The 72,089-nt window shown below is 40.9% G+C and overlaps 1 pseudogene across 1 annotated transcript; it reads right to left on the bottom strand.

Annotated features, from left to right (window-relative positions):
- Positions 1 to 24,381: 24,381 nt before the first annotated feature.
- On the bottom strand, positions 24,382 to 26,390 carry LOC147428886 (protein ELC pseudogene; annotated as a pseudogene). The gene is made up of 2 exons (XR_015185849.1): positions 24,996 to 26,390; positions 24,382 to 24,885 (listed from the first exon to the last, which is right to left on the bottom strand). The product of XR_015185849.1 is annotated as a protein ELC pseudogene (transcript).
- Between the last annotated feature and the right edge of the window lie 45,699 nt (positions 26,391 to 72,089).

Below are 72,089 nucleotides of genomic sequence, written 5' to 3'. Positions count from 1 at the left end.
ATATGTGTGAGTTGATTTAATTAAATAAGTATATGTGAAGTAATATCAATACTAATTTTTTGACTTGTTCTATGTTCAGGTTGTGACGCGTAGTCGTCAGTGGATTTCTATATATGTTTTGTGAGACACAAACATGCTTCGGTGTCTCTTTTTTGTATAGACATGGTTATGGTTATTGTTCAGACATGGTTATGGTTATTTTTTAGACATGGTTATGGTTATTGTTTTCTTTATGGTTATGGTTATGGTTATTGTTATTGTTATTGTTATTGTTATTGTTATTGTTATTGTTATTGTTATTGTTATTGTTATTGTTATTGTTATTGTATAGACATAGTTAAGGTTATTGTTTTGTTTATGGTTATGTTTACCTTTATGGTTATGGTTATGGTTATGGTTATGGTTATGGTTATGGTTATGGTTATGGTTATGGTTATGGTTATTGTTTGTTTATAGTTATGGTTATCATTATGGTTTTGATCAATATGGTTATGGTTAAGGTTTTAATTTGGTTATGGTTTTGCACAAAGTTCGTTTCATTTCTTTCATTTGCCTTGAATTTCATGTGAGATCGTACATGGATATCATGTAGGAGGCGTATACATATGGTTTTTTTTTTTTGAAAAGTTTATGTTAAAACGAAGGAAACTCTGCCAAAATTTTTGCGGGAGCACGGTTGATTTTGGTGCTGCTCGCTTTCTTGGGCAGAGGACAGGCAGTCTGGCTATGGCTGTGCCTATCCTCTGCCCAAGAAAAAAATTTTCTGATATGGTCAATACGTGTCGATAGGGACGTCAAAATACACGTTGAAAACAATACCTTTCGACACGTGTATCGACGCGTATTTCGACGTTTTTACAGGGTCGAGTATTTCGACGCATTTTTCGACGGATGGCGTCAAAATCTGTGTCAAAAGAACCTTTTTTTGTTGTAGCTGGAAAGTAGTACATCACATTCTCTAGGAACATTGGGCTGGACTATATTGCATGTACAAATACATCAATATATTTACCCCCACAAGTTTTACGTGGTTGAAGATGCGAGCACACTACACCCCATGTTGTTGGGACAACCTTGGCAGAAAGAGTATAATGTGCAGATAGATTGGAATTTGGATACAGTCAAAATTCAGCATGCACAAGAACAACAGGTGGTAGCCTTTGCTCAGCAAACCCAGAAGAACCAGATGACAGCACCACAATCACTGGATAAAGAACCAAAAGGATGGGTGCCACTAAAGAACGACACGATACCCATGGAGAACAACCAGGAAACTACCAACCATGTTCACTACAAAAAAAAGACAACAATGAATAGAACAAGGTTAGCAATACGCGAAAAACAAGTATGGGTGCGGAAGGATAGAGATGACATGGCATGCAAACCACAATACAACAGCAGAAGTCAACAGAATAACACAGTTCAACCAACAACCACGGGAATAAAAAAGATATGGATCCCAAAGAGAATGTTAGTAACAACTTAGCATTTGGATCCCGAAACCAAAGCAATAAGAACTCCCTTCAGTACAAGCAACACCAGCATGCAGACACACACTACGTATGAAACCGGCAAACCGATCTATGTGGGTGTCGATCAGCAAAACAACAATGACGACCACAGACGTGGCAATAAACCTAAAAAAATCTCCAAAACAAAGCTACAAATGGCAAGAAAAAGAGAAAAAGACTACGGCCAATTCAGCCACGATAATTCTCTCCACGGAGACAACCACGGCCATATCAACAGTAGCGGTAAACCAAGCGACTTTTGTAAGAAAGACGATCAAACAGAGAGCTGTAGAGTTACAACTTTTACTTGCAAAGAAAATCCATCAAACAAATCAACAACAAACAGGAAACCTCGATGTCGAATGCCAATAATCATCTTGCTTATTCCCTCCTCTCGCACAGCATTGATTTTTCCATGCATTACAACGCCGCGCATTAGCACAATTTTTAACCCATACACTGTACATACCTCGAGGCGATACCTTGTCGTCCGGGAGGACTCCGACTAGGAGGGGGGAGGCACTCCCAATGCAGACCCAATGAAGGTAAAAAGAGCAAAAAAAAGGGCATGTTTTTTTAATATTTTGAAGGATTTTCGTTTGATTGCAAAAAAAATTGGACTAACCTAAGTACATATGCCCTTATACAACATGAATCTACAAGTATATGGGGCCAAACGCCAAATCAAGCCCCTAGGTGTGTGTGTATATATGTAAAAATAGCCATTTTTCGGGTAAAATATTGATAAAACGGAGAAATCCGGCCATAAAATTGCATGTGAGTGTATATAGTGTTTTGCGGTGATGTTTTTGAGTTATTATGATTTTTGGGGATTTTATGGGTTTAATTTCCTATTTTCTTTTTAATTTTACTAATTATCGACAGAAAAACTTCAAAAATACAAAAAGCAGGTAAAATACGATCGTAATGAAAAACAAAAAATATGGGGATAATCAGTGACTATAGGAAAACCTATGGTACAATGGGGGTGCAATTATGTGAATGAAGCGGAAGGCGTGTTTTGGCCAGATTTTGATCGAAACGTCAAATTTCTCGGAAACTGAGCAAATGGAGTCCAAATCAAGAATTTTTCGAGCCTAAACCACATCTCACAAGAAGTTGGGAGCACATGTCAAATTTCATAGGAAGTGGTTCGGGGACCCCCATTATAAGATTTTTTCACTTCACTTAGAGCTCATTTCTACTATTTCCTTCTTGAGAGAGAGCTCTTGCCACCTAGAGCGAACCGGACTTCCAGCTGCTTCTACGACACGCACGACCACCCGACAGGCTCCAGATATGAGAGGTAGGCTCACTACCTTGAGCTTTTCGCGTATGTTTGATGTTTTGTCGCGAAAACTAGTGTAGGGTTCACACCGGAAACGGGCAGTAGAGACCTACAGGTAGAGGTGGCCACCTAACGGCGGCTAACCCAAAAGCAATAAGGCTTCATCGGCCATTGACCCTAGCATAGGAGACCACTCTTGAATGCACAAAGGCGGAAAAAAACCATTGGGAAAAACCCTAACTTCTAGAGCCCCGCAAGAGGCCACCAAGTGGTAAATCGGTGGAAAGCCGCCCAAATGCTACCAAAACTCATGGGTAGGAGCATCTCAACATGCTCTACAACGCTATATAGCCCACATGGCCATAAGACGACCCGAAGCGGGACTAAGCTTCAGAAACGGCATCAAACACACAAAGCGTCAACTAGCTCTCACTGCCAAACCTGATGTCCGTTTTCCACCAAACTTCACGAGCAGCTTTCCTAGACCATCAACAACCAAGTCCTATGGTGGTAGACCACCACAAGTCAGCGACGGCATACAAACGCAACCACGGGTGCTTCCAGAGCGACAAATTGCCAAACGGAGCTCCGCTGAAGCCAAAGCCAACAAAAAACCATATAGCAAGGATCCCCAAGGAACCATGAAGCTATGGAGACTAACATCAAGAAATTTCATCGCCGAAAAGCACTCCAAGAGTCAAAAAACAGCTCAGAGGCTCTAAAAGCCAAAGAGGGAGTTTCTATCTATCTTTTTGACTTTTTTATTGAAATAGGACCTAAAGGGGACTCAGGGGGGCTCAGGGCATGTACCAGTAGCATTTCTCATAAAAACTTCATCAGGAGACATCCTAGGCGTAGGATGTCTCAAGGCCATGTTTGGGCACCAAACTCAACATCTCACCTCATACACAGCTTCTACATAGCTTATACATGCTAGCCAACAAGTTTCATAACATTTGGAGCAAAGTTGACCTCATATGCATAAAAGAACGGAAAGTCAGAGCATAGAGGCAATAATGGGTCATGGACCTACCAAAACTAGTCCAAATCACATGAAACTTGCACAATATACTCATTAGCAGATTGCCAAGCTAACTGTGGGGTCAGATATGAAAATTAATGAAAAAGACATCCTACACGTAGGATATCTAAATGACCTATTTGACCTCTAGCAAGTGTTTTTGAGTTCGAGATATCTTTATAACACCTTCACAAGCTCATGTGTCAAATTTCAAGCCATACCCATCACATTTGGCCCTCAACACTGTTGGAATTAGGGTTGCAGAGAAACACACACAGCTTGGAGAAGACGAAGGAAGCTCAAGGCACACAATAGAGAGTGTGTTACTTAGTGTGCAATGGAAAGATGGATAGCCCTAGAGTGATGGGCGTATATAATATGCACGGGGAAAAAAACCTCCTAAAGAGGGAAAAAATGCCCCGGCGGTCCTAGTGTGTTCACACACATCACTACCACATGTATATGGTAACAAATCCCCCCTGGAGTGATGCGGTGAACGAGAGCTGGCACATGAGTAAAGGGAAGTTCCATGCCCTGAGGACACGATCAGTCCACAAAGGGGAGTAAGCCCAAAGCCTTGCGGAAAGCTTCAAGCTTCTCACGAGACAATGCCTTTGTGAAAAGATCTGCAAGGTTGTCCTATGTTGGCACATAAGCCAAGCTGATCTCTCCTGCTGAGAGCCTCTCCCTGACATAGTGGTAATGCACCTCAATGTGCTTTGTGCGAGCATGAAAAATTGGGTTCCTCACAACTGCCAATGCGCTCTGACTCTCAGTGTAGATAGTGTTGGCAGTGTCCTGTCCAACACCCAAATCAGCCATAAGGCGTCTGAGCCATACACACACAACCGTAGCTGTGAAGACTGCCCTGTACTCATCCTCACAACTCGAAGTGGTCACTGTAGGTTGCTTCTTTCCCAACCATGATATACATGAACTGCCAAGCATGAAACAAAAACCACTTGTGGACACTCGCGTGTCAAAACAACCAGCCCAATCTGAGTCCGAAAAAGCATGTAAGTCTGGCGGCAATGATCCCCCCTTGGGATAAAACAAGCCAAGATGTAAAGTGCCACTAAGGTAGCGGAAAATCCTCTTGACAGCCTGCCAATGCTTAGAATCTACTGACCTGTGAGACTGCAAACTGAATATCCGGCCTCGTGTTGCATACATAAATGAGGCAGCCAACAGCAATTTGATAAAGAGTGACATCAGCAGGATCACCAGCATCATGTAGACTCAACTTCAAACCTGTTTCCATGGGAGTGGCAATAGGTTTGCAATCCTCAAGTCCAAACTTACATAGCAATGTCTCCATGTAACTTTTCTGACACAAGGCAATACCACCATCACACAGCTTAAACTGTATACCCAAATAATGATGCAACAGCCCCAAATCTTTCATCTTGAAAGTAGCATTCAAATCAGCCTTAAATTCAGAAATATGTCTCTCATTTGGTCCAGTGATCAACAAATCATCAACATAAAGAACCACAATGACAAGTACATCACCCTCATGCTTTACATACAATGTGCTTTCTGTTGGACCGTTATGAAAGCCTTGTTTGATCAAATGAGTGTTAGCTTTCTCATACCAAGAACGAGGAGATTGCTTCAACCCATACAAATCCTTGTTACATTTGCACACTTTGTCCTCTTGTCCTTTTATGACAAAACCGCGAGGCTGCGTTACATAAACTTCCTCAAATATGTCACCATTCAAGAAAGCAGTAACAATGTCTGATTGATGTACATCCCAACCAAAATGAGCTTCCAATGCACATAGAAAACGCACAGTAGTCATACAACAAGTGGGAGCAAAAGTCTCTTCATAATCTATGCCTTTTTGCTGTGCATAACCCTTTGCAACAAGTCGAGCCTTATGGCGATCGATCTCACCATCCGACTTGCGTTTCAACTTGTAAACCCACTTCGTACCAATGGCCTTTTTGCCAGGAGGCAAATCACATAAAGTCCATGTGTCATTTTCTATAAGTGCATCATATTCTGATTTCATGGCAGCCATCCAATTTTCTGAATTTTGTGCTTCATCAAAAGTCAGAGGCTCCTCGACATCATGTAAGCTAGACACAGCCAAAGCATAGCAATCTAATGCATAACATGCATGGCGAGAGCCTGAACGAGTATGACTAGACAAAGGTACATCCAATTTACTGTCACACAAAGTGTGCACCAGCCATTTTGGCATACCTCTAGCCTGCTCATTTTCAGCCCTTTCATCATCAAGTACATCATGTACATCTGCATCAGTAATAGGCTGATCTAGAACATTTTCAGAAACCCCAATAGGTTGTACATTTGCCTCATTGGAACTTACATTCGTATTTCCACCACTGAAAAGAGGCAACAAAGTGTCATAAATGTCCTGTGAGCTTACATTACTGTCTCTAGTACATGACAACAAGGGCTGAGCAGAATCTTCCACAAACACTACATCCCGTGAAACCAGAATACATTTTGTTTGCGGATGATACAACCTGTAACCTTTGCTTTCAGCACTATAACCAACAAAAATACATTTGACAACCTTATCATCCAATTTTCTGCGTTTCATTTGTGGCACCAAAGCATATGCCAAACAGCCAAAAACACGCATGTGCTCAATAGAAGGCTTTTTATCATGCCATGCTTCATATGGAGTAATAGACTGCAAAGCTTTCGTAGGACACCTGTTAAGTACATAAGTGGCACACATAATGGCCTCAAGCCAAAAAGAATGCGGCAAAGCTTGACTTTTGACCATACATCGTGCCATTTCCGTCAGTGACCTGTTTTCCCTCTCAACAACACCATTTTGTTGAGGTGTATAAGGCACTGTACATTGGTGTTTTATCCCACGACTAGCCAGAAATGCAGTAAATTCATGAGACATATACTCCCCCCCTCAATCAGAACGGAGGGTGTCCATAGTACATTTCAAGACATTTTCAGCCATAGACAGAAATTGTTTGAAGCACATAAAAACTTCGGACTTCGCTTTAAGCGGAAATACCCATGCATGCCTGGAGTAATCATCAATGAAAGTCATGAAGTACAGGTAATTGCCCAAGGACGGAGTTTGCATGGGCCCACAAACATCACTGTGCACAAGCTGCAACCTGCATGTGGCCCGAACTAAACCATCCTTTGGAAACTTAAAACGCTGCATCTTACCCAAAATACAGCCTTCACAAACATGTTTGACAGGTGCTTCAAGAGGTCGCAAAGAAGCAACCATATCAGATTTTTGCAAACGCAGCAAACTGGCAAAATTCAGATGACCAAAACGTGCATGCCAAAGTTTTGCATCTGAAATAGCCCTTGAATCTGCAACAGCATTTGCAAAATTTTGTCCACACTTGTCATACAAAGTGAGCTTATACAACCCGTGGCACAAAAGCCCAGATGCAACAATTTCATCACCAAAACTGAGATCATGAACTGTACATCTGTCATCCACAAATTTGACTACAAGTCCAAGCCTAGCAAGTGCGGATACAGACAAGAGATTCTTCTTGATCCCAGGTACATAAAGTGCATCAACAAGTGTGAAGGAATTGCCATTAGCAGCAGTGAGCACAATCTTTCCAACTCCCTGAACTAGATAAGAGGCGTTGTTGGCACAAGTGACTGAATTCCCATGAGGGACAGACTCAAGAGAGGTAAACAATGCACGACGTGCGGTAATGTGCTTTGTAGCACCACTGTCGAAATACCACACATGTGAATCTGTAGCAACTGACAAGCATGCATCATGGACAACAAGATTGTAAGTGCACTCTGCGCTAAAAGCCCCTTCTGCATCAACATCAGCGACACGGTCTCCTTTCACAGAAGACTCAACAATGGCTGCATTTGTAGTGGAACCAGCATTTGCAGTGGAACCACCCTCTTTCTTCTTAGCCTCTTTGGCCTTCAACTTAGGACACGTCTTGATCAAGTGATCATTGGCTTTACAATAATGGCAACACATCTTCTTTTTGCCCTTATCACCAGAATTTCCAGACGAAGTATTGCCAGCAGAAGCATTAGGAACATAATTTTTGCCACTCACAGCAGAACCATAAGAAGTGGTTGCATTACTGTTACCACCCTTTCTTTGAGAAGCAATAAAATCCTGTTCAACTACACGCTGCCTAGTCCTATTTTTTCTAGAAAGTGACTCTTGCAACAGCAAATGTGCATAATGCATCAAACTTGACAACTTCAGGATTTCCTTGGGTCATCAGTCTCCAAGTACTAGCAAAAGTCTAGTAGGAATCTGGTAAGGCATCAAGAACAGCCTGCACAAGGGAACTGTCTGAAATGACTTCACTTGCAAAAATAAGCTGCTCATTGATATCCTTGACACTAGCAAGGAAAGTGTCCATATCATCTTCCTCATGCATAATCTTCGACTCTAGCTCTTTACGTAGCAAAGCAATTTTAGCCTCATTGCGGCTTGCATAAAGACCTGCTAAAATATCCCAAGCCTGTTTTGCAGATTTTGCTGAACGGATGTGAGTAACAATGGTGCGCTTCACAGACAACGCTATCAATGCATGAGCTTGCGCATCCTTAACATCCCAACGAGCTTGTTCTGTCGTAGGCAAAACAACTCTAATAGCTGCAATCCTTGCAGCAAGACCTGCAACATCCTCAACATCGCCTACATCATCAGAACCAGGACGTACATCAATGCCCTGCACAATGTTCCAGACACCCTTTGACACAAGAGCATGTTGCATCATATAAGCCCACATAGGGTAGTTGTCCCATCCAACCTGTCCTCAACAGCAAACATCTTGAACACATCTGTGTTGTTGTTGTCAGCCATGGTAAATGCTGCACCTGATGTGAAAACTGCCCGAAAATAGGAGAAACGGAGCGGGAGCAACCTGTGCTATGTAGCACAAACCATAGAAGACTATAAGGCACCTATAATGCAGAAAACGACACTGACATAAATTCTACACAAAATGATGAAGTGGAAATGGAGGCCGAAATGATCCCAAATCAAAAATTTTGTCAACCTGCGAACGCTCGCCAAAGCTCACTGAAATCGAAGAAAGTGAGCAGTCGTGTGCTGGAGCAGCTGGCGACTAAGCCCGGGAGGACGTGACCTGCTCTGATACCAATTGTTGGAATTAGGGTTGCAGAGAAACACACACAGCTTGGAGAAGACGAAGGAAGCTCAAGGCACACAATAGAGAGTGTGTTACTTAGTGTGCAATGGAAAGATGGATAGCCCTAGAGTGATGGGCGTATATAATATGCACGGGGGAAAAAACCTCCTAAAGAGGGAAAAAATTCCCCGGCGGTCCTAGTGTGTTCACACACATCACTACCACATGTATATGGTAACAAAAACCTCCAAGATGCACTTTTTGAGCCTAAAAACACTACACATGCTCTTAACAACACCAATGCTTATCCAAATCAAAATCTAAGAGCAGGGCCATGTTCTACATGCTAAGGGCTACCCACATAACCAAATTCAAGTCATTCTGAGAAAATAGACATCCTACGCATAGCATGTCTCCAGTGTCATATTGACCTTCTGTGCAGGAATTGACTTCTTGGGAGCCTTTTACATGGTATAAGAAGCCCATATATCAAATTTCAACCCAATTGAATATCATTTGCCACCTGTTTAGGACATCCTACCCAATTTGTGAGCCAAAAGCCTAAATCTACTCAAAATTGCACTTTTTGATGTCCAAACCAAATTCCAAGTACATAGCCATGTTGCACAGGTCAAGGGCCACAAGCCTGTCAAGTTTCACCAAAAACAGAGAAGGTAGACATCCTACGCATAGGATGTCTACACGATTATTTTTCAGCCAAAAATCTATTGTGGGCACATGCAGGGTTTTCCTAGTTCCTTTTGAGTTCTTATTTCAATTTTCAAGTCATTTGGGTAGTCAGAACTCAGTTTATCAGCTAATATGTAAAAAACGCGAACTTTGGACTACTAAGTGCAACAGGATCCATGGCAGCCACAAAATCACTTGCAAAGAAGAAGACGATGACTATCAAAGACTACTTAGAAGAAGTGGAGCCTTTTGTTATCCCAGAGGGAACCCTGAAGACCACAAGCACTTGGATTCAAGATGACCTGCTAGAAACCAATGATCTGAGAATCTACCAAGGAGTATTTAAAGATCCGGCGGGAAATGCAGTGGAGCTACCCATGATACCTCAAGAGCTCAATGAGTTTGTCAGGAGCAAGATGGGGGACTACTTGGAGAAACTGGATCTCCACAATTACTTTGAAGCCTTACCAGCAGGCATTGATGTTAAAAGAGTGTGGGAATTTGTCACCACAATCAAAGAAGACGGCATAGCTAGAGTTACAGATCTGCAAGGCAAGCCTAATACAATTGTCATCACAGAGAAGGTGGTGGCAGCAGCACTTGACATATCTAACAAAGGAGACAGTCTGACAAAGAGGCGAGATGACATTAAGGTCTACTCGGAAAAGAAGAATAACTATACATTTGAAGATATTGCAAACCTAAAGGTGGCTATCATGAGCCAACTATACAATCAGTACTTCCACATGTGTACTAAGCGGCCACAGAAATACAGGATGCCACCTGGAGCTATTGCCACCACTTTTACATGGGCAATGTAGAAGAGCAAACCAAAGGAGATAAACTATGCCGCTTACATCCACGACAATCTTGTGAAGATGGGGACCAAAAATCCCACCTATATTGTGCCTAGTGAGTTGATAACCAAAGCCGTCTATGGAGCATTGCATGCCAAGGGAAACTGGCCTCTACCTCCCTCACAAAATGATTGGCTCAAGCTGAAGGAAGACAAAGAAGAAGAACCTCCTAAGGCGCCCACGGTAGCCACAAGGTTGAAGCGCCGTTTAGAGACAGTGCTAGAAGAGCCGCCAAAGCCAAAGAAGGGAAAGAAAGAAACTCTACAGGTGCCAGTCAAGGAAACCAAGTCACAGAAGGCGGCAAGGCTAGAAAGACTAATGGAAAGTTTCAGAGCTGAGAGAGCGCTAAAAGGGGATTTGAGCGAGTTATGGAATCCATCCCTTAAGGCTATGTCTGGATCATCTCGAAGGATTTAAAGGGATCGGTTAGAATATTATATCAAGAATTTCGAGATCTTAGATGCTACAATGGAGAATATCCCAAATATACCTTTTACAGAAGAAGAGGTTGACGAAGTGAGACGGAAGCTGCTAGAAGAGCAGGAAGGCCAAGAAAGAGAGAGGAAAATAAAGGCGGATCGGGATTTCAAGAAGAAGCAACCAACTCCACCATCAAGCCGAGAATCCAGCCCACCACCATCACCACCTCCTCTTAGTCCTCCCCAAACCCAACAAAAAGAGGAGTTGAACAAACCTGATGGGCAAAAAGATTCCAAGGAAGAGAAGAACAAAGAGGAAGAGCAGAAGGTAGAAGTTGAGCCAAAAGATGAGAAGACGAATCCAGAAGAAAGAAACTATAGAATATTTCTTGATTTCCTAGCTGCTGGGTACTCTCGAGAAGAGGCAGCTAATGCAGCTTTTGAGTTTTCGAGCACTAGACCCAAGGAATACATGTTGAGCCCTCGGTTAGTGGAATTGAAGGAAATGGCCACGGATACAGTGGATTTACAGCCACAAACCAATGATTGGGATGAGGTGATGCAAAAACTCACCGGGCTCAGAGCAAGGTCAATGGCCACTGAGATTGAAATTGATAATCTCAAAACAATTGAAGTTCATATCAAAGCCGAAGTGGACTCACTGCAAAAGCAGGACCAAGAGAACACAGAGAAACAAACCAAGCTGCAAGCCGATCTGGACACTATACTACAAAGATGCCAAGAGATGGAAAGACAGAGTCAGGTAGTAGAACAAAAGCTTCAAAGAGCAGAGGAGGAGTACAAGAAAATCAGCAAATCACTGATAGATGTGGAGAAAGAGAGGGACAATTTGACACTACAACTTGATGAGTCCAAAGAGGTTGAAACTTTGAGGAATGCTAAGGAAAAGGCTAAGCTAGAACAGGAGGCAAGCCAGGATGAAGTGATAGAGCTAAAAGATCAAATGAAAGTGAAAGATCATACCATCCAGAGGCTAAGGGCATCTCCGGCCAAAGTCAGAGCTGCTACCTTGACTAGCACTACTTCAGAGAATGATCTATATGAAGAACAGATGAAGGAACTCCAAAAGGATTTGACACTAGAGAAGAGACAAAGACTGATGCTGGCCGAGGGCTCCCTAGTAATGCAAAACCGTCTGGAAGATGAGAACAAGGCCATGAAAGATGAGCTTGAAACCTTGAAAAAGAAGATGGACGAGGACCTAAAGAGATTGCAAACAGAAAATGAAGACACCAAGAGGAAGCTAGAAGAGGCTGAAAAAGCCAATGCATAAATGAACGACCTCTTAGTGAACATGGGAGATAAAGCTGAACAGAAAAAGAAAGCATATCAGAAGCAGATAGATGAGCTGAAAGGCCAATATCAGACTGAAGAGCAACACTTGAGCACAGGGCCAGCAGCAATGGAAGTCATTGACATAGACAATGTGTCAGATCCAATGGACACAACTATGCAAGAGGACATCCTTGTGGGACCATCCCAAGAGCCCTAGGATCTGACACAAGAAGAAGAAGAAAATCTACAAAAAGTCAACAGAAGAGGCAATAAAAGACTAGTCCAAAGAAGCAATGGAGTGGGAGCAAAGAGTATTTAAGTCTATGACCATCCAGAAGTTAGATGCCAATGTCATTCGGCATGAATGGCTACAACCTTCTCTCCCATATCCTCTTCTCAAGTATGAAGCTGCTACAATAAACAAGCGGATTAAAGAGGAGCCAATAGTGCCACAATACAAAGAAGATATCTCCAAACCAGAAGGAGTTAAACTGATTGTGGACTCTCAGCCAAAATGGAGAAAGGCATGGCTAACCAAATACCCGCAGTATTTAGTTCATCTGGTAGAGGCGCCTAAAAGAATCAGAGACAACCTTAGCTTTTGCCCTCTACCAAGGATGCGGACCTGGAAAGCACAAGAGCTGCTACAGAAAAGCCAACCCACATGGCTCAACTACCCAAAGCTGCCAGGCTTGAAGGCAGGTGAGAGAATGAGTGAGCACTACATGGTGAAAACCCTAACGGGCGCAATTAAATTGTTCACTGGCTTGCGTGACCTCTCTTGCATCATGCTCAGAAAAATCTGTAAAACCCTACTGGCGGTTTTTGAAATCTTTAAACCTGGACAGGCAACAGACAGCATCTTCTTCTTCCAAGACACATATAGATGTGCATATGATCTGTCTACTCAGCCTTCTCATGAGGTGATACATGCCCTTTATGAGCGAATCATGTTTCTGCCCTCGTATCATCTCCAGGCCTTTGAAGAATCCTTCTACACCAGTTTCTTCACCATCAACACAGAAATATTCGGCCCTACATTACTGGCCTAGCATGCACGGTATGAGTCTCTTCTGAAGATGCACGAAAGCCTCCACTGAAGAAGCAGCTCTACTGCCATGTCGGGGACGACATGAACTAGGAGGGGGGGAGTGTTAGCGTCTAGACACACCCAACGGAGGATGATTGCCCGGCAGGATATTATTTTTTGTAATTATTCCTTAATTGAGAAAAACCTTAATTTTACCTTTGTAAATAGTGGGGCTTGCAGAAGCTTCCAGGTTGTATCCCATTTTTGACATTTAGACTGAGTGAATGGTTAAATTGGAACATTAGGGTTTGAGATTGTAAGGTATTTATACCACTTTTGACCCTAATGCGAAAAGACCCTTTTGTCATTTTATAAGTTTTGTCTGTGTGAGTGAGCGTACTCTGTGTACGAGAGAGAGTGAAAGTTTTATCTTGACGCTACGCGCGCACCGGTGGTTGGAATCGAGTGCGGAGAAGTGCAGCATGTTGCCCCCGAAGAGAGCTACGTGCCAACACCTACATTGTGGGTGTACGGTCCGCCGGCTTCGCGAGATCTACCCACGAGCTATATCTGGTGATTCAGTGAGCATACGTTGTCTGTTTTTGCATTCGAGCATATCCAGGCATTTGCATTGAGTAGAGCTACACATTAGGCACTTTAGTTTTTGGAAATGACAACCTGCAAATTCCGACCAGACATCCTACGTGATTTTGCACCAGGTGTTTAGGGTTGGGGTTTTGGTTCATGGACCTTAGGGAGAGCAACCTATTGGTGTTAATAGGGTTTCCTTCAAGTTCTGTGGCGTTTCGAGAATGTTTGATGGGTATTTGGCTCTTGAAAACGTCGTAGGAAATCTCCTCTTATGTACTCCTAAAGACCGTAGCTTAGACATTGGATAGAGACCTCTGTAGGAAGTAGTCGAGTGTAGGTTGACACCCTATGCTTGCTTCCACGCGCCTGCGGGTCGAGCTTCATCCTTAGCTGACAAATCTTGTTAGGTGAGTTATCGTTGTGTTGACATCTGTCGCAGCGTATCCGCCAACAAACGGATGCGAAGCGAGGGTTTTCACTCTAGATGCAATCACATATACTTGCATCTTGAAGGCATGGGTTGGGGTGTGGTTATGGACAAAAGAATTCACGATGATATTGTTAGTCAGGGGTTGTTGAAAGAAAATGTTGTGCTCTCCAGTGCCTTGGTCGACATGTATGCCCGATGTGGTGCACTTCATAAAGCACAAAAAGTGCTTGAGGAGCTTCTCGTCAGGGAGTTTTTCTCTTGGAATGCATTGAAATGGGCTACAAATCAAATAGAGAGAGAGAGGGGGAGGATACCTCTATTGAGGAATGGGATAAATATGGGGAGAGAGGGGGGGGGGGGGGAGAGATCTCTAATTTGCTCTCTTTCATGGATAATATTATCTCTCTCTCTCTCTCTCTCTCTCTCTCTCTCTCTCTTATACCAATATATATAAAGACTTCTACTTTACTATTGTTTTATGCATGCCATTGTAAGTGAGTCTTCCTTGATAAATGTGTGAAGAAGGGCCTTGACAAGAAGCATAGATATATGCGGGCATGATCTTAGGAAGATTTCAAGGTTCAACACAAATAATACACAATTTGCGAGGCTCTTTTAAGTCTATGGTTTAGCAACAATGTAACTGGACATCTAAACTAACATAATATGGCGAAAAGGGGAGCTCTTTAACGTGTCGAAATATACGACCTGAAGACTAAACTCCAAAACTTAGAGAAGCCCTTGTGCACACGATAGAGAGAGAAAGAGAGAGAGAGGTTGGCGGCCGTACTAGTATTAACTAGTGCTTTGGCTATGATGAAAATTACTAAATGTGCAATATGTGGGGAAAATGTCAAATAATGTAATTAAACTATAGAAATGGCTAACAAATAAAGTGGTATTTTCCACACAAAAAAAAGTATCATAAAGGCCATGGTATATCCAAAGAAGAACTCCCAATTATTGTTTTCTAGTATTGAACCGAAGACTTAATGAGGAGAGAGTCTTGAACCCAAGACTTAATTTTTTTTGTTTTGGGGGGGGGGGGGGGGGGGGGGGGGGAGAGAGAGAGAGAGAGAGAGAGTGAGAATCGTCATGTGATGTGTGTGCGGGAGGCAAGTAATCCCTCAATTCCTCAAGGCTTTGGGAAAATTTTACTTAAGAGGTCCCAAGGGAGGTTATGTGTGCACGCGGGTGCACGCAAGTGTAACTATCAAAGAAGATAGAGAGAGGTTTCCTGCTTGTTGAAGTCAAAAACAAAGGGAGAAGTCTCTTGATGATTCGAAGATAGAGAGAGAGAAGAGGAGAAGAGAGAGAGTTTGGAGAGAGAGACTCTTTGTAACGAATTGAAGAGACAGAATCTAAGGAGAGAGACTCTCTATAGCAAATCGAAGAGAGAGATAAATTCATTCTGGGCTGTCGAGAGAAGAGAAAGTGAGCCCTTCTATTGCATAAGGAGAAAGAAGAAGAAAGAGGATCGACCCTTGTGGATTGCTGAGAAAAGAGCGAAGGAGAGTGAACCTCGTTGTTTCATATACGATAATAAAGAGAGAGGAAATCTATGTAGGTTGAAAGAGATGGAGAAAGAGGGCTGTCGAGGGGGAGAGAGAGAGAGAGAGAGAGAGCGAGCTTATGTAGAGTCGAATAGAGAGAGAAGAAGATTTTTCAGGGGGGAGAGAGAGAGAGAGAGACAGAGAGAGAAACTCGGTGGGCTATCGAGTCCAGGCGCAAGTGAGCAAGAACATTTAAGAGAGATTTCTTTCCTTGCTACAATTTGACAAAGATAGAGAAAGAGATTTTTTTATTTTTTTTAAAGTTGATTTTATTGAAACCCACCAAAGGGCATTCCCTATGGTCAAGTGAGGAGAGAGAGAGAAAGAAGGGAGAATTTAATGCCGTAGGAACAATCTTGAGAGATCTTAAAGATCAATCCGAATGAGACCTCTTAACACCTAGTTGGTAGCTTAACAAGACATAAAAAGTGTCCTTTTAGGGCCTGGGAAAAAACCTCCAAATTCATAAGAGATCTGTTCTATTTTCTATTTGACATCACATGATATTATGTCAAATATACTAGGTCTCTATCTATTGTGCAGAATCTCACCAGATGCCATCATTTCTCAGAAGAAATTACTGGTGGCTTTCCTTCATGATATTGATGATTGATCCCAAGATCAATACGAGTTCTAAAAATCATCTACCTTGAGCCAGCCGAGCAAGCCCGGTCCGTCGTTGAGCATGCGAGGAGTTGCATAAAAAAAAAAAAAAGGGTTGCTCCTCCCTCTTGCCCTTCTTGCCTGCTGGCTTGCCTCATTGCACGCCACTTGGTTTTCCAGTCTGTCTCCCATTTGTACCACCTCATCGGCTCTTCAACCGTCAACTTCCTTCAACTTGGGGGCCACATGTCCCTCTACTTGCCTCGCGCGTCTTGGGCTGCCACTTGACGCCAAGCTCGAATCGCTCCAGTTGCCTGGATTGCCTCCTTTGACTCATCCATATGTGCCACTTGGCTACCACTCCACTTTTCCTTTCATTTCTCAAGTTTGCTTTACTATGCTTTAGCTTGCAAAAGATCTTCTTTGATTCCCGTAACCAAAACGGGGTACCACCCTACTTGAAAGAATTATTTCTTATGGTTGAAGTTAAGATACCACTACTTATGGAAAAAATGAGCAACTTTGAAAATTCTTCACTATTTGGTCATGGTAAGGCTCTGAAGTTGGTGCACCACAGCACTTCACTCAAAACAATATTTTTTTGCAATCAATTGCATAATAAGAAAGTTGAGGATTTTTCTAAAGCATATCATAAATTTTCCCAAAAACTTCAATGAATTAGTGATCATACCATGTCATACTTTTAGTCTCACTAATTTTATTTTGGGATAAAGAATAAGGTTCAAAAAAAGTTGTGTTTTCCTCATTCTATTGACATCTCATCAAATATGATATAACCATGCTAGTTGGTGCTACTAAGTGCATATTTTCTTAGATCCCGATGGACCTTTACATTCACAAGTAGCCATGGACCACTTCAAAAAGATAAAAAAAACTTTCACCATTGATAATTTTGTGCATAATATGTAAGTCATAAAATAGCAAACATGAAAAAAGTGGGCTCCACGTTTTGATCTTTTCAATCCCTTAGAGAATGCTCAATATATAAGCAAATTTAGAGACAATAATGATATAAGCTACAAACTTTGCATAGTTGGCTGTTGAAATTAACAATACTATGAAGATTAAAGTTGTTAATGTAGAATGGCTCTAATTCTTGTTAAATCGAAAAACTCAATCATGCTTGTATAGTTTGCTATATGGGGTATTGGGTGCCACCAAACTCAAGAGGAAATAGTTTTATGTTATGAAGCCCACATGCATAATCAAAATTGTCTTTAGATTTTATTAAAGTCACTAAAAAAATCATGAAAATATAAAATTTGGCAAAAAAAAGGATTAAAAAATTCTTGCATTTAGGTCAAAACTTTCACAATTATCATTTGATTCTCCTTAGAAGCATGAAAACATGTTTGAGAACTACTAAGTTCTCTCGCACTATAGATCTCACAAAGATGAGTTTTCATGTGTTGTAAGTGCAATTCTTTGAAAAAAAAGACAAAAATTGCACACATTTTCTACACAAGTTGAGATATGCCTTGCAAAAATAAGGCTAAAGGCGAAATTAGTAGCCAGGAAAAATTGTCTTACTTCAACTCCTAAGCCATCTTTGTGGATATGTAACAATAAAAGAATTTTTTTTTAACTCCTCAAATAATACAAGGAAAATGGGCACTTTGAAGAACATAAGAGTGCCCTAGGACATATGGGTCCCATTACCAACCTAGTGTTAAACAAGAGGAGACCGGGATAACCAAACCGACCACAATTGGGTTTTTAAAAAAATATATAAGAGATTTTATAGCAGGAGTGAGATAGAGAGAAGCATTTACTGCATTAGTGAGCAAGGACATGATTTTGTGAGAGAGAGAATATCAATCTTTTAAAAAAAAGAAGTGACTTCGAGCGTAAATCCTTGGAGACAGTAAAGTCCAAAGGGCAAACTGTCTAGAAGATTGCGACCATTGTTGAAGCAAAAGATACATAGTTCAAACTCAACTTTGAAGGCAACACTCTTATTTTGACAAGTAACAGTTTTAAAAAAACATGCTCACATATTTATATAGTATTGTTTGGAGTTAATTGCCATTGCACATTGTAATTTTATAGAATTGAAGCATTGTATCTGAGGGTTGTGAGGTGCCCAAAACTTTACCAACAAAGTGCTACCAATCTGATGGGTTGAAGGCCTATGGTGGGTGCCACCCTGAAGATGCCATGGCGAGCAAGAAGGTGTGCTACAAAGAACGAAAGAGCAAGAGAGAGAGAGAGAGAGAGAGAGAGAGAGAGAGAGAACGACATTGTAGCCAGAAAAATAACACGTTGTATTTGATTGATGTATAGCCTTACATGTAACATAAAGAAAATTCCATGCAAATGATAAGTGACATGCATGCCTTGAGACTTGTTCTCACGGGCGTAGACACTATGGAATCTAGGCTTGCCTACCCAACAATCCCCCCCTCAAGCCCGAACTAGACAGACCCTCTCATGATACGTCGAGTTTTTGGTGTACTCGTCAACCGTGAGTTTTAGGTTCTCTCACAACCAAGGATTTCTGGTGTATCCATAACCTGGTGCTAGATCAATAACCCCCCCTTGAGCAGATAGGGTGTAGGTCAAAAATTAGCTACCAAAAATGGAATTTTTGGTTCACTTCCGAACCTTGGGTTTAAGGTGTACCGAGTAACCTCATGAGAAGCGGGAAAAAAAATGGGACTTGAGAACAAAATCTGATAAATTTGGGATGTCTTACCACTCATGTGTGGCAGTGTCTAGAGCCCGTACAAGACTTTTACTGAGCGTGACAAGACAACAACAAACAACTAACTGTAGAAAAATTGTCATAAAAATAAGACAAAATAAACGATGTCGATGTAGATTTGCTCGAAGCAGATTTTTCTTTGTGCTTGCAATTGTCGATGTGTTCGAACATGTCATAATCCCATTGACATAGCATGATGTGGCAACAAGACACATAGATATAAGATAAAAGATAAAAGACTCGCGACTTGGTGAAGAATGATCGTGTGTCAACAACTCCAAGCATGAAGCTTTGCCTTCTTAAATCTGCAATGTATGCATGTGTACCCATTACTACAAAGGAAAACTGAGTGCGTCTAAATTCTGATTGTTGAAGTACTCCAAAAGAAATTTAATTGCTGATAATGAACAAGATTGTTTGCTGACAAGGTCTGGTTCAACAAGTCAAAATTCTACAGTACTGCGAGCTTCCCCTAGATGCCACAACAGCCTATCTGCGCTTGGGGAGTTGCTCCTCTAGGGCACTTCCTAACCAAGAATAGCAACATTGATGTTGCCACCCGATGCAGCATATGAAGACCAAGTTCTCACGCCACATCCAAATTTTTGTAGGGCTGCGATAATAGATGACACGCTCGCAAAATTGCTGATGGCGAATTTGAATTAGTTGCCTACCACTATCAAAAGGTTATTGTGCCTTACTTACTACTGCAAGACTCCTGATTTCTTGCCTTCCTCAAGAGAAAAAAAACAAAATTGATGTCTGATGTAAGGCTTTTCTTTCAACAAGCTTGCTATCAACGCCTTCCAATCTGACAGAACCCCTCGTCCTCTCTTGCTTCCAATGTCAAGCTCTCGTCAGTTCGCCACACCCAGAACTCTCCTTGCTTTGGCGGCCCGCCTGGGCTCTAATACCAGTTGATGGGTTGAAGGCCTATGGTGGGTGCCACCTTGAAGATGCCATGGCGAGCAAGAAGGTGTGCTACAGAGAACGAAAGAGCGAGAGAGAGAGAGAGAGAGAGAGAGAGAGAGAGAGAGAGAGAGAGAGAGAGAGAGAGAGAGAGAGAGAGAGAGAGAGAACGACACTGCAGCCATAAAAATAACACGTTGTATTTGATTGATGTATAGCCTTACATATAAAGTTTAAAAAATGCCATGCAAACTATAAGTGACATGCATGCCTTGAGACTTGTTCTCACGAGCGTAGACACTATGGAATCCGGGCTTGCATACCCAACACAATCATCACACAAGTCAAGATAAGTTATTTGCCGCTTGTTTTCAAATTCGTAAAAGTTGACAAACCCACACACACAAATCTATACAAAGCACATTCTACACTATTTTTTGGTGATGACTACATTCTGTCATCATTGTGTTGTGCGTCTGGAGTTTGTGATACCATTGTGTCATCATTTGTTAGTGTTTTGTGGTTTCTCTCCCACATTAAAGTGTTACACATATTGTGCTTTTACTGTGATCACGTTAAGAAATTGTAGCCATATTCCTTGGCAAAAAATACTAGTTGCACAGCTCAACCGTTCGATTCTTATTGCTATAAGGGGGAATGTATCTCTCTTTGCTTGTATATGATCATTTTAGAGGTGACAAGACTTTGGGATTTTCCCTTTTTCTCTCTTGCGAGATACTTATGAGACACTACCATAATTTTTGCTCACACATTTTGCTACCTACAATGGCCTCATTCGACGTGGTTCCACAACATATCTGATCGTTCCTACGTCCCTCTCAAACACTTCTCTTCCTACTTCCTATGCCCTTGGAGAAATTCCTGGTGGAATCCTCTCTAGCATAAGCTCTCATACTATCTTAGAACTATATCCCCAAATTGTGATCCTCTTGGAGCCCATTGATCTCATAGGTTGCACCCCCAAAACATGTGTATGTTTTCATAATTCATTAAATCCCGTTCTCCGTGTAGTTTGTGTCTCAAATCTATGTGGATGGGTAATTGATATCTCTGTTGCACTCACACTAGGTAGTATGTAGTAAGTAAAGCTTGGAGTGCATTAATCCTCCAATGGTAATAACAATCATCTAAGTATTCCCTACATACTCGTGGTGCCTACAAGAGCCCAACTACCCTAAGCTCCTTCCAAAAAAAACTAAGTAATTCTTTGAATAATGTCAAGAAGCAATTTAGCAATTGACTCTTAAGAAATTCTTTTGTGTTGTGTACACCACAATTCTTTCTGTTTTGTCTTTCAATTTTGGAACTCTTGCAACCATTCGTCCATAATCACACCTTGATTCTTCTTAAGAACATGGGTATCATTAATGCAGGATCGCCAAAGTGTTACGGGAAACCATCCTAAACAATGAAGGCTCTAATTTATCCTCACACCAAAACACTCCACAAACACAGACATACATACTAAGAAACTCCATATTCGTAATTGTACACAACAAATGCCTTCAATATGACATAACTGTAACATGTAAAGCAAAGACAATACTTGATATTTCATTTAAGAAGGAAAGGTCCACCTGCAAAGACAAAAACCTCAGCACAATAGAATACACAAAATTGACCAAAACTAATTGTTATTCATCATCCACGATGTTTACCCATAATTACATATCAAAATGCCTCATTACACTTACTTTAAGAACTTTTTAGATCGCATTGATCAAAATCTAAAAAGATGTCCAAAAGTAATAGTAAAACCTCCAATTTTACAGTGTCGTTACCACTAGGCCTACTTCCAAGAGCCATGCAGAAAGGGGTTGCCTTTGACATCTTAGTTACTGATGCCATGATGTATAAGACAGTAGTTTGGGCACCTAGACTTATAGCTTCATGGTGGGCACAAATTGAGAGACCACAAGTCATGATGATCTCGTGCAACATCGGTAACAAAACTCCTTGTTCCAGATGACAGTATTAGAGCATAGCTGGCCACATCGCCCATGGTAGTGAAGGCTCTCTTTCAAAGAGTATGTTTCATCCACATATTGAGGGAGGTACTACAAAATGACTAGGTAGGTGAGAGGAGATCATGCTATGCATATATGGTCTATTTGTTCAACAAGCATGGTCTTGATACTATGAACCACGTGTATAATCCTACCTTTTAACTGTAACAAAGACTCATCAACATCTCACTACACATATAAAATTGGCTCCTCATACTGTATCTCTGGCAAGTAAAGATCCAAGAGACATGGATTACACCTAGAGTGTCTCTTCCTTCGAAGATGAAGTACTATAAAGAGCACTTCATGACTATTTCTAGAGGATGGCCACAATACATGAACTCATATATGCAACATAGTGCTAGAGTGACGATTGGACACCTCAGATGAGAGGGCATCACCTCACAAACTAGAGATGGAGGTTGGGCGAGTAGCACAAATTCACTGACTAGCATATGGTGGGATGGAGAACGAGGATCTTTGTGTATGCAAGACATCCAAGATATGAGAGTATACAAAGCTAATAAGTAGTCCTTTTTATAGGACAACCAAGTGCTATTGGAGTCGAGAGACCAACAGTGCTATTGAAGTCGAGAGACCGGATTGGATCACTTCTTACGAAGATTTTGAGAGGGGGAGTTTCCTCTCACTACCCACACACCAATGGAAAGCAACAATCACAACTCGCAAACTTCTTCAAAAAGGCTTCTAGCTTCTACCCATTGTCACTCAAGAGGGATCACACTACAATAGACAGATTGTTCAAGCCTGTAGACATCCTAGATTGCCAAGATACCATTTCCAAAGAGCACATCACAAGGTCATCCAAGAGCTACGACATGAGCGAACCACACAAGGGAGGATAGGGCAAGCCTTTTCAAACCTTGCTACTATGATGTGAGGACTCTTCACTCCCTACCAACCTGCAAGGACTCAACTCCTACCCAGTTGTGGTTGCCAAACTACACCCTTTGAATGTCATAGTTGTTTTCCCCTATGCATATTGTTCCACATCCAATACAATTAGAGCTCCATACCCCTTACCCCTCATATACATACACCCCATGTCTATCTATTTTTCCTTTTGAAGTAGGTGGCTTTGTTTGTTTTACTAGATACCTGGAGACTCGCATGTAAACCATTATGTCCCATAACCCAAATTTGGCCTCTAGAAGACATTGAAAAAGCTCTCTTCCTCTCTCTGCTCACACAATGGATCTAAAGTTACTAAACTTGGAGACTCACAAAAGGTTACTCCACTTATTAAACGATAAAATCCAAAACTTGTTATTATTTTGCTTGACAAGCAGTTACCTACACTTGCATCTATGGATGATTTGAAGAATATTACATAGATAAAACCAAAATTCTCAACTCAAACATCACTTTGTAGATGCACACATCCATGTAGAGAAGGGTCTTCCAGCAAAAAAACTTGTAGCTGCATGTACCGCATGATCATAGCCACAAACTGCCGACACCACCTACCTAGGCAGTTATTACGTCCAAGGATGTAAATAAACACCCACGAGCCATGCCACTGCCACTCTTCTGGATCGTTGTGATTGTCATGAACAGAAAATACCACCACCATTTACAAGTGATCACACCAACATCCACACACTGGATAACTACGTCATGGACTCCATCCCAGTTGAAAAGCCTCACCATTCTTTCAAGGACTTAACAGATACGATAAATGCAAGGAAAAGACTTACAAAAGAGCATAGTGTTGACAACTCAACAATAATAGGAGGCTTCAGAAAACATTTACCAATACACTGGTAGACTTCAAATTAATTGATATTCCCTTCCTTCTCTCGCTTCTACATCAAACAAACTTACTTCTATGGCGAATGCTTCTTGAGACCGGAACCTGAAACACTTGTGCATACCTGCAACATTCATCTGAACATGCATTCCTATACACAACACAGAAGAACTAACCATCAAAGATTGAGAGTTAAGTTTCTCCACCAAGTCGGTTGTGAAAGTGTTTCGTGCTCACTAGAGCTGTTCGTGCATAGTTTAGAAAAACCACGAGTAAAAAGAAATTCTTTCATCAGTACACTGTCGTAAACTAAGCAAGCAAGAATTCTGAAGAACCAACACACACAGGCCGGTTAGAAGTATATACCGGAGTATCACAACTTTAACATGCTGACCTAGACTGGCAAAAAGCTCACATCGAGCACCCAATATCAATCAAACTCAGATAGCTATGAAGGCGTACATGTTCCATCTCACCATAAAACTATCCAACTTCGTAATATCACACATCTTAGAATCTGGTGTGCATTATACAAAACATACATCACACGTGACCGAACATGAGAACAGCAAAAACTTCAGTTTAAAACACCACAACCTTGGCTCATCAACGTAAGATCGATGCTCCATCTCAGATGAGGTGAGAACGAAAAAACCTCAAAGGACCAGATGTCCAAAATCCAGATGAAGCTAAATGGTTTGCCCTTATTAGGAATCATTTGTGTCTCTCAAACACAAATTCATGGCTCCGTTAAACAAAATAGATTGCACTCGCACCCTGTGATGATCGGTCTTTGGGCATCCGTAAAAGCCCTGCATAGAAACATGTAGGGAGAGTGACCCAAGGATCCCCTCTTCTTGGGATCCCCACTTTTGACCTGACCGTTCAGGCATGTTACTCTCCACAATATGTACCTTCGTGCCTCCTTTTGCACTGAGTTGCTGGCGAAAATTCCAAGAGTAATATTTATGGAAATTATACAAAATTCGAGGCTTCCCGACAAGAAAACATGGAACATGATAGCTCCAGTTGGTACCACTACTCAAGGGTGCTTGGGGACTGCACAAAACAATGCAGAAAGTCTTACAATATCAACAAATCATGTTGTAAGAAATACAAAATCTGCAACAAGCACAAGGCACATCAGAAGGTCTGGTAAAATTGCGTACTTAGCTGGGGTTCCACGGCGTAATCAATATGTGAACAGACTTGCAAATAGACCATTACAAGCCATTGCCCGTTGTCACATTACCCAAGTGTATCTGAATTTGACAAGCTTGAATTTTTGCAGATATTGCCCTGTGAAAAAACTGCTCTCGTGCAATGCTGCGAACCTGCTTTAAATAAACATCAACAGGAACCGAGCCTTCCTGGACAGCTTTATCCAAAGAATAAAGGACATCTTCCAATGCGAGGTCAACTGATGTAGATTCCAACATTTGCTTTGAAAGTGCATCATATGGCAGGAAAGCATCATCTACATCAACTTCCAGAGAAGGTTTACCCTGCTCTTTTAGCCAGTTCCCCAGTAAATCTGTGTTGGTGCGAAGGATTTGAAGCTGTTGCTCCAGACTTCCTTTCTCCTGCTGCAAATTTTGTATTCCCTGATTGAGTTGATCTTTTCTCTGCTTCAAATGAGATTGTACTGTGAAAAGCTCATCCAAATCCTTTTCTCGTGCCTTCCTTAATTCAGATGTGTCCTGCTTCAACCGCTCCACTAACGAGTTGATAGCATTTCGCCTGAAAACCTCAGATGGGCTATCTGTGTGACCAGATCTACCATTTTCAGTGTGGCTATGGCGGGAGCTCGGAAGCCGCGAGGAAGACATTGACCCAGGACTGTCTGTGCGATGAGGGGAGGGAGGAACAGGCTGCATATGAGGTCTGGCAGGAGAGGATAGCGGGGAGGATGTGTAGCTCGCAAATGCACCAGATGCTGGAGAGGCAGCCGAGTTTGTGCGATGGTTTGAAGAAGGGGAAGAGGGCTTCGAGAAGAGGGGCGGATCTTGACTGAACATGGAGCTAAGTGCACGTGCAAGGTCTGCAAGATTGGAGCGAGGGTAAAACCAGCTTTGGAGATAAGGAAGGGAGACCATACCTGATGCATCGACGTGTTTGTGAGGGCGCTTGATGATCATGTCTTTGGTAGGGGAGACGAAGACACGAGGAGGTGCCTTGGGGTAGGACTCAAGAAGCCAGATGATGACGGGAATGTTGTAGGAGGCACCATGAAAGGTCATGGGAACCGTGCCATCAACCTGTAGGAGATTTGCAGAGGTTCCATCGTTGTGCACGAAGGAGGCCGGCTTGGCACGCAAGCTGGGAAGCTCTTGCATCAAATTCAGCAGATGCTGCCGAATAAGGAGCTTCACGTCCTCGCTGTAAGGCAGCGCGTTAGGACCTCGTTGTGATAGCAGAGAACTGAGAAACTGCATCGTGCTGTGAGGAGACGATGCTGCAGACGACGGCGATGCCATATCTCTCCTTATGTACAAGGTCGTCGAAGCTGAAAACGCAGAAATGTATTACTGTCGGTTCTCCAAAGAAAGAATCAGGCAAACCCAAGGCCTAACGTTGGTTTAACAAGCAATGCGACCCGCTAGTGGTGGGGTGTGACTTGAAAATTTATTCATTTAATAATTGTATTGATGTATAAAGATGTGTATTGCTTTTTTTTTTTTGCCATGGTGCAGACATAAATTGGAGTTACGATTTTTAAATTGTTTTTAAAAAGTGAAGTGTAGGAGTGAGGTTATGAGGATGTATGGATGATATGGGAGAATGATCACTCATTGGCTTGATTTCATACACGAGCTCTCTCCTTCTCTTACAGTCAGTCTCTGTTTGGCTCAAAAGCAAAAATACAAACTTATGTTGTTTGACATGCGTTCTTTTGCAATTTGAGACATATACATGTACCTACCTCTCTCTCTCTTTCTCTCTCTCTCTCTCTCTCTCTCTCTCGGAAATGAGGAGACTTCAAAAGAAAGAGCTCTAATTATGCACTTCCCATCCATGGAGGCAAAGAAGGACTTCTTGAAGAAGCGTCCTACACTAAAGAAAACGGGCATATTCCTTGGAGATGACCTCACACTCACACAACTTGCTCATATGAAAGAAGTTATGCCCGAGATAATGACAGCTCGAGAGAAGGGGAAAGTGGCCTTCTACAAGGATGGACGAGTGGTTATTCTGGGGAAGCGCCTCGCATGACGATGCAAGATCTGTGGGACCACACTCAGAGTGGCTACATGGAATTGTAATGGATCTTTGCGCCTTGATGTAGGGGCCTGTGAGGATAGTTTCACAGGGAGAGACATCATTTTCTACTCTGAGACACATCAAGCCCCGGGGCAATCCATGCCCCATGTGAGTGGATACAGATGGGAGATAACTTGCAGACAAGAGACTCGATCAAAGCGCAGAGGACGAGGTTCAGGAGTAGTGGCAGCCTTATTCAAGGAGAAGATACACTCTTTGATACATATAGCTCGGAGGGATGAGCATGCTAGGTACATGTGGGTGAGACTGAAGGCAGAGACAAGCAAATATCTCTACATCGCTATTTGCTATTTTCCTCCTAGTACGTCAGTATATGCATCATCTAGAGGACAGTCCCCCTTCTCTATTTTAGATGATGATATATGAGAGTTTCTCAGAGATGGCAATATTATTATCTTGGGGGATTTCAATGCTAGGACTGTCCATCACTAGATAATATTCTATGATACCTCAGAGGAGTTGATGCAGGAGCTTGATATTACAAAAATGGGCCTGTCTAGATTATCACAGGATTAGAAACACACTGAATATGGCAGATACTTGATTGATATGGGGACTGCACATGGATTGGCCATTTTGAATGGCCTACAGAGATTCCCTACAACAGCTGGTGGTTTTACATGCTTTCCACATTGGCATGGCGCTAGTACAGTGGATTATGTTATGGCTCTGCCATGACTCATTCCTTCCTTTCGGGATTTCGCGGTGGGAACTAGACCGATTGGGGTAGCAGTTGATCATGCTATCTTGTCTTTCACTCTATCGTTCTAGTTCAACACAACTCCATTGGGAGAGGCCTCCACACATACTCGGTATATCTTCACGAGGGAGACGGATCACGTGTACATTGATGAGATATACAGGCAGCTATCACTCAGGAGCCAAAACGACCACTAGATAAGCTCACCCAGATTCTGACAGAGACACTACATGATGCAGCATCAGAGGCATATCCCCATAGCCAGCCTACACGCAGACGATCTAGGAGCATGCCTTAGAACAGTTGGTATCATGAGGTGTGTAGAGAGACGAGGATCAGATTACAGAGAGAGGTGCTCATTGGTACTACTACACATAGACAGTCACGGATTATCTTCCGCCGCCTAGTGCGACGAAAGAAGAGGGCTTACCTATCTCAGTTAGAGTGTGATCTGTATCAATTGTTTATGAGTCAGGACTCTAGTGAGGCATGCAGGCTTTTCAATGGGCACTCTCCACCGCCAGCCATCACTTCCACAGAGACATGGGGGGAATATGCTACATCTTTCTTACAGCATCGGGGCAGCCACCTTTACCTGACCCTCCAGAGGCATGCTCAGAAACATGTACTTTCTTTACTGTTGAGAGGGTAAGGAAATCCATTGACAAGATGAAGACAGGAAGAGCACAGGATCATGATGGTCTGGTAGAAGAGCACTTTATCCATGCCAGAGATATGCTTGCAGAGCCTCTTGCTATGATGTTTAATAGAGCCACGTATGAGGGTTTCCCTGAGACTTGGAGTATGTCCACTATTGTGCATATCTTCAAGTCGGGAGATCCTATGCTTTCCGGGAATTACCGAACTATCATGGTTGGTCACACTCTGGCTAGGCTATATGCATCAATTCTTGAGCATGAGTTGAGTGGATGGGCAGAGAGAGGGGGCATACGGGCATTAGGATAGGCAGGGTTCAAGAGAGGTTTCTCCACTCTTGATGAGATTTTGACACTCAGAGCCATTATTGAGGAGGGTAGACACCATGGTAGGAGGATATATTGTAGCTTTGTGGATTTCTGCAAAGCCTTTGATACAATGCCACGAGCCAGACTCATATGCAGATTGCAAGATATGGGGATGCCCACAGAGCTGATATGGCGGATCTTAGCTTTATACAGGACAGTGGTAGGACAAGTACGCACTACTCAGGGCATGTCCAACATGGTTCACTCCACCATTGGAGTGAAGGAGGGTTGTCCCCTATCTCTCACTCTCTTTGGGATATATGTAGATGCGTTTTCAGATTATGTACATACAGAGGGTGATAGAGGTGCTCAGCTTGCATGGACATGGATTCTATTGCTATTATATGCTGATGATATTGTGTTGATCTCTGATTATCCAGAGGGGATGCATCATCATTTGGACGCATTACATGTATTTGCACGGGACAGTGGATTGTCTGTGAACCTTGGTAAGACCAAGATAATAGTGTTTAACACCACGGTGCAGTGGTTGAGGAGGTCCGCCCCCACTTTTACCTATGGTCAAGAGACTGTGGAGTATGCAGATACATACACTTATCTTGGGGCGGTTTTTAGTGGTCCAGTATTTTCCCTGAGGCGTGCAACAGATACGTCATTGACCAGAGCCTATGCAGCATTGGGGAGACTTGAGAGGATATGTTTGCAGGTTCAGTTCCAAGAACCTCGAGCAAAGCTTTGGATCTTTGACACTTTGGTCACTTCAGCCATGCTGTATAGAGTGGAGATATGGGGCCCCTCAGTTCATCATCATAGCAGAGCTGGCACTACTAATGGATGGAGATGTATGGAGAAGCCCTTGGTGTCTATGATTTCTCAAATGATTAGGGCCAAGGCCTCAGTACCACATGACATTGTTAGAGCGGAGCTCGTTGATCCTCCATTGGTATTGGAGGCACTCACTTGATCAGTTTCATTTATGCATAGCATTTGGGCTCCCCCTAGAGACAGATATGCTCGATTAGCACTAGAATCTTCGCAACAGCTGGCATTACAAGGAGATAGATGATGTTGGTATGCAGAGATGGCATCTTGGTTTCAGCTACATGGATTTAGTATGGACCGGCTACCCCAATTTCAGTACTCTCTGGATACACCCTCCATCTCCCTTACTAGGGTAGAGATTACCAGGCTCATCAGATAGGACTTGATTCAGTTGGATACGAAGAGGACATGGATATAGCCTACACATGAGCTAGGTACCAAGATTACTTTCTATAGAAACCATCTTCTTAAACTCACGGAGGATGGTTTTGTGATCAGACCAGGAGACATGGATACTCATCTATCCCATGGGATACGATGTGCTATTGGTCAGATAAGCACATCCTAGAGATCAGCTAGAGATCGAGACAGGTAGATTTAGAGGAGTACCCGTTGAGTCCAGGATTTGTCAAGTGTGCCAAATAGAGTGAGAGATAGAGCTACATTACATATGTCACTGCCCAGTATACTATGGGATATGAGGCCGCTTTGCACTGTCTATTCAGAGAGGGTTTTGGGCCACTTTCTAGAGTCATGAGATACCAGGATCAGAGATGCCTCGGATTATACTTACTGGAGATTCGCAAACACACAGAGGACCTCTTGAAGAGGGGCACAATGAGAGAGATCGACATTGGAAGATTATAGATTTCTTTCAGTCACAGACAGAGGAGTTTGAGCCGCCCCCACAACATAACAACACTAGAGGCACTAGAGGCATACTGCTTGATCGTGCGATAGAGTTGGGGTAGTCCTGTCGCCCACAGATGAAGGGGCCCTCTTGATATTGACGCAGATTGCGACAGAGGATCCATACTATACTGGCGCAACATAGGTCCTGGATACTGATGTATATGTATATGATGCCTCGAGTGTCAAAGAGCTCCATTGTATCAACTCACCCTTTGTATTCCCTTTGTATCAGCTTTCACCCCACCCCTACCCACTATTTTCTTTTCAGTTCTTTATACTTTTTGTACCCAGACCTGGTATTAGATTCACCAGATGTAACCTTTTGATCTCATATGTCACTTTGGCCTTTTGAAGACGTTAATATTACATTTCATTTCTCTCTCTCTCTCTCTCTCTCTCTCTCTCTCTCTCTCTCTCTCTCTCTCTCTCTCTCTCAACTACATGTACAGCTTGATTCAAGCACAAGATGAACGCATATATTGGAGTCAAATTTTGGCTTTTCCACTTATTCAGAAAGTGTGTTGAAGGAGGCATCACCATTATTTCGGTGCTCTGATTCCAAAGTAGGCTCAGTGTTAACGAAGTCAACTAGCTTTAAGTGTAGTAGTTTGAGAGTTGACAAGGAGAAAAAAACAGTTACTTGTTTTCTTAGCATAAGTGCATGTGCTTCTTTCAAAAGATTATGTAATACTTTATTATATGTGATATAAAGTGCTAAATTCTATACCTGCTTCGATCAAAGAGTTTTGATTTTGTTACTTGTTTTGTCCATGCTATTGGACAATTTTCTTGACCTGTTCTAGAGTTATGTTATACTCGTTTGCTTTTGGTATTTTGTAATGCTCTTCAATATTTGCTTTGATAATGTGTTCCTCTATTTGTTTCTATGATTTTTTGTAAGCTAACATCATATCCAAAGTGCAAGATGATTGCACAATAGGATGAGATTCCTTGTGTATAGTTATTAAGGAAAGCTTGCGCTTTTGTACATTCATTTCTTTGTTGAAAATGCATGCATTGTTGTTTAATATTTTGATTATGTATTTTGTAAAGCCTGCAATATATAAGAGAAAAACTTGGATGAAGTTGATAGTTGTATATTTTACAGCTACTTTAAAATAATAGAACTCTAATGTTTTCTTGTGGTGAAACCAAAATGATTATATTTATGTAATTGTAAAAAATATAAGATATGTAGAAATTTTATTATTGTCATTGGGCATATTACCATTTGTATGATTGGTTGACCATTGATTTAGATATTTTTTACATCCATCCATAAACTCTCACAGTTTTTCTTTATTCTTAAAACCCTCTATATACTCCATGGGTTCATACCTTGTTGTAGCTATAAGTTTAACTTGTGAATCAAAAAAGTGAAATCTTTTATTTTTTTCTCAATTTAGTTTGTGTTCTTTTCCTTGTTCAGCTCGTGACTTTTTTAAAATTTGCTTGAAAAGCTAACAAAGATAGATACATGTTTAGCCATGCAGTTGATAGAGGTCCTCCTAGCCGACTAAACCTTGCCAAAGCCTCAAATTTTGACGTAAACTATCCTATTTTTTCTGAAAATCCTTGTAGTTGAGCCCATGTAATTTTGATCCGAATGTTATAGACACTAAATTGTAATATTTTGTCATGAGTCCAAAGCCATGTGAGCCTGCCGTTGGACATTTTGAAAATCCCTAGGTATAAAGCTCAAAAAACCCTTAGTTTGAAAGGAGGTAACATTATCTTTTGAGTTTTGGGAAGAGCTTTTGTACGTATGACTGTAAGAAGCTACTCAACTACGACTTGTAACTCGGTTTTCTCATGATCTGGTAATCCAAATTCAATTTTGTGAAGTTAATTGTGTTCCTCGTCTCATGCTCTTTCAATCAAGTATAAGAATTTCAAGTTTTGTTGTGATTTTCTATTGCACATATGTGAGTCTTATCTGTAGACTTGGGTGCTTAAATCATTGCTTTTTGACATTTTAACCATAGGAGAGTGTTATTAGACCTTAGGGGCAACCTATTTGGATTGTTCTGTTGTAGTTTTTTAACCTATACCATGATGGATTGAGATTTTGGTACCTTGTCAGATGACCACCAAACTTTGTAGACGCGTGCCCTTAAACCTAATATAGCTTCCCTTAAAGTTTCGTGACAATTGAGTTTGTTTAGTTGAAATGGCGTGATGACCTAGAGTGACGAGATAAGACATAGGAAATTTTTCAAATCAGAGAGTGGTGATTTGCTTGTTGAGTTGTTATGATTGCTTGCTAGGCCGTCAAATTGGGGCGAAAAGATCATGGCAAAAAGGACTACTATACTTGGCAAAAAGACAATAACTTTGAAAATTAAGAAATTTGATGGTGAAGAGCAAAAAGCTAAAAACTCACATGAAAAACCTGACTGGTTTCATCCCAATCTTGTGGTGGAACATGGATCCCGATCCATATCCCCCAGAGCACCTTGAGTTAAAATTGAGACTATCGGATACATACTGCTTCCAAGCAACAAGAACCAAAGTTTGGGGTCAATTTGAAACCAAAATTACACTCAAATCAAGGAAATTTGAAAAAAAACATCAAAACCTATTCAAATTGTGGGAAATAGCTTCAAAATAGCGAAGATAACCAGCTGATCAAGTTCCAAAGTCAAAATGAGGTCAAACATGGATCGCAATCCATGTACCTCATCATGGTTTTGGGTTGAGAAGAAAGAGGTTCCTCTTTATCACATCAACTAGAAATAGCCAAAGCATAACGATCTTTGCTTTTAGGACTGTAACCAACAAAAATGCATTTGGCAACCTTATCATCCAATTTTCTACACTGCATTAAACAAAATGCACATGCGATCAATAGATGGTTTCTTGTCATGCCATACTTTATAAGGAGTCATAGATTGCAAGGCTTTGGTAGGGCACATGTTAAGTACATAATTAGCACCCATGACAACCTCAAGCCAAAACAAATGTGGTAAATCTTGACTCTTGACCATACAATGTGCCATCTTCATAAGCGACCTTTTTTTTTAGTAACACCATTTTTTTGCAGTGTATACGACACTGAGATGACACTATACATTGGTGTTTTATCCCACGTCTAGCCAGAAATCCATTACAATCATGAGACATATACTCCCCTCCTTGATGTGAAGAGATGGTGTCCATAGTACATTTAGAGGCATTTTCAGCCATAACTAGAAATTTCTTGAAACACATTAACACTTTGGACTTAGTTTTAAGTGGATACACTCATGCATGGCCGGAGTAATCATCAATGAAAGTCATAAAGTATAGGTAATTAACCAAGGATGAAGTTTGTATAGGCTTGCAAACATCACTATGCACTTCTTCTTCTTCACTAACTCGAGACAAGAGGTCTATATACAGACACAAGGGAAAATAACAACATAATTGGAAACTAATAAAACGGTTTAGTGTGAACCGCTAGTGAGTGAGGTGAATGGATAAGTGTGTCATCACTCTGGTAGGTAGACCAACTCGATGTAGTGCAACTATAGTTTCATTGGCAAAGATTCGGGTATCCATCAAGGCATTCCAGTGATGATTATTATTGGTGATACTCATCCAGGAGGCGTACATGTTAAGCTTGACATCTCAACACTCCCCCTTAGCTCAACACCATCTCCCCTATGCCAAGCATCACTTGAAATTATAGCTTCTCCACTCCAAGGGCCTTCTTTAAGATATTATCAACTTTCTCATCCATCGCCACGTACCCAAGGTTGACATTGCTTCCTGGAATGAGCTAGATGTGTTCAGATAGCTATTCCAAGATGGTACTTAGAGTAAAGATGTCAGATTCAAAACATTCAGAGATCACTAGAAGATAGAACTAAATCTGGAAAGAAAAGCCACTAGAACTAAAAGACAAGATAGTAGGAATTTCATTTCAGATATTTAGAGTACAACTGGTGAGCATCAGGTATATCAGTAGTTGGTTTTGCAATTACAAAAAAAGAGAGAGCGCAACAAATGATTACAAAGAGAACAAGTGGCTCAAGATGTAGACAACTAAGGATTCTAGGGAGTCAGAAGTTATAGAAAATGAGTAAAGGGTCCTATTTATAGGCCATCTGACTGGTGACTCACTGTGGTTTGTCAGTTTTCACTGTGTTAACTCGTTGGTTACCGCTTTCTAGAAGCTTCATCCGCCCACCAATCCTGCTAAGGGTAGTTCTTGCCTTCTACATTCTTCCTCTCCTTTCTTGAATTTTGGTATATATCAAAATTTCTAGGTACAATTTCTAGTCTATTTTATAATTGCCCAATAATGGTAATAAGGATCCCCAATTGCTTGTTGCTTCTTTTGTATTTGGACAGCTAGCTCTCCTATGTCATCATAGGACTCCAAAGGTGTCGGCAATCAAAATCCTCGGATCTACTTCATCTTGCAAAATCCCATCTGTGTGATGTCAATTAACTCATCCAGTGTTTTTCCAGCAAACCATCTTTTTGTCAAGTGCCTTCTTCCTTCTGGATGGTGCTTGGGATGCCTCAAAAGTAGTGGGTCCAGCATTTTCCTTCTGAATCAGTCAGAACATTGCCTCTTACTCCAGTTGGTCCTTCCTGACTATCACCATTTCTACTTCATAGGGTGTCAAGGCATCCCAAGTCTTAGTGTCAGCATTATACAGAGTGCATTTGCCTCTTGTCAGACGAGTTCTGGCCAGTTTGTGACAATAGGAGGCAGTATCCATCCCTCACCGGGGTAATGGCTGGTTGCACTTAATGCAGGCCTCAAATAAGATCTCAGTCATCTATCTGAATTAAGGTTCAGAGCTTGCCTTACTAGCCAATTCCTTCTTTGGAATTTTGCATGCCTCAATTGTCAGCCATAATACATGATTCGTGATTTGAATGAGCCATTTGTTTAGAATTTTCCAATGACCCATTAACTACTAAAATCTACAAAGATCATCCACTAGCTCACTAGCCACAGTCTTCTAGAGTGCATCTTGCAATACTCAATTCCATGCCATCCATTCCATGGTCGCCTCCTCATACCATGTTTGGAGACCATCTGCTATCTCCAAATATTTTTGTTGGTCTGCTAGCTCAGTGTGAGGTGGATAAAGAGCTGGAAAGAAGGAAGGTAATTTAGCTTCTTTGACTAGATGGCATAGAGAAAAGCTAGAGAGTTAGGAAAAAATTCCAAGAAATTTAACACTGTTTGATTCTCTTACTGCGTCATTTTCCTTGTAAGTCTTACCAAGTGAAACAGACTCTTCAAATGTGCTCCCGTTCTCTGAGATTCATTCTTGTCTTGGGTCCTCTACTGCTAGCCTCATGCGTTCTAACATGTCCTTACCTTGAGATCCATAAATTCTCTGGCACTTTGCATCTATATAAGCATCTCCTTCAATTACTGCTTGATCGTTGTCATGCACTGGTATGTAGGTTGTTGCCCAACAACATTTCCACTTGAAGCCCAAGTGACCTAAGGTCTGTTGGTTAATTATATAGCCTTTGGATGCACCATTCTATCATTATTGGTAAGGTCCCATTCTAGAATTCTTTTTAGTACTTGGACACGGGCAGGATGTGCAGTTAGTTGCCAAACTTTCGGGTCATTGGTAACTGGCTGAATTCTTTTTAGTACTTGGACACGGACAGGATGTGCAGTTAGTTGACAAACTGTCGGGTCATTGGTAACTGGCTGACTTCTAGTCTACAACCATCCATCTTGCTCCCACATAGAGCATCTAAAATCATTCCAGATCTGAGTAGGATGAATCATCATCCAAACTACTCTATCTAAAGACTTTTGGCTCTCCACAGACTCTTGTCCAATGCTAGAAACCCAGTAGAATGAGTGTGGTCAGATTCAGAGTCAGTGATTAGTAACACAAGTTTCCCTTTATTCTGACTTGAACTTGCATGCCCTTCATGTCCTCCAGTGTGGTGAGGTGGATCTGGGTTGTCTCCTGATGGTGGTTCATGATGCTCTGTTGGGTTACTTGAAGTCTGATCTAGAGGCGTACTCCCAGTTGTTGTCCCCCTAGCCATTGAACCAGTAGTATGATGATGATGATTATGAGAATTGTGATCTTGATCTTGATCCTCCTCCTCTTCTTCCTCGTAATCATCATCCTTATATTTTTGGCTATCAATATATTCAATGATAGCCTCCTTAACCAACCTTGTGTTGTACTATCCTGCTTTTTTGTTGAGCTCTATCTAGACTGTCTTAATGAAGGTCTCAAGATCAGACACATTAAGGGTGAGGTCCCCATTCTTACCCACACTTTGCACTAATTTGTGGTAGATGTATTTCTGGGATATAGCGTCCTTCATTGCGTGATGTGATTTAATTAAATCCCTGAAATCTGATCCCTCCAAAAGCATCTAGTAACGATTAGCATCTCTTAGAGCATCTTCTTTTGACTCTTACATTATCCAATTTTCCTAGAGAAGTTTATGAATCATCTTTTCTAGTCCTTCCTTCTCCCTTTTGTGCTATTGTTCTTGTATCTGCATAGCCAAGTTTTTGGTTTCCCAATTGGTCTTTTCCTCCCTTAGCTTCTTCAGTTCCTCTTGAGCCTATTGAAGTTCTTCTTGAAGTGTTGTACTAGCACTTGAGGTAGAGGTTTGAGCCTCCATCATTTGACCAATAGCATTCACTATTGTGTTCTAGCTAGACTGAACAGATGTTGCACTTTCTTGAGTGATTATGTCTAGATCAGTGTGATTTGTTTCATAGGTTGTCACTAGGAATGGATATGGTAAGGTAGTTCTATGTGATTTCTACATCACCAGTCTTCCCTTAAGAGGTGCTTTTTGCAGCCTTTGTAGCTTATCTAGCATGACTATTGCTAGATTAGTGGTTTCTAGTACAAAGCCACTGCCAGATGTTGGTTGGTCATTTTAATATGAGTAGTTTTTTGTTGCTCTGTTGTATGGACTGGTTGGTCTACAAACTTTTCCTTTTCTTGCATATTCTACTTAGTAGAGGTGTTAGAGTCAATTGAATGTTGAGTTCTGGCCTTGAACCCCTTGATGAATTGCATAGTTTTGGGCTTCAGCAGAGCTAGTGGTTGTGTCAATAGTAGGGAGTTTGTCCCCAACTAGCTCTTTGCCCTTTCCTTTATCCTTTGATGGCTTGGTTGGACTTTCTTTTGCCTATGAACAAGTCCTGTTTGAACCCATTTTGTCCTCCATTTCTTCATCATATGAATCTAAATTGATTATATTTTCTCTTGAAGTCGATACTCTATCCCAAAAAGTCTGAATAATGACATGTATTGTAGGTAAACTTGCCTAGTAGCCAAACTGCCAGACATACTAAACTTTAAAGAGGCTCTTGGATTTAGCCTTGGCAATCTGCTAAGTGACACTACTATACAAAAACTGTGTAATGTTTATACTGGCTTTCGGTTCTAACACTTTGGCCAAGAGCATTGAAAACATCTTTTGTATGTGGGGTTAGATTTTAGGTTGATGGTCTCAACGATGAATCTGTACCCTACATTGTGTTCCAATGCTTCTACACTGGAATACCTTGAGCACTATCTTTACGCTTTTTCTTGGCCTGGTCATCTTCTTTCAAATATTGGCTGACTTATTCAATCGTTGTTGGTGTGGCTTTTTGAACATTAGGGAGTTTGAAAATAAGTGTCAGTTCTCTAGCAATCAACTCAAGTTTTCAACCATGAATGACTACAGTACTCTAAATGCTTTCTACGTAGGAAGTACATGTTGCATGATTTTTCCGTCAAAAGGAAGTGCTATTGCTTCCACTATGACCTCTAAGCCCCATAGTTTGAGTAGTGCATGCTCACTTTCTTGGAAGACATATTTTGCTATCTTACTATGTGGGATGATACCTAACGATTCCTTAAGGCTTTCGATGTTTGCGTTCATCTTGTCCAAGGATTCTTTCATATACTGTGACTTAGACTTTTTCCCAAACACGACTCAGACAAAGAAGTATTTGTTGAGGAAGACTTACTTGTTGCCGTTGTTGTAAACAAATTGTTGAAGGAGTTGTGTGGTGTGTTGGGTATGGTTACTATTGAAGAAGTTTGGCTCCATGGCGAAGAATCAGGTATTTGTGGGCTTGAAGCGATCTTTGTAGGTTGAGAGGCAAGTGGCACTAAGAGTTGCAAGTAAACTGTGGTGAGCAAACCTGTTGCATAGCTATATGTATCCTTTCCATGAATCCTCCACTAGCTTCCATCCCTTGATCTCTATGCTCTACTTGTGATGTGTCAAGCATGCATTGGCTTGTCCGGCTAATCATTACTGGAGAGATTTGTTTTGGGATTCGGTTCATTTCCCACTGGCGACTGGCTAGCACTATATATGGTTCATTGTTTCTAACTGAATTGATCAAATGATTGGGTATCACAATGGTACTGGTGCTGAATCCGATTGTAAGGCCAAAATTGGTAATGGTGCTGACTATCTACTGGTTCCATAACTGAACTGACATAGAGCAAGTCCAGTGGCTACCCTTCTAGTTCCCTTTCAAGTTCAAGTTCTGGAACCCCTTCTGTTCTGGAATAAGAATCTTGGCCCCATTGTATCCTCTAGGAAGCAGTAGACTTGAAAAATCTATGAGTCTCATTGTTTCATTTGGAATACCCAATCAACCTCATAGAACCCTGACCACATTATTTTCAAGTTTGGTTTCTTTGGTCCCTGTTTGGAATGGTAGAGCAAAACTAGGTCACCTCTCTAGAACTCTCTGACCTTGATCCTATTGTCATGCCAATTCTTCCTTCTCTATTTCACTTCTGTTCCAATATAGCCCTCTATTAGATCTCATCCAGTTGTAGTAGATCATCCAATTGTTTATTGAGGTTCTTATTAGAATCCATACCATAGTCAACTTCCAGTCTTAAACTTGGAATGACAAATCCCATGCGCACTATAGCTTCTATTCCATAAACCAGTTCAAATGGAGTCATTCCTGTAGTGACTTTATAAGCAGTTCGGTAGGCCCTTAATGTTGTCTAAAGTCTAGAATCCCATTGGTGTGCCTCCTTTTGAACAATATTTGTAAGAATAGTTTTGATGGTTTTGTTACTGCATTCAGCCTGACCATTGCATCTAGGATAATATGGCATCGGCTTCTCGTGTTTGACTGAAAATGTTTTCATGAGAATTTCCATTGTATCATTAATGAAATGTGTGCCTCGGTGTGACACTATTTCAATAAGATAGCCGTATATGCACATGATATTCTCATAAATAAACAAATTTGTTGACCTATTAGTATTATCTAGTAGAGCTTTAGTCTCCATCCATTTTCTGACATAGCATGTAGCCAAAATGATGTACTTGTTCTTCCTGGGAGTTACCTTGTTGAATGGTCCCATGAAGTCAAGTCCCCATTTCATAAAAACTGCTAGTGGAAAAACTGGAGTTAGTGGTGTCATGTCAACTGCTGTAGGTCTACCCATCCTTTGGCATATATCAGAGGTCTTACAAAATGTTCTAACATCATCTATCATCAATTGCCATCATAATCCATCTTGAAGGATTTTCTTGTATGTGATATCCAACTGAGAAATGGCCGCCTGCATTGCCATTTTGTGCTTCAATGATAACCTGCATTCATCCTTTTAATGGCACACAGTGTCGAAGTACACCATCAATTCCCAATCTATAAAGCGCTCCACCAATAAGGCTGAGCCAGTATAGTCCCCATTGCCATTCCTGAAGCATCAACATGTACATGATTATGAACTACGATTCACATTACATATGTCATAAATCAAAAAGCTAAGTTGAGATTTGATAATCGAGATGATACAAAAAAGTAGGCCTTTCAAGCCTCAATCGTGCAAAAAGTGGAAGTAGGGTCAAAAAAGATATGAGAGACACTAAAGTCTAAGAGCTTTCTCCGCTCTCATCATCATCATCATCTTCCTCTTGTGAGCTATGCTCATCGATGTCATCTTCATCCTCACATGAATTGGATTGTGGTGTGTCATAATCTCCCTCACTAAGGAGATTTCTCTCGTTGTCATACTCCGGCTCTCTAGGGTCCATAGTGTTGGATCTACGAATAGGCACATCCTCCAAAATAGAGGCCGCCGCAATGGAGCTGCTTCCCGAGCCTCGCCGCACATAGGTTGTAGGAGTAGTAGCCTCCATCTCACGCCCATGGCCACGGCCACGGCCACGAGCATGGGAATGCTTCATGGAGAGCTATGAGGGAGGATTGGAGAGCTTGAGAGCTATGGAGGAATGCTTCATGGAGGAATGGAGAGCTTGAGAATGACTCATGAGCTTGAGCCTTGAGTTGGAACATAATGGAGAAGAAGAGAAAGAGGGCATCCTTATATAGATTTAGAGTGTACACACTTGCCCTTGAGGCTTGAACGAGAGAGAGAGAGAGAGAGAGAGAGAGAGAGAGAGAGAGAGAGAGAGAGAGAGAGAGAGAGAGAGAGAGAGAGAGAGAGAGAGGAGCCTAGGCCCTAATGGAATCCAAGGTAAAGGACCAAAGCAATGAGAGAGAGGGAGAGGGAGTCAGAGGAGCTAATGGACTCCAAAGCAATGCTCAAGGCATGTGGGAGGTGAGGGGGGGGATCCTATGCCAAAAAGTCACGTAAATTCCTTGCAGTCAAAAGCGTAGTCAACGTTTTTTAAACCGGTCAAACGGACTAAAAATTGGCCGGACGGAACGGACGGGATGACACCGGACGGGACGGGACGGGACGAGCCGTACGACGGATGAGAACAACACTCCTACTGATGAAAGGTTTTTGGTTTTTGATAAGTTTTGAAGTCTCCATTGGCCTTGTTAGTTTACAGATTTTGTGACTTTGTAGTGCTTTGATCTGTTGTTTTGGCAATGTTGTTGCAGTATGGGGCATACATACATGTTCTTGTAAGGTTAATGATCATACCTGTCGAATCTGGTGTAGTAAGAGCTACTGAGGTGGTCGCAGCGGGCAGAAACAATTCCGAAAACCCTCTCTCTCTCTCTCTCTATGAATGCAAATGAGCTTATGTTGCCCCATTTGACTATATGTTCCTAGTCTACCCGGAATGCCCCATTCATACTTACCTCCATTGATCATATCTTGTTTTTCATATCACCTGTAGCTCGAATCGCTCTTCATTTTGATGTTCGGCTGACAAATGGCATTCGATCTGCAGTTTTGATCCTTTAGAACTTGGCTCAAAATCCATCTTGTGCCGAATTTTTTTATATTTTCCATGTTCGAAGTCCTTGCTTTGAAGTTTTGGCGTTTGCTTTCAGAAATCAATTCCGACTTTCATGGCTGGATTTATTAATTTTTCTTGATTATCTGTTGTTTTTTGCTTTTCAGTAAAAGAAAATTATTTATAATTATAATTAGTTGGCCAAAAATTCGCCAAGATTAGTGTAACCTCTCATACATACATATGATTAACCCGGTAATAGATGGTGTCGGTATGGCCCATGATTATGCCGGCTAAGAGTTTATAAGGCTTTGAAACGCTTGTTTTAAAGAAAAAAGAAAAGAAAAGAAAAGAAATAATATGATAATAATATATAAAAAATGATAATCCTGCTACATTCCCCCCCTTCCTAGAGTGAGTCGTCCTAGACAAACATGTGTTAGAGTGCCGTTGGAATTAGGGTTGCAAGGAAATGCACACAACTTGGAGAAGACGAAGGAAGCTCAAGGCACACAATAGAGAGTGTGTTACTTAGTGTGCAATGGAAAGATAGATAGCCCTAGAGTGATGGGAGTATATACAATGCACGGGGGAAAAAACTCCTAAAGAGGGAAAAAATGCCCCAGCGGTCCTAGTGTGTTCACACACATCACTACCACATGTATATGGTAACAAAGCCCCCCTAGAGTTGATGCGGTGAATGAGAGCTCGCACATGAGTAAATGGAAGTGCCATGCCCTGAGGACATGATCAATCCACAAAGGGGAGTAAGCCCAAAGCTTTGCGGAGAGCTTGAAGCTTCTCATGAGATAATGCCTTTGTGAAAAGATCTGCAAGGTTGTCATGTGTTGGCACATAAGCCAAGCTGATATTTCCTGCTGTGAGCCTCTCCCTGACATAGTGGTAATGCACCTCAATGTGCTTTGTGCGAGCATGAAAAACTGGGTTCCTTGCAACTTCCAATGCACTCTAACTGTTAGTGTAGATAGTGTTGGCAGTGTCCTGTCCAACACCCAAATCGGCCATAAGGTGTCTAAGCCATACACACTCAACTGTAGCTGTGAAGACTGCCCTGTACTCAGCCTCACATCTCGAAGTGGCCACAATAGGTTTCTTCTTGCTGAACCATGATATACATGAACTACCAAGCATGAAACAAAAACCACTTGTGATCACTCTCGTGTCAAAACAACCAGCCCACTCTAAGTTTGAAAAAGCATGTACGTCTGGTGGCAATGATCCCCCCTTGGGATAAAACAAGCCAAGATGTAAAGTGCCACTAAGGTAGCCGAAAATCCTCTTGACAGTCTGCCAATGCTTAGACCCTGGGCTATGCATAAATCTGCTGACCTGTGAGACTGCAAATTCAATATCCGGCCTTGTGTTGCATACATAAATGAGGCAGCCAACAACAGTTTGGTAAAGAGTGACATCAGCAAGATCGCTAGCATCATGTAGACTCAACTTCAAACCTATTTCCATGGGACTGGCAATAGGTTTGCAATCCTCAAGTCCAAACTTACATAGTAATGTCTCTATGTAACTTTTCTGACACAAGGAAATACCACCATCATAGTGCTTAAACTGTATGCCCAAATAATGATGCAACAACCCCAAATATTTCATCTTGAAAGTAGCATTCAAATCAGCCTTAAATTCAGCAATATGTGCCTCATTGGGGACCAGTGATCAGCAAATCGTCCACTAAAGAACAACAATGAGAAGTACATTGCCCTCACGCTGTACATACAATGTTCTTTCTATTGGACTGTTACAAAAGCCTCGTTTGACCAAATGAGTGTCGGATTTCTCATACCAAGCACGAGGAGATTGTTTCAACCCATACAAATCCTTCTTACATTTGCACACTTTGTCCTCTTGTCCTTCTTTGACACCGCGAGGCTGCGTTACATAAACTTTCTCAAATATGTAACCATTCAAGAAAGCAGTAACAATGTCCGATTGATGTACATCCCAACCAAAATGAGCTGCCAATGCACATAGAAAATGCACACTAGTCATACGACAAGTGGGAACAAAAGTCTCTTCATAATCTATGTCTTTTTGTTGTGCATAACCATTTGCAACAAGTGAAGCCTTATGACGATCAATCTCACCATCCGGCTTGTGTTTCAACTTGTAAACCCACTTTGTACCGATGGCCTTTTTGCAAAGAGGCAAATCACATAAAGTCCATGTGTCATTTTCTATAAGTGCATCATATTCTAATTGCATGGCAGCCATACAATTTTTTGAATCATGTGCTTCATGAAAAGACACAGGTTCCTCAACATCATGTAAGCTAGACATAGCCAAAGCATAACAATCTGATGCATAAGATGCATGGCAAGATCCTGAACGAGTACGGCTAGACAAAGGTACATCCAATTGACTATCACGCAATGTATGCACCAGCCATTTTGGCATACCTCTAGCCTGCTCACTTTCGGCCCTTTCCTCATCAAGTACATCATGTACATTTTCATTAGTATTAGACTGATCTGTAACATTTTCAGAAACCTCCATAGGCTGTACATTTGCCTCATTGGAATTTACATTCATATTTCCACCACCAAAAAGAGGCAACAAAGTGTCATAAATGTCATGTGAGCTTAATTCCTGTCTCTAGTACATGACAGCAAGGACTGAACAGAATCTTCCACAAACACTACATCTCGTGAAACCAGAATATGCTTTCTTTGTGGATGATACAACCTGTAACCTTTGCTTTCAGCACTATAACCAAGAAAAATACATTTGACAGCCTTATCATCCATTTTTTTGCACTGTGTTTGTGGCACCAAAGCATATGCCAAACAACCAAAAACACGCATGTGTGCAATAGAAGGCTTTCTATCATGCCATGCTTCATATGGAGTAATACACTGCAAAGCTTTCGTAGGACACCTGTTTAGTACATAAGTGGCACACATGATGGCTTCAAGCCAAAAAGAATGTGGCAAAACTTGACTTTTGACCATACATCGTGCCATAAGTGACATGTTTTTCCTCTTAGCAACACCATTTTGCTGAGGTGTATAAGGCACTATACATTGGTGTTTTATCCCACAACTAGCTAGAAATGCATTAAATTCATGAGACATATACTCCCCCCCTCGATCGGAATGGAGGGTGCCCATAGTACATTTTGACACAATTTCAGCCGTAGCCAAAAATTATTTGAAGCACATAAAAACTTCGGAATTCGCTTTAAGCGGAAATACCCATGCATGCCTGGAGTAATCATCAATGAAAGTCACAAAGTAAAGGTAATTGCCCAAGGATGGAGTTTGCATGGGCCCACAAACATCACTATGCACAAGCTGCAACCTGCATGTGGCCCTAATTGAACCATCCTTTGGAAACTTTGAATGCTACATCTTACCCAAAATATGGCCTTCACAAACATGCTAGACATGTGCTTCAAGAGGTGGCGAAGAAGCAACCATATCAGATTTCTTCAAACGCAACAAACTGACAAAATTCAGATGACCAAAACGTGCATGCCAAAGTTTTGCATCTAAAATAGCCCTTGAATCTGCAACTGCATTTGCAAAAATTTTTCCACACTTGTCATACAAAGGGAGCTTATATAGCCCACATCACAAAAGCCCAGATGCAACAATTTCATTACCAAAACTGAGATCATGAATTGTACATCTGTCATCCACAAATTTGACTACAAGATTAAGTCCAGCAAGTGCAAATACAGACAAAAGATTCTTCTTGATCCCAGGTACATAAAGTGCATCAACAAATGTGAAAGAACTACCATTTGTAGTAGTAAGTACAATCTTTCCAACCCCCTGAACTGGATAAGAGGCATTGTTGGCACAAGTGACTAAATTCCCATGAGGGATAGACTCAAGAGAGGTGAACAATTCACGATGTGAGGTAATGTGCTTTGTAGCACCACTGTCAAAATACCACACATGTGAATCTGCAACAACTGACATGCATGCATCATGGACAGCAGGATTGTAAGTGCACTCTACACTAAAAGCCCATTTTGCATCAACATCAACAACACAGTCTCCTTTCACAGAAGACTCAACAATCACTGCATTTGTAGTGGAACCAACATTTGCATTGGAACCACCCTCTTTCTTCTTAGCCTCTTTGGCATTAAACTTAGGACATTGCTTGATCAAGTGATCATTAGCTTTACAATAATGGAAAGGCATCTTCTTTTTTCCCTTATCACTAGAATTTCCAGACGAATTGCTGACAGCAGAAGCATTAGGAGCAGAAGTTTGGCCACTCGCAACAGAACCATAAGAAGTGACTGCATTGTTGTTACCACCCTTTCTTTGAGAAGCAATAAAAGCCTGTTCTTGCACGCTACCTAGTCCTTTTTTTTTTTTGGAAAGTGACTCTTGAAATAGCAATGTGCATTATGCATCAAACTTGACAACTTCAAGATTTCCTTCGGTCATAAGTCTCCAAGTACTAGCAAAAGTCTAGTAAGAATTTGGTAAGGCATCAAGAACAGTCTGCACAAGGAAACTATCTGAAATGACTTCACCGGCAGAAATAAGTTTCTCATTGATATCCTTGACACCAGTAAGGAAAGTGTCCATATCATCTTCCACCCATCTTCCTCATGCATAATCTTCGATTCCACCTCTTTACGCAGCATTGCGGCTTGCATAAAGACCTCCTAGAATATCCCAAGCTTGTTTTGTGGATTTTGTTGAATGAATGTGAGGAAAAATGGTGCTATTCACAGACAACACAATCAATGCATGGGCTTGCACATCCTTTACATCCAACTCTATTAACAACAATCCTTGCAGCAAGACCTGCAACATCCTCAACATCGCCTACATCCTTAGAACCAGGAGGTACATCAATGCCCTGCACAATATTTGAGACGCCCTTTGACACAAGAACATGTTGCATCATATAAGCCCACATAGGGTAATTGTTCCATCCAACCTGTCCTCAGCAACAGCAAACATCTTGAACACATCTGTGTTGTTGTCAACCATGGTAAATGCAGCACAACTGATGTGAAAATTGCCGGAAAAGAGGAGAAACCAAGCGGGAACAACACGTGCTATATAACACAAACTGTAGAAGACTATAAGGCACCTGTTAAGCAAAAAACGGCACTGACAAAAATTCTGCACAAAATGATGAAATTGACTGTGCAGACCTGCGTATAGTGGAAACGGAGGCCGAAAATGAGCCCGAATCAAAAATCTGAGCCGATTGAGCTCTATGAGTTGAAATTTCTGTCGACTTGCAAATGCTCTCCAAAGCTCACAAAAAATCGAAGAAAGTGAGCAGGCGTGTGTTGGAGCTGCTATGGCGACTAAGGCTGGGAGAATGCAACCTGCTTTGATACCAATTGTTGGAATTAGGGTTGCAAGGAAATGCACACAGCTTGGAGAAGATGAAGGAAGCTCAAGGCACACAATAGAGAGCGTGTTACATAGTGTGTAATGGAAAGATAGATAGCCCTAGAGTGATGGGCGTATATACAATGCATGGGGGAAAAAACCTCTTAAAGAGGGAAAAATGCCCTGGCGGTCCTAGTGTGTTCACACACTTCACTACCACATGTATATGGTTACAAGTGCATGAGAACAAAGTATGTGTCTATGCATAGCCGTATAGTGTGGCTCTATGATGCCGATGGAGGATATGCATGGGGAAACAAAATGTTGTGCAAGAGAGGGCTACTGAACAATATGTTCAATGGCTGTTGGTGGCGAGGTCACATTAAAGCTGCGTGGTCCAAGTAGTATTAATTGTAGAAGATGCGCTCTGTGTTTGATGGTGACCTGTAGAAGTTGTGATGCTGCTGGTTGTTTTGATTGAGGGCTTTGTTTTGGTTTCCACTAAAATTGCTTGCTTGTGGATTTCCTATAAGAGGCATTGTGTGAGCAAGTTTGTTTTGGTTTCCATACCCACTTGACATCTTCTGGTTGTCGAGGTTAATGTTGGATAGGCCTAAGTTGTCGGACAAAAGCCGTGCGCGGTTTGGCAAGGTCGAATTTCTATTGAAGCAATGTAGGCTAACTTGTATTGCTTTGTCGTTTTGGTATCCACAATTTCTTTGGATTGGTTGCATGATGGATTTTTTAACCCATATTTTCTTGACCATGGTTGGGTAATATCGCAGAATTTTTGCCTGTGGTGATGGTAGAGGTTCCCATACATGGTCTGTTTGTACACAGGATGTCACAAAAGACTGGTCCACTTGTCTGAGTTGTAAGGTATTGTCCTACCAGTTTGGCGTGGCCTGATAAGTGCGCATCCATGGCACTCCCATAATAACTGCTTTGTTAAGATCTTGATCTTTGACCACATGAAATTGATGCAGATAAACTGTTCCATTAATAGTGATTGGTAATTTATGTGTCCTAGATTGTCCATTGTGCCTTTGTTTGCTACTTTGAACCCCATGTGTTTGGGATTAGAGGTTCCCTTGTGAGTTTTGTGAAAGTGGAGTAGTTAACAACATTAGCTCTTGCCCTAGTGTCCACTAATGTTCGCTTGGTGGTGCCATTAGCAAGTTGTAAAATAGTGTGTAGATCCATTCCACCTAGCCATGTAGCCACCATTTGTATGGATGCTATCGGAGTAGTATCGATACAATTGTTTTGTTGTACTTTTCTCTAAAAATTTGCTTGCTCCTTGCACTTTAACATTTTGATTTTGGCTTCCTGCTGTGCCTCTTACGAAATGTCATGTGCTTGAATTTTGCACTCAGCTGCTACTGCTGCATGTAATGTTTCGAGTTCTTCTGGTGTCAGCAGAAGAAGATATTTCTTTAATCCGCAGCCACTTGTCCAATTCGGTATATCCTCACCTGCTAATGTTGCAAGCTTGAAGGTGCCGCTTTGTGATATATCATGTATTACAAAAGGCTCCATCCCTCTCTTTTTGAGTTTTTGGTAGTGTTGTTTGAGGGTATACATTAAAACGTAATCCCCTTTTTGGAACTCTTTTCTAATCACATGTTGATCGTGGAAAGCCTTCATTTGTCTTTTATGAGCATATATCCTAGCTATTGCTCTAATTTGGGTTTCATCTAATTATTCCAAGGTGTCTAGTCTTTCCGATAGCTCATGGCCCGTCCATCCTAATTGTGTTGCCACTTGTAGGGTATTGATTAAGAATTCCATGAGTAGGATTGCATTAAAGCCGAACACCAGGTTAAAGGGAGTCATCCCAGTGGAAGTTTTAAAAGCTACTCCGTAAGCCCATAATGTTGTGTGTAGCTTTTGATCCCAATCATTTCTTGAGTCACTGACTATTTTGGCGAGTACAATGCATAAGATTTTGTCGGTACTCTCTGCTTGCCCGTATCTTGTGGATGATAGGGTGCTGATTTGTGATGGACCACCATGGATTTGTAAAGGAGGCTTCCAATGACGTTGAGTGGCATAAAATGGTAACCATCTTTTTGCAACATTTTTCAGCCTACTCAACGTCCTCTTCCTCATATGTGTATATATTTTTCTACGCTATTAAGTTATCTAGAGTAAATTCCCCCTCTTCGTTTAACCTTTGTGGCGACACATACATTGTACTCTTCCCAAAAATGTCACCTTAGTCATATATTTATATTACCACCCTTTTCTTTTTTGCTTTGTAAATAAAAGTAAGCATACAATAACCAACTATCTACCCCCAACTTTCTTACCTCTTGTGAATAGTAGTAGAAAAATAATATATCCATCTTCCATACCATATAGATAAATTACCATGGAAAATCAACTCTCCACTTGTATTTACTAAAGATTATGGTCCATCTCTACAAGTCTTCTATGCCCCCTACATAGGTGGCCCAATATCTCTTAAGAATATACATATAGTTTTTCTCCTTTCAAAAAGACTCAAATTGTATATTCTTTTCACAAGCAAATAATATTGGGCCCTCCTCTATTTGTTTAAGCATCATAACCTTTTGAAAAGCATGATTCCCCTTGGATGCATACAAGCAAAGGGCCCATACAAGAAGACTTGGAAGCAAAAGGTTCCCTAGCCTAGTGTGGACCTTCCAACCGAATTCCTTGGTGCATGGGCGTGAAGAATAGTCCAAATTCATATCAAACATGTTGAGAAGGTCAAATTTTCCTTTTGAAGCATGTCATTCCGAGCTACAGGTAAAAAGTTATGATCAAAATAGTGTAAATCTGTCAGATTCGCAGCAAAAGGGAACTGTAAATCAAGTAAATCAAGAGGGTGAGATTTTATTTTTCCCCTACTCATCTTCTAGAAGAGCAATGAGTGTTCAAAGTCACTTGCATGTGATGGGACCAACCTAAAGATGCTTTCTAAATGCCAAGACAGACAAGTTGAGATACCCCGCAGGAGCCACCCGTAGGGCCTCATGGTGGGGCCCACCTACATTATGCACCCCTATGGAGCCTTCACGGTCTAAAATGATATTTTTGGTGAATAAATAGTCCCTTTTATGTCCAATATTCAATGAGTGGTCAAAGGACACTTAATTAGGGCTAATCACTCACCCTAATTAAGTGTAGCATAATCCCACTCCTACACAACTATAAATAGCCCCCCTTGGAGAGACTCAAGGACACACACCTATATTTTCAACTTCATGTTGTTTCTTGATCAATAGTAGAGAAAACCCCAACTCTCTCTCTTTCACATCCTCCCTCCTAACCCTCCTCTTTGGAGGAAGTGCAACTCTATCCTCCACTCTTTCTATTCTACAATCTCTTACTCCATCAACTCAATAAATAATTTGTAGCACCTCAATAACTTGTAAATACATCATGATCTCTTCTCATGGTTATGTTAATGATCATTAAATCATCTTCAAAACTTTCAAGTGTCGCAATTCGTGATGGCTAGCCAGCGTCTGTCCTCCCCTTAAAAGGTGTGCGAGAAATCAAGTAAGTGTTTTATTCTCAATTTACCATTGGTTTGTTTTCTCCACACTTATTCAATTGGTCTAAAGACATTTCTCACTCCAAATCTCTTTTGCTTCATTACATATGCATGTGGCTACCTCTCATGGTGATTTTATTTGTGTCACGGCATTGCATAGATGGAGATGAGCTCTCTATGCAAAGTGTGTTAGTTTGATGTAAGTGATTCTCTTGTGTGTTTGAGAGGCAAGTCTTGTGCGCATGATTTTTTTATGAGTGCTTGAGAGAGGGGGAGTTTGGATGTATTATGGGTATTCTTATGGGGAGAAGGTGAATGCTATTCCAGAAATTGCATATTTCATTTGATGCATGGCATTGGGCTGCATAATCGTTGATGGTGTTCAAGTGTCCAAAGTGTATATAGAGTAAGGGGGTTTTCAAAGTGTGTTGCTTGAGTGGGTGAGTACAAGTGTTATTTTGATTGGTTTCCTTCTCCACTCCCAAAAGAAGGTGGTGCCCCAAGTAGTGTGCGTACCTCTTTACGAATTTGTGAGGGTAGGCCCATTGGTTTAGGTTTAGAGGCCCCATTTCTAAAAGCTCGCCCTCAACATCGTTTAAAACACGTGTTCCCCTATCGCTCACTATTTCTATGGGTAGACCATACCTTGGAGGGGATGGAAATTTTTGCCCTCCATGTGGTCCGTATTGTCTCTCTCTAACATAGTTCCGATTATAGAAACATTTGTGGGTTTCATGGTTTGTCCATTTTTGTTCGGTAGCACACCACTTTAGTACTCGTGGTGCGTTTACTCCTGGCCTTTGTTGAAGGTTGCACCACTGGGTTGGATGATCTCCTCCACAAGTGTCACATTTTTGGGTGGGTGGTTGTCGTGTGTTTGGGTTCGTCCTGTTTCCTTGGTTTATCCTTCTGATCACTTCCTCAATCATTTGATCAATGTCCGGCACAATTGGGTTTTGCCTACCCAATTTCATCGTGGACTCACTAGTGGTTGAAGAGGTACTACTCGTTTCTTGATCTGTGTCTTCAGTCACCTCCCCATGTGCCTTGCAATTATCTACCAAATAAAATGCCTCTTTCGTGACTTGCTCAAAAGTTACACATGCCTTTAAGTGCAAGTCCTTTTTGAGTGTGTCATTTTGCAATCCTTCTATGAAAAGGATTGACAGTCTCTCGTCCTGAGGTAGTTCTCAAGCAGGGCTTCTTTCTATGTGATGCTTGAAATAAAGAGATGCTCCCTTCACTTTCTCTTTCTCCTTTTGCCTAAATGCATAAATCTGGGAAATAGTGTTATGCTTGATTCCCCTCTTTGAGAATTCCTCAGCGAACTCTCGGAGAAGTTGGTCAATACTTGGGAATTCCAAATTTTCCAACGGTTGGAACCAAGTTAAAGCAGTCCCTTCAAACGTCAAACCAAAACCTTCATATTGAGTATGTAAATCAGTTACCTGTTCCGCTCTCAACACTTGTTTGAAGAACAAAACATGGGCATACGGATCTCTTGATCCACTATACTTTTTGGGTATGCATTTTTCCACTTGAGATGGTCGCATACACCTGGCCTCTGCAACTATTCTGACAACACCTAGTCCTCTTGGTGTGGCTTCTCTAGGTTCATAATCTCCTCTTGGTACTACTAGTGGTATCGTATCCACTATACGTTTGTCAAGTCGATCTCGTGTAATAGTTGGGGGGATTCTAGTGGTGTAAGTGACATCTAGAATAGTACTGCCCCTATGTGTGTTCATGGAAGCCCTAGACGCTGTTGATCCTAAAGGACCTGTGTTTGGGACTCATTCATGTCCAAAAGACTCCTCCACCCTAGTTCTCACTAGGCTCACATGTTCAGTCTCACGTCTTGTGTGAGTAGTCATGGTTTTCACCTCTTCTGGATTTACATAGTATTGGTGGAGTGGTCCCCCAAAATATGTATATCTCTCTAATTCCTTACAATCCATCGGAGAGTACTTTCGGCCATACTTGTCTATTATGACCACCTGAATACTCCTCCCCTTCGTGTACGTGAAAACATATAGGTTTTTACGGTCAGTCAGTTTCTTGATGCGGGGTTTGTCACATCTGTTATAGAGTGTTTGTTCTCCATCAATAAACTTATATAGCCCCACATACGTGTTGTTTGTGTTAAGGTGCTCTGCCTCATTGGTGCGTATGAGCACCACATTTTGCTTCTCCATTTTGGGTGGCTCATCGGCCAGTTCATAATCTACCTTGTCCTTGGTGCCAGTCATCCCCCATTTATCCACAATAAAGGGGTTATGAACCACGAGGTATATTATTCCCTCCCTGTCAAAATACCTATCCCCATCATAATCAACATCTACAAGATCTTTGAAATCGCTTGGCTTATTTTCCATTTTAACACAGTAGCGATCCATTCCATCCTTATAGATTTTGGCCTTAAGAACATTTTCAAATTGAAACTTCACATAAATTTTTTTAACATCAGATGCAGGTTGAGAAGGATTTGCCCCCATCGAAGTTGTTCCCTTAGGGTTCGACTTGTTAGAATCCTCAGCCATGAGGCTGTATGATCTTTCTGACAAAGTGTCAAAGAAGCTCTCCTTTAAAATGGGTTCTAAAGGCAGCAATGGTCTCTGAGTCACGCTGTCTTCCGTTGAGTGTTGATCCCTTGGTCAAAGATGTTGGGATTCCTATTCTAGTACAATTTTCTTGATCACAAATTCATGAAGAATTGGCATTGCAGAATCCAAACCGGGTTAACTCATTACCTAATTTGAATCCCCCGTTTGATCTTACTTGGTTACTGGGGAATATCCTCTAGTACCTGCAACCTGTCAAAAATTGCTTGATAGCTATGAGCTTATAGCTGTTCTTGTTAGTCCTAGATTTTACTCAACAAAAGTTAGTAGTAGGTCTTTTCTTAGCACACAATTCCTCACACAACATCAACACTTTAGATCCAATTTCAATTTGGAAGGAGCCACCAAGGTCTTGTGGACTAGCTCTTTGTGTGGTGAAATTCTGCTTGTGTTCTGACTCAGAGGAACATGGATCACTATCTATGTTTGGAAGCCAAATGGACTTTTCTTGATACCATCAGGTACAGCATGATTAGGAGGTCTTATGGTATCAAATTTTTTAAGAAATGAACCTCTGGATTGGAAGCTAGGTCAATTATGTCACTGTGCGAGAGTTCCTGCCAGTTTTGGGCTTTTGGTATGGTGTTTTGCATCCAATTTAAATTCTGAAAGGACCACTAGACTCTCTATGATGCCCTCTAGCTATGGTTCAAGGTTGGTATCAAAATGTGTCAGGGGAACATGGATCGTGATCCATGTACCTTAGTGTCATAATGCACTAAAACTTGACCCACAGCTAGTCCTTGTCCTTTTGAACATTTCTTTCACATAGGAAAACTTGGGTAGTTGCTTCACTTAGTATAGAAACTCCATCAACCTATCATCATATGTTTCTTCTACTTCTTTAATATCAAGACCCTCCAAACTTTTCTTCGAAGCCTTTTCTGCAAAAGAAGCAAAAAAAACATTAAAATATAGTGAGGCGGTATGGGGCGAGCCTCTAAGCACCACTCTAGGCTCCCATGCTACTCAATTGGGTTTGGGTTGGAAAAAAAACAACAAACACACATACAAACCCACAACCTAACCCTACACAAATTTGGGCCACCACTTAGTTTTCCATACGAACTAGGACGTGTAGAGAGATAGAGATCGATCTTGGGATGCTTTAAAATGTATCGACAGTGATCAAGCAAAACACAAATATATACGTAAGAAAGAGAGAGAAAGGGGAAGGAGGGATTGTTGCACTAATACCTTCTTACAAACCTGTCATGACCAATCAAAGTGAGATTAGCATTTGTTCAATATAGCTTGAGTAGATTACACCACAACACATCACAAGACAAGCCACCCCAATCACTGTTTTAAGGCCAGGGGAGTCCTCTCCATCATGTCGCCCTCTTACAACATGTGGGATTTATGGATAAATTGATAACAACACCGGGAGACAAGCTATCGAGAACTTCAATAAAACAGCAAGACACTTACACATCATTGTTGTCCATGACTTCACGTTGGAAGAGAGACAAAGTAGCCATGTTTAGTCCAAATTCACCCTCCTTGATTCAACAAATGTTGGGCTTACACTTGTAGGAGAAATACAGGCTTCCTACTCTCAATTAAATGATCACTCTCTCTTCAATGGTATAAATCTCCCTTGATAATCACCCCTAATACAATACACGCATGTGCATAAGCCATTGAGATTTCACTCAAGAGATTGGGCTTGGGTTTCTTGAGCTATAGCATAGTGCTCTTGCTTATGGATTCCCCCCTTTTGTGCTAGCTACACACTCCTTTTATAGCATTTTTTAGGGCTAGGGTTACTCCTCTAACCATGGTTGGGTTAGATTTTCAGCACTTTATCTTTTTTTTTTTGCTTAGAATTATCAAAAATTTCATGGGGATAGATGAATAAAAGAGAGAGAAGAGAAATAGAGGTGATAGGACTTTTCATAGTGGGTTAGTGTTAGTAGTTAGTAGAGTTAGTATTTTTACTAATTTACAAATAAATTTGGATATTTACAATAAGAGTATCTATGTAGGATACAAATAAGAAATAAAAATACATAAGAGGTAAGAAAAACATGGATTTCTTACAATGTTGATGCTCCAAGTGTCTTGAGTAGGGCCAATTTTGACGCTTGTTGACGGTCCACTAGCTTTGATAGTACGTTTTTAATCCACTCTTGGCCTTCCTTGGGAGCCAAGGTAATTGAAGATGAGTAATCCATCACCATGATGGTGTTCTTCAAGAGAAGAGGCTAAATTTTGTGGTTTTTTATAGATATGGGTAGTTTGGAGGAGAAAAAGTGGGACTAGGTGGTTAATTTTGGAATGGAAGTGTTTGTAGAAGGCATGAGTTCACCATGGTTTCTCTTATTTTTTCAAGGTTGAGGAGAAGGTGAGTAGGGGGAAGATAGGAGAGGTGAGAGAGGTGGAGATGATGAGTGGAGAAGTGTGTGTGAAAGAGAAAAATGATAAAGTGGAAGAGGGAGTGGCTGCATGGCATGGGAAAAATTGGGGTCCATCAATAAAATCATAGCTCATAGCTCAAAACAATATGAAAAAAATTGAGGCATAAGTTCAGCTCAGGAGCTACAATTCTTATCTTTATCACCTTTCAAATTTGGAGAGAAAGTGGCCTTTAAAAATTCAGCAAGACCGATTGTCTTTTTTCACTGCACAAAGTCCTTGTGGGGTTCTTCTTTGGATGATTCTTTCAAATGCCTCCAAGAGTAAGCCCTCCATAGTGCATGTATGCATGCCAGATATCCTTGACCTTATTTTGTGAGTCTATCATTGAATATATTGTTAAGCTCATGATATAAGTGAATAGTACACTAAGAAAATCAAATATTGAGGGGTCCAAAAAATATGTATATGTCAAAATATAAATAATATAGGTGGAAAAATATAAAGGGGTCAACTCTAAAAGTAAATATCTCTCATTATGAGTCTACCATAAAAAAGATGAATATTTTTGGTGTTCTAATTTATGAGAGTAAAAGAGAATAGATGTAGAAAGGAAAAAATCACAATAGTGAAAAGATATACACACAAATAAAACTAGTTTTTTTGGATTTTTGTTGGGGTGGAGTTACACCAAAAATAAGAGAAGCTTACATAAATATATTTTTATATGACATATAGAGTGTACAAAATGGTAAGAAAAATTGTGGTAATGGTGAGTCAATGTACATAGCTTACATAAGCAAATAATGCACACCTAGGTAGAAATATTTAAATAAATAGAAAAATAATTATGAAAAATCCTTATATCTAGTCCCTATATACAATGAAATATTTACACACAAAGAGGCCATAATATACTTTTCTTTTTTTCTTTTTTTTGGCTCAACTAGCCCAGTGACTAGCTAATTGAGGGTTTTTTAAGGAGATATGGGAAAAGCCCCCTAATTCACACACACCTATGTACAGTAAAAGGGTGAGGATAACCACAGTTTTTGAGTGATTTGATAGGGTGAAGTAGCTCACTATGGCAATTTTGAATAGCCAAAAAATGGCTATGATTAGCCCTCCCCCAGGATGATGGTATATGCATGTACCATCATAAAGCATCTTTTCCAAAGAGAGTGCTTCTGAGTCCGTGACAAGATTTTCATTGTTTGGCCCCTTGGCATTTTGTCTTGAGTTACACTCATTCTTCATGAACAAAACTTACATGAGATAGCTTCCTTTTGAAAAATCTTTGGTAGATTCTTTGGTAGAAGGCGACTCAAATAGGTCTTCAAGCGATACCCATTTACCTTCAAGTTCAAAAGTTAATAGTAACTTGAATTGAAAGCCTTCTTGACTATGTATGGCCCCTACCATTTAGTTTCAAACTTGGCATCAAAATGATTATTGAGTCGATTGTCATACCTTAGCACAAGATCTCCTTCATCGATGTCTTTGTCCTTTAGTTTCTTATCAAGCTTCTGCTTCACCAGTGTAGATTTTCTCTTGTAGCTCTCGTATGCTGCTTCTCTTTTCCAATCAAGCTTAGCTAAGGTAAGAAGTTGATCCATTCATGCTTCTTGGTCATCAGTGCTGCTTTGCCATGAAGTCGCATTGTTGGAATTTTGAGCTCAATTGGTTGTAAGCCTCTTGACCATAGACCAAGTGAAATGGTGTGAACTCCATGGCTTCCCTATATGTGGTTCAAAACGCCCACAAGGCACTATCGAAGAAGTCATCCCACAACTTTGTCTTATTTTTCACCGTTTTTCTAATGATGCCTGCAACGACACCATTAGCCTTCTCAACCAAACCATTTGACTGTGGGTAGTAGGGTGTACTGTGACGATGTAGAATGTGAACTTCTTCACAGACTTCTGTGAGCAAGCCCTTTCTAAACCCTGGAACATTATCAGAAACAATATCCAAAGGTGTGCCAAATCTACAACAAATGTGGGTGTAGACGAATTTGCTCACTGTCTTCTCATTTACCTTTGCCACACTTTGTGCTTCCACCCACTTAGTCATATACTCTACCACCAATAGAATGTAGAGTTTACCATTTTTTGTCCTAGGCAGAGGACCCATAGCATCAATGCCCCACTTTTCAAAGGGCATTTGCAAGCACAATTTGCCTTAGTCCATATATCAATCTTCTATTCCCATTTACCTGACAATTGTGACAAATTCTACACCAATGTTGAACATCCACATGCAGACTTGGACAAACATACCCTGCAAGAAAAATCTTCTTCACAGTTAACTCTTGGGCAAATTGACCACCACATTCCTCTTCATGCAAACCTATTAAAATGGTTGGAATTTCCTCGATAGTTGGTATTCTTCTGCACACTTGATCCTTCCCTCTTTGATGGAGGGAGCCTTCTAGGAAGATATAAGAACTTGCCTTCTTAATAAGTCTTCTCTTCTGAGCTTTTGTGAAGTCTTGTGGAAACTTACCTTCTAGGATGTAGCCAATAATGGGATCCAATGGCTCCAATCCTTGGTATCTCTGTTTCTTGATAGCTGCTATGCCACCATGATGACCTGCACTTCTTTCTCAACACATGTAATTGCTTGTTGTCCAAGTAAATCTACGTCTTCATTTTGTTTCCTATAGATATGATATAGTTGCACCTCTTCAAGTTGATTAAACAACCTATGAATGGCATGCACTTTTGTCCTTAGGCTTTCATTCTTACATGCCCAGATGCCTAAAATCTGCTTCAAAATGAGAAGTTCATCCCCCTTTACCATGATACGTTGTATACCTTTTCCAATGCACATCTTTAAACCATGAAGTAGTGTGTCGTATTCTGCTTCATTGTTGGTAGCTGACCCTGGTAGATTGACCTTCTCTTTCATGACCACTTCTCCTCTTGGGTTGAGCAACACTAGCTTGTCAAAAAGCTCCATCAAAGAACAAGGTAAAGGCATTAGGAATACTTTTTGGTGGTGGCAATGGTAGGGTCTTTACTTTAGGCACCTTATATCCTTCTCATGTACTCTATAAGTGAGAATCCTTGCCAATTGTGCACGCACACTATCTTCTACCTTGAAAGAGTATTGGAACACTTGCAACTCCATAATCCACTTTGAGATCCTAGTACTAAGATTCATTTGAGATGACACCCAAGGAAACAAATTTTCTACCGTGAGAATTACAAAATGTTTTGGTAGCAAGTAGGATCTAAACTTTCTTACCGCAAACATGAGAGAAAACATCATGAGTTATGCCTCTGTGTAGTCTCTCTCCTACTAGCAAAGTAGATGGGTCGCATCCTGGTACTGTGGGGATCTTGTTGTAACAAAAATGCACCAATTGTTTCTCTCCCAACACTAGAGCTAACAAAGAATGTGTACTCCCAACAAGGAGGCATGAGTGTTGGTAGCTCTAACAAAATGACTTTAATGTTACAAAATTTCTCTTCAAGCTCATCAGACCATGCAAAGTCTACTTGTTGTGTCAACTTTTGCAAAGGATGAAGCAACGCCGAAGCTAAGTGAATGAGGCATGACATATACTTCACCTTTTGAATGAATGAGATGACTTCTTTGAGATTCTTGGGTGATGGGAGCTCAATAAGAGCCTTTGCCTTTGAAAGATCCACCTCAATGCCTTTATAGGAAACCTTGTGACTGAGCAAGATCACTTCATCCTCACCTATGTGACATTTGTCAAGATTGAGCTAACCTCCCATGTCGTAAAGTTTTTTTAAACCTTCTTCTACCGTTTGTAGATGCAATGACTTTGAGTTATAAATACAGAAATCATCAATGAACACCCTAATTGACTTCCCAAAGAATGCTTGAAACAACATGTTCATGAAGCGTTGAAAAGTTGCAGGAGCATTTGTCAGGCCTAATGGCATGACTCTAAAAGCATAACAACCCCAAAGAGTGATGAAGTTTGTTTTCAGTTAGTCCTCCAATGCAATCCCTATTTGAAAGTAACCTGAGTAGCCATCACACGCAGTATACTTCTCATGACCAGCTACCTCATTTAGTATCTCATCTTGAAATGGGAGGGGAAAGTGATCTCTTTTTGTTGCCTCATTCAGTGGATAGTAATCCACACACACTCTCCACTTGCCGTTCTTCTTGGGAGTGACAACAAGGAGAGAGGCCCACTTTGAATTCTCCATTGGATAAATCAAACCTACTGCTAGAAGCTTTCTTACCTCCTTGAGTAGAGCCTACTCCTTTATAACTCCTAGGCTTCGTAGCTTATGAGCTTTAGGTGTGGCCTCAGGGTTTAACTCAATCTTGTGTTGAACAACATCTATTCCACGCACGTCGGTGTAGTCTTTAGCAAAAATCCTAGGAAACTTCCTTAGCACACATTTGACATAGCTCAAAATAATATAAAGAACTTTGAGACATAAGTTCAGCTCAGGAGCTAAAATTCTTGTCTCTATCACGTTCTCAAATTTGGAGAGGAAGTGGCCTTTAAAAATTCAGCAAAACCGATTGTTTTTTTCCAATGCACAAAGTCCTTGTGGGGTCCTTCTTTGGATGATTCTTTTGAATGCCTCCAAGGGTGAGCCCTCCATAGTGCATGCATGCATGCCATATGTCATTGACCTTATTTTGTGGGTCTATAATTGAAGATATTGTTGAGCTCATGATATAAGTGAATAATACACTAAGAAAAACAAATATTGAGGGGTCCAAAAAATATACATGTCAAAATATAAATAATATAGGTGGAAACATATAAAGGGGTCAACTTTAAAAGTAAATCTCTCTCATTATGAGGCTACCATAAAAAGATGAATATTTTTGGTGTTCTAATTTATGAGAGTAAAAGAGAATAGATGTAGAAAGGGAAAAATCACAATAGTGAAAAAACATACACACAAATAAAACTAGTTTTTTTGGATTTTTGTTGGGGTGGAGTTACACCAAAATAAGAGAAGCTTTCATGAAAATATTTGTATATGGAATAAAAAGTATGCAAAATAGTAAGAAAAATTGTGGTAATGGTGAGTCAATGTACATAGCATACATAGGCAAATAACACACACCTAGGTAGAAATATTTAAATAAATACCAATATAATTATGAAAAATACTTATTTTTAGGCCCTATATACAATGAATATTTACACAGAAAGAGGTCATAATATACTTTTCTTTTTTTTTTTAATTTTTTTTTGGCTCAACTAGCCCAGTGACTAGCTAATTGAGGATTGTTAAGGAGATATGGGAAAAGCCCATGTTATGGAAAAAGCCCCCTAACTCACAGACACCTATGTACAGTGAAAGGGTGAGGATAACCACAATGTTTGAGTGATTTGATAGGGTGAAGTAGCTCGCAATGGCAATTTTGAATAGCCAAAAAATGGCTATCAATAGCATACTTGGAAAATAGGTTAATAATATTGAGTTGCACAATATCATGATGATATGTCGCCTCTGTGCAAAAATAGAGTACCCAAACGTCTGTCCGCTTGCTCTATTTTCACATAGAGGCAACACAACATTCTTCACAGATATATCTTTGATATACATCATATCTTGTCCTCTCTATGAAAAAAAAGAGCACTCAAATGTATGTCCGCGTGCTCTATTTTTGCATAGAGGCAAAAAAACACCTTGGACATTTCATATATAATGTCTTCAACTAAAAACATTTCATAATGATCTTGTAGTGCCACTTCTCTGAAAAAAAAGAACTTGGAAAAACGTTCGGGTGCTCTAATTTTGCTTTTAAGGATGACAAAACGTTTTGATCTATAGATATTTCTTCTATATAGTGTCGTGTCACCTCTATGCAAAAATAGAGTACTTGGAAATTCGTCCGAGTACTCTATTTTTGCATAGGAATGACATGAAGATAAAAAATATTTTTTTAAAATTCTTATCTAAATTATTTTTACCATTGTGCTTCCTTAGGAGCATATTGAGACCTTAAGCGTCAAAATCCAGATCTTTGGCTTTAAAATCAAGTCAAAATTACTCTAAAAAATACCAAGGGTTGATTGAAAGCAAGATTATATGATCAGTGAGCTATAAATAGTATGCCAATTTTGCGACACGTGTGCACCAACTGTCACATACATACCCAACTCTCAGGACCCGTCGGTGCAGCCAAAGCTGCGGGCGGTTCTACAAAGAGTGCAAAGTAGGAGTGTAAGGCATCTCAAGGACATGCCAAAGTGATGGGGTAGTTGTTAAGGTCAAGAGCAAGCCAAGAGCAGCAATATTTATGCTATATGTGGTTTTCGGGGCCAAAATGCTCTGTTATGGTGTCTGTCCAGGGTGCCTGGTCAAAGTGTTGAAAGTGTAGAAATGGGAGTGCCATAGGTGGCCCTCAGTATGCTTTACAAGCTGGCATAGATGGCCCATCAAACAGAGCTACATGGCGAAAGAGATGGCAGCTCAAAGTTGGAGTGCATTGCAAATATGAGATGGACGAGCCAAGTGATGGCAGGTGGTCAGAGACAATTTTAGCATATGGATGTGTAGAGATCATCATGTGGAGCATGTCAGTCTTTTCATATCATCATTTGGAGTACCGGATTCCAAGCTCTTTCCAATCGAGGTTGCACCGTTGAGGGCTAGTTCCATGACAGTTTGGTGTGCCATCTGATGATTTTTTGAGCCTGTCAAGGTTTGTATTCATTCTATATTGCAAGTGAAGGCCATGGGAGTTTACGGCTTGTATTCAAGCATTGGGTCGACATGATACTGGATTTTGAAAATGGTGGCATTTGTTGGTGGGATGGTACCAAGTGTTTTCCTCCCCATTTTGATCGGCACGGCTAGAGGCTCAAGAAGTTTCAAGTGCTTCAAGGTTTTCACGGGTTGTAGCCAAGAATTGGAGTTCTCACTGGGCTTTGACGATTGGGTTACTGGATTTTTGAGAACCAAAGAGCAAGCATCGGAATTCATGAGAAAAAAGAGGAGTTTTATGAATGTTTGGGTGGAGTTTTTGGAGAGTTTTGAGGCCCACTCAAGGTGGACATGCCACATGGTAGAGAATGCTCCCATATGTGGAGTCAACTTTATCGAGCATGGGGTATAAGGCCCAAAGGGGCACTAACCCAAAAGTATCACATGGTGTGGGCTCATGGAGCTCTTGGTCATGGCAGCACGTTATAGGCACTGTAGTGGTGGCAAATTGGGCATCAATCGCGACGGATGAGGGTGGTGTTTGAGTGCGTAGAAGGTGATGATCTGGCCACCCTTGTTGGGGCCATTCTTGCATGGCAAAAAAACCACCCAAAGCTTTTATAAAGGGAAGCTTCCCACTGGGGATGTCACGCCGCCATGACGATCCCCCCCTTGGGTTAAAGAGCACTCACACGCACCTCCCGTAGGCCTAGGCATCCAAGTAAAGCCCAAAAAAGTAGTGGTTCACATGATTTTGAGCTTTAAAAAAAAATGAACAGTTGAGCCAAAAATAGACAAGGGAGAGCTTCACACGCCCTAATGGGTTTTTTTTGTTGTTTTTTGGAGGGAGACAACCCCAGAAGAGAGAGGGTGGGGAAGAAGAAGGAAGAACACAATTGTAACCAAGATTTGAAGAAAAAACGTGCCCAACCCTTGAATTTTTCTTGCTCTTGATCTCTCTAACCCCCCTTCTTCTCTTGTTGTTCGTGTTCTTTGGAAGGTGAACCGAGGTTCACTTGAAACAACACTCAAAATAGTTTCAAGGATCAAGGGTTTTTGCTTGTATCTTGACCAAATATGACCCAAATTTATTGAAACTTGGTCACTAGGCTTACTTTACAATGCTTAACACCTCTAGAAGCTCAATGTGAATTTTTGCCTCCAAATTAAGGCTAGAGACATCATGCGCCTGTGATGTCTATTGTGGCCAAATCAAGTGATTTTTACTCCAGAGGATCTTTATCACTTGGGCAACTCTTAGCAACTTTCAAAATTCAATTTTGACATTTTTTGGGTAAGTTATGATCATTACAAGCATGAAGTTATCCAGATCTGTCTTCTAGCCTTTACAAGCTCAAATGAGCTCCAAATTCAATGAAATTTTGGTTGGGGACTCCTTTTATGCTTTAGGACACTAAGGTATACTCAAATGTCTGATTTGACCCAAATTTGACCTATGAGACATTGTATGCGTATAATGTCTAATGGCTCAGAATTCACTTAGATTTCTACCCAAGGTACTCCTTGATGCATACAACAAGAATATGTGATTACAACAAATTTTGGATGTCAAAATTGCTCAAAATCACCATTGTTTCACCTTTACATTCTTGTATCTGCAAATTCTTTTTAAATTCAAAAGTATGTGTCTAAATGAGTTGAAATTTTGCAAGCAAGCTTAACACATCATTTCCTAGCCCCTTATGTGGTCAAAAGTGAAATTTAACTTTCAAATCTGGCCTTGAGACATCATACGTGTATGATGTTTATGTGCTCAGAATTGGCCCAAATTTGGTATGTGAGCTTGTCTTGTGGTGCTTAACACCCTAGTAAGCTCAGATTTCAATTTTTGTCTCTAAAAGTGCCCTTTGAAAATCATATGACTATGATGTCTGATTGAACAGTTTGAAGTGAATTTCACTCCAGAGGTTCCTTACTACACTGGCAACTCATAACAAGTTTCAAAACTAAATTCTGACACTTTTTATGCAAGTCATAGCCAATAACAACCTTTACTTTGCCTAGATGCATCTTTGGTCTTTACAAGCCCAAAAATGCTTCAAATTTCATGAAATTTGGTTCATATGCTTCCTAAATTCTATGGATCACAAGGGTGCACTCAGTTGTAACTTTTGACCTTGACGTCGAGGTGGTCGGAATGGCCTTCTATTTGTACCCAAGGTGCCCCTTGATGTGTACAACAAGAATATGTGCTCACATCAAATTTTGGATGTCAAAAATGCACAAAATCATCACTTTTCATAAGGAAATCCCTTGAAAGAGTAAAATCCTCCCAATTTTCAATCTATAAGCCCAAATGATATGAAATTTGGTGTATGTGCTCAACGCAACACGCAAAAAATGGGTATAATGTCAAAAGTTCATTTTTGCTGCGAGAATCACCCTTTAGACATCATACTCATATGTTGTTGTTGATGAATTCTTGGACAAAATTTATTCACAGGCATCCCCAAGTCTCAAGCACTCATTTTCAAGCACTTCCACCAATTTTCATGCAAAAATGGGCTAAGAATCACAAGTTTCGTTTTTTTCGTTTCAAACACTCCGTCTTTTGCCTTTTGGGTGTCAAAAGTTGGTCAAAACTCTAGTTTCAATATGTACTTAGGGTAAAAGACCCCTTCTGAATACACTGGTGCAATCAAAATTTTTAAATTTGGTCTTTAGATATCCCTTGAGATGTCATACGTGTATGATGTCCAAGTTTATAGAATTCCAGATTTTTTTTCACAGAACCCTTGCACATGCCCTCTTATATGCTCAGCATCAATCGGTCATGCAAAAATATCAACAAAAAGCTGTTTTATTGCATTTTTACCCTCAAAAGAAGACGTTTCATTGATTTCAAATGCAAACAAGCACTTAGCAAATAGATCAATGATGAATAGCTCTAGGTCAGAATCAAATCACATACCTAAAGCTACTCCTACAAATCATATGGGGTTTTGCATCTATGAGTAGAAAAATGCTTCAATGCCACACACGAACTAACAAACACTTTTATCACCTCACAAATCACTTGACCACCAACAACTACTCTGATTTACAAATCCTAACTAAATGTACCTAGTCGTAGACCCTCGGCAAGACACACACTTCATGGCTATCCACTTGATCTCAGAATAACCTCTTTCGGATCCACTTAAGAAAAATGCTTTCATTAGCCAAAACTAAAGCAAGCAACCATCACACGAGTGTTAGTAGGAAAACCTACCTAAGTCCTTGTATCCTCGACAACAGCACCAATGTTGCGAGAGCAAATCACACCACCCATAAAGTGCATGCAACACAACCTAGATCAACATAATGTCAATTGAGGACACAAATGACATGATACACACATGGAGGAAATCTCTTTAGCTTGTCAGGTTGAGACCATCCTACACATACAACACTCTAGAAGGTCAACTAAACCACAACCTAGCATTTCACTGCTCTCAACTACACCACCTACCCACATACACACAAATGGAAGGAAACTCATTAAACCATACCAGAATCGTATGAAACTTAAGGAACACCATCCTCTCACTAGGATACACATGTCCCTAAGCCTCTACACTCAAAACCCTAGCTCTAAACCCATCTGCAAAAAACACGTATAAAGATAGAGCTAGATTTTGGAAGTTCCCAAAACTAAAATCTATGAGTGCCTATGCATAGCTTATGTCGCCAAAATTCTAATGAATACTTGCAAGCAAGAAAAGACATCATTTGATATACTTACGGTCATAAATAGCTCGTAGATGTGCGAGTGTGTTTTCTCCGTTCCACGAGGAATGCTTAGCATTGTCGCGTAGCTGTTGCCGTCAGCTAGCGGGATGGTGCAGTCGGATCTACAATGTGCTGGTATACTTGCAATTCCCACCTCTATCAGTTTTGCCACCGCAATACATGCTGCACAGTTTGTAAGGCCCCCATATGAGGAGAAGCCAATGGTGCACATATATTTGGTGGATTCCAACTTTGCACGCTGATGAGATCTCTATTTGTGATTGTGGATGGTACGGAGCAAATTCAGGGGCAACTTTGGGGGAATATTCCTTTTTTTCCCCTTCACCGATATATTCCTTTTTGCCAAAATATCTTGGCCGGACGACGATCGGAAGACAATCGGAAAATGGCCATCCAATGGCTAGTGGCCGGTGGTCCATGGTCTTTGGCCGATGGCCGATTTCTAGGAGGACTTGTCTACCCAAAAGCGGCTACACATGGGCGCGTGGGAGAGTCCTCCTTGGACTTGGCTATCTAAGGGCGGCTGCACATGGGCGTTTAGAGGCTCCCTTACATCTATATAAGGAGGCCTTCTCATGAGTGATTCCGTAGAATGGTGTGCACACTTGTCGCACACAACACATCCTTGTGTAAGGATTGTTAGTCCCTTGTATTCGTACTTGCTCTAGTTGTCTAAATCGCCATCTAAGCTCTACCTTGAGAGCGCATGGGTGGATGACGCCATCACTTTGTAATAGTGTGCCAATCTAAAGTTTTTGATTTGCCACTAATCTACTTTTCATCGTATCTCTCTCTACTCTCCTTGCTACTAGATCCTTATTGTATTCTGCATTTCGTACACAATGTGATGAACAAGTGGGGAGTAGCACCAGGATGAAACTCGCGCTCTCTCTCTTCCTCTCTCTCACACATAGTAGACAGCAGTGCTAAACTTTTGTTATGATTAAGCTCTTTTACAAATGTGAGCTAGGTACCTTATATATTAAAGCTACCTTAGGTTAACCAAAAATAGAGTTTGAGGGGCCAAATGGCTTGGTATTTACAATCTAGAAGTGACTTTGCACCATGGCTTCTTCAACTAGACTACCTACTTATTACAAATGATGTTTATAACCATAATACTTGGCATTCTGTAACTCTCAAAAAATAAGGCTTTGTTGAGTTATGTCGTGTTGTTGACCCGTCGATCATTAGTGTGTGTGTGTGTGTGTGTGTGTGTGTGTGTATGTGCACGCACACATACGATATCCTTCACATTTCTTAATATTCTTGTTGATCCATGTTGATAGCAACACTCCCAAGCAAAAAAATGAATTCGTTAGTAGACCTGCTGTCATATGTGCTACCAACCCAATTTGCATCTGTGTAAACATAGAGTTGTTTGGCTCACGGTCATCAAGTTATTTGGCAAGTAGAGCAGTAGAGTAGCTTTGACAAGCTTAAAACAACATTATGTTCAGATTTCAAGCTCCACATGTACTACTCCTGAATAACTATCATTGAAAGTCATCATCACTGTGGCACACCTTGGTAAATATGCATATCTTCATGAGTGATACTACAGATGGAATACATTAATTTGGTCTACCTACCAAAGTGATGGAACACTTATCCATATAAATCAATCACTAGATATTCACACTTGACCATTGTACTAGTTTTCCCCTTATGTTGTATCATCTCTTTTCTTCATTATAGAATTCTTATCTTGAGTTATGAAGAAGAAGAAGAAGAAGAAGGTTTTTCCTCCATCTGTGTGTGTGCATGTGCACGCGTGCATGCATGCGCACATGCACACATGTGCATTTGCAAGAGGTCAAGAAATCTCCTTCTCTATCTCTCAACATTCTTGTTGGTCCATGTGATAGCAACACTCCTAAGTGAAAACATGAATCTGCTAGTAGACATGCAGTCATATGTGCTACCAACCCAATTTGCATATGTGTAGCCATAGAGACATTTGGCTCAAGGTCATCAAGTTATCTGGCAAGCAGAGTAATAGAGTATCTTTGACAAGCTTAAAACAACTTTATGTTGAGAGTGTCAAGCTCAACATGTACTACTCCTGGATGACTATTATCGACAATCATCAACACTGGCACACCTTGAGGAATATCCATATCTTCATGAGTGACACTAAAAATGGAATACACAAATTTGGTCTACCTACCAAAGTGATGGAACACTTATCCATCTAGCTCACTCACTAGCTATTCACACTTGACCATTGTACTAGTTTTCTGGATCCCCTTATGTTGTATCATTGCTTTTATTCATTGTAGACTTCTTACCGCCGTGAGTAAGTAAAAAAGAACAACAAGAGGAGGAAGAAGAAGAAGGTTTAGCCTCCATCTATGTGTGTGTGTGTGTGTGCACATGTGCACTTGAAGCACTCTCCTTCTCTATCTCACAACACTCTTGATGTTCCATGTGATACCATCACTCCCAAGTGAAAACATGAATCCGCTAGTATACCTGCGGTCATATGTGCTGCCAACCCAATTTTCATATGTGTAACCATAGAGCCGCAACTCAACATCTTCCCTATACAAGAGATCATGATTCAAAGTAGCACTCATAGAGCACAATGTGCACCTCATTGCATGCAAGTGTGTCTCTTTGGAAGACTGCCTAAATTGACTCACGAATCCAATTGTGTAACTCAAGTATGAACATGAGATAGGCAAGTAGATCAAACTAACCACAATCTTCATGTACATGGTAGCATTGTCAAGTACTTGACCTAAATCATTCCTCAACTTCAAATTCTAATCCAAGGCCATTGCAATAGGCTTACAATCAGCCATATCATACTTTGTCAACATGTTGAAAGCATACTATCTTTGTGATATCCATACACCTCTTGTGTGCAAATAATCTCAATCCCAAAATGTAATTCAAAATCGCCCATATCTCAAATTCCTCCATAAGTAGAGCCTAAACATGCTCTCTTTAGCCACATTATCACCACCAACAATCAAATCATCTCCATAGATGCAAATAATCACAATTCTTGCATCATACTTTTGCACATACAAAGAGTGATTTTCATCAAGTCCAAAAGCCAAAAGAGATGAGGAACGCCTCTCATACCAAGCTCCAAGTGCTTGCTTCAACCCATATAATTCTTCTTTTAACATGCATACAAAGATCACATAGACTCTATGATTGTTCATGTGATTTGACCCACCTAAATCCACATATTGAGACATTATCACTAGACTTTGCCACATTTGTAGACATAGTATTTAACATGCACACCACAAATAGTCAGTCTTATCTACATTCCTTCTCGTGCTTTTATAATTAATTTGATGTCTCCTATTTGGAAAATCACAATCAAATTGACCATGTCTCCCACAACTCCAGCATACAACATTCCTATGCTGAATTATATTGTTAGGTTGTACATCTCCACGATCTCTCAAGCTCCCTTTGCCTTGAAAATTTCATTTTCCACCTGTATTCAATTCCTAGGAACTATTATGTTGTTATGCTTAGTGATGTCTCTTTCTCCACTACCTCCATAGCATGTACCACATTCTCTTTCTTTGTTATTTAAGAGGACCTATTCTTATTTCTACATTGCGTAAATGAATCTTCCTCCAACTCCTTCTCCTTTCATGATCAACAAGGACACTAAATTGATAAATGCAAGAATGTTCTCTCAAAGATGGATACCTACCTTAAATTGTTTTGTATTCTAGACCTAAAGTTTGCAGACATGCTTCCATCTTATCATCCTCAATAACTATAGCACCAATTGATACAAGGGACTCACATATATTCTTTAACTTCAACAAATAGTCATTGATAGAAAGGTTTTGTTTTTGCAATGTATTCAGCTCGGTCTTTAGTAGATTCCTTGCTTTTGTGTTGGTCACATCCAAAAAAATCAGGGTGTCCCAACCCTCCATAGGGGTGTGAGCGTCTTGTATGTGCCCAATCATAGTGTCCTGCACATTCACAAAATCCTTTCCATTGAACATAAGTTCTATCTTACATATTCCACAGTGGACACCCTAGGGAAAACCCTTAATTTTTGACAAAAATCTACAAGGTGGTGAACCTATAGCCCCTTCTCCCCCCCACCTCTCCTAACCCCCCCCCCCCCCCATCCATGCCCCCCCTCTCCCTTATATACGGTATATGCATCCCCAAATTTGGGGGCACCCCCTATTGTATATGCTCATGGGAGTTCTAAAAAAAAAAATGATTGTGTATACACGTGCCCCCATACAGAATATACTAGTGAATCCGCTGGGGTTGGGCACTTCAAAACCCTTAAATGTATATAATGCTTCAATTATTTGAAGTTTTCATGTCAACAACAACAAACTATAGACAATGCTATATGAGAGTATGTATATGCTTTTAATAAACTTTAGTCTATGAATATACATGTTGCCTTTGAGGTTGAGCTTGATTGCTACCCCTTCAACTTTGATTATGATCACGATCATAGAGAGAAAACAATTTGTGGTGTACTTTGATGTTGGAATTAGGGTTGCAGAGGAACACACACATCTTGGAGAAGATGAAGGAAGCTCAAGGCACACAACTAAGAGTCTATTACTTAGTGTTCAATGGAAAGATATATAGCCCTAGAGTGATGGGCGCATATACAATGCACGGGGGAAAAAACCTCCTAAAGAGGGAAAAAATGCCCCGACGGTCATAGTGTGTTCACACACATCACTACCACATGTATATGGTAACAAAACCCCCCTGGAGTGATGCGGTGACGAGAGCCGGCATATGAGTAAAGGGAAGTGCCATGCGCTGAGGACATGATCAGTCCACAAAGGGGAGTAAGCCCAAAGCTTTGCGGAGAGCTTGAAGCTTCTCACAAGATAATGCCTTTGTGAAAAGATCTGCAAGGTTGTCTTGTGTTGGCACATAAGCCAAGCTGATATTTCTTGCTGTGAGCCTCTCCCTGACATAGTGGTAATGCACCTCAATGTGATTTGTGCGAGCATGAAAAATTGGGTTCCTTGCAACTGCTAATGCACTCTAACTGTCAGTGTAGATAGTGTTGGCAGTGTCCTATCCAACACCCAAATCGGCCATAAGGTGTCTGAGCCATACACACTCAACCGTAGCTATGAAGACTGCCTTGTACTCAGTCTCACAACTGGAAGTGGCCACAATAGGTTTCTTCTTGCTCAACCATAATATACATGAACTGCCAAGCATGAAACAAAAACCACTTGTGGACATTGGCGTGTCAAAACAACCAACCCAATCTGAGTCCAAAAAAGCATGTAAGTCTGACGGAAATGACCCCCCCTTGGGATAAAACAAGCCAAGATGTAAAGTGCCACTAAGGTAGCAAAAAAGCCTCTTCACAGCCTACCAATGCTTAGACCCTGGGCTATGCATAAATCTTTTGACCTATGAGACTGCAAATTCAATATCCGGCCTCTTGTTGCATACATAAATGAGGCATCTAACAATAGTTTGGTAAAGAGTGAAATCTGCAGGATCACTAGCATCATGAAGACTCAATTTCAAACTTGTTTCCATGGGAGTGACAATAGGTTTGCAATCCTCAAGTCCAAACTTACATAGCAATGTCTCTATGTAACTTTTTTGACACAAGGCAATACCACCATCACATTGCTTAAACTATATGCCCAAGTAATGATGCAACAGCCCCAAATCTTTCATCTTGAAAGCAGCATTCAAATCAGCCTTAAATTCAACAATATGTTTCTTATTTGGTCCAGTGATTAACAAATCATTGACATAAATAACCACGATGAGAAGTACATCGCCCTCACGCTTTACGTACAATGTGCTTTTTGTTGGACTATTACGGAAGCCTTGTTTGACCAAATGAGTGTGTGTCAGCTTTCTCAAACCAAGCATGAGGAGATTGTTTCAACCCATACAAAGCCTTGTTACATTTGCACACTTTGTCCTCTTGTCCTTTCTTGACAAAACCATGAGGCTGCGTTACATGAACTTCCTCAAATATGTCACCATTCAAGAAAGCAGTAACAATGTCTGATTGATGTACATCCCAACCAAAATGAGCTGCCAATGCACATAGAAAATGCATAGTACTCATACGAGAAGTGGGAGAAAAACTCTCTTCATAATCTATGCCTTTTTTATGTGCATAACCCTTTGCAACAAGTCGAGCCTTATGGCGATCGATCTC

The sequence above is a fragment of the Adiantum capillus-veneris genome, chromosome 22 (assembly GCF_014529385.1).
Source record: "Adiantum capillus-veneris isolate H3 chromosome 22, ASM1452938v2, whole genome shotgun sequence".
Taxonomy (NCBI): Eukaryota; Viridiplantae; Streptophyta; class Polypodiopsida; order Polypodiales; family Pteridaceae; genus Adiantum; species Adiantum capillus-veneris.
The sequence above is the reverse complement of the archived record's forward strand: the minus strand, read 5'-3'. Positions and strand labels throughout refer to the sequence as shown.